Genomic DNA, 71887 nt, shown 5'->3' with positions numbered 1-71887 from the left:
TTCAAATAACAAAAAGGAAAAATAAAAAGAAAGAAATTAATTTGCAACAGATGGGAACTGTATCTCTTGGCCTTTCGGTCTGCTCTCGATCAGTATTTGATGACAATCAAAGTGAAGTAAACAGAAGTTTGGAAAGTATAACATCATTTGTATTAGCAAACCTTTATTTGTCAATTTGTTGTTTTCGATTCTTGTTTCAAAATAACTTTTCCGAGTTTAGTGGCTTATAGCCACTTTTAGTTATTCATGCTTCAGGTATATAAAAGGGTAGGGATTTCACGAGTTTAAGTATATGAAAGGGTATGTAAATCTGTCATTTGGCTATTAAAAGGGCCTTTAATTAAAATATTTCGAACAGAGGCAATTTATGGCTGTATTAATTAAATTTATTAAGCGCTACATAAAAATGACAAGAAAACGTCCTATTTTAAGTCCACGCCATGTCTTTTAGGTATATGAAAGGGGCACCTTTTTCAGTTAAAGGTATACGAAAGGGGTACAATTTCTGTCAAAAATGGTAGATAAAAGGGTTTACAAGGGGTTAGAACTTGGGGCGGAGCCTCCCCGTATAAAACTTTTTTGAGTACCCCCCCCCCCCCCGGGTCCTCTAGTGTATTAGTTGCTATTGTTTTGGGGCATTGTTCTTGTTGTTTGTTCTACTGTTCCTTCAAAGGACAGTGAGCCATTCATGTAAGGCCTTGTGGGAGCTGCTACCTGACCCCATAGTTAAGTGCCATCTTGGTAAGGCACCTAGCTGTGGTGAACACAGCTGTCCAAACTTCTCCAATTTAGCCCCAGGTCAACACTTGAGAACATAAATAATATGCTACTACAAGAGTGGTAGCATATTAGAAGGAAAGACTTAAAGGAGCTATGTCACAGATTGTGTATCGCGAAAACTTTAGCCTAAAATAATTTATTCAACTAAGTTGTCTGCATTCCATCTCAAGCTTGATCTTTGATGTATTGTGACACAGCTGCTTAATATGAGCTAACATTTGTTAGTCCATATGGGAATAACCAAGGACATGTGACCAAAACTTACCTTTCTCTTAAGTCAAGTTGAAATGCAACACCACCCTAGAAAATAACAAAAGAGCAGTTTGATATCAGCACTTATATTTCCCAAGTTTTCCAAGTCGACCACATTGCTTGATGAAGACAGTGAACAGCCAAATTGTTGTGATTCACATCACAAGTGACTACATCATCAAATAAATGATAATAATAATATAGAGGATAATAATTAGGGTTGCGCGGAGATATGAAATTTATCTTCAAGTGTTCAAATCGATAGCTCACGAGTGAGTGCAGCGAACGAGTGACATATCGGATTTGAATATGAGAAGATAAATTTCATATCTCCAAGCAACCACATATTATTCTGTTCATTATATAAACCTACTAATTACGATGTTTTTGACGATTTTCCGAAGATTTCCGACCATTTTCCGAAAATTTTCAAAATGTTGTCCAAAGGTTGTACGAATGATTCCGAACATTTTCCGAAAATTTCCGAAGATTGCAGAGGAAGATCCGAAGATGTTTCGACTAAATATCGATTCACTGAGCATTGAAACATGGCAAACTCTGCGAGCTGATTGGTCAAAAATGATATCACACATGTGTGGATACCATTTTTATCCACACGTGTGATACCATTTTTCTCGATTTGCTACCACTTGCTAAACCACTGCAGTTTATATAATAATATTAAATTTATTTAAAAGCTAACCATGATGAACATTTCTATTCAGAACCCACATTCAGGGATGAAAAAATCATTTCTCAAAATGATTTTGGATGTGATAAATACAAAGATGGTAGCTCAGTAGTTTGAGCATGCAATGGGAGTACCAAAGGTCATGGGTTTGGCTATTGTTGGGGTCTTTGTTGTGACAAACTGAATACAGTTACAATAATTAGTGCTAGTTTTGGATGTCAAACCTCCATCCAGTACAATTCCATCTTACCTTTCCCAATAAATAGATACCCCCTCCAATGACAATTGCTGATACAGCTGTTCCAAAGATGGCAAAAACTATAATTGAGCCTATGTTGGCAAAGAAATTACCCTAAAGAAACAGAATGACATAGGTGAGAATACACCAAAAAGAGATTCCAAATGAGATGAACTTTTTGGTTAAATTATTTATAAGTTATTTAAGTTAAGTTTTTTTTTTAATCAAGATATCTTTGTCTAACATGCATTATCACAATTCTAAAACAAACTTAATAAGTGAATGTAAAACAAACACAAATCTAAAACTATGCATAGATCTTGTGATTTTCAATATTTTTATTTTTAGTTTATTTACAGTAAATAAACCAGTACTGGTACCTAATATTCAATACTGCTTTACCAGGAAATCATCGGGAAACAGCAAGGCTTGCCAAAAATATTGCTGCTTTCGATACGCTTTCAACACTGCATGTGACTTGAGCCTGCACTCTTTTGATAAGCACTGGATTATAAATTAATTGAGATTGAGCAAGGCCTGAGTAACAACTAACGGTGTTCTTGTCAATAAATTGACTTGTAGTCTTGCCAATCTTTAACTTGTCTGAACTAAACAATGATCACATACATTCACTGTCCCTTATTTGGTCAAACAAATCATGTGATGTACCAGTCAATGACATCATAGTATCGAAAGTGAATAAAAAGCCCAGTATCATATTGGTATTGTATTGATGTGAGAAACCATATTGCCCCATCCTTCAGTACATAAAGGCGACTCTTCTCTGGCTTCAATTTACAGTTTGCCTCATTTGCCTAGGAAAGGCAACGTGGTGCAAACAAATCTACTCCAAGAGTTTAAAGAGCTTGTGAATGTTAGCCTGCGCCGCAGACGAACAAAACCCCGGTATAGTGCGTCTGCACGAACAAAACCCCGGTATAGTGCGTCTGCGAATTAACGCACAAAAGCTTGTTCCGGCCCCCCGCGTGTTACCAGGGATTTCTATAATAACCTCTGATTGGCTTTTGAATAGGGCCGTTCTTTCGTGCGCCGTAATTGGTCGAGTGGATCTTGTGAAACCATAGTTACGCGTTCGATGAATACCAGATACCAGTCATATGATTTGTACATTTGCCGTTCTGTGGAATTGGTCATCCAATTTATTTCGCTTTTCACTTGTTTAGAAAGGGCACTATATGCTGTCAGCTGTATTATTTGGAGGCGTTTTAAGTTGAGTAGAGCCATAAGACTGTCGCTTTAATAGCAAATGTGTAGAGGTCATAGTCTGCACGGCTTTCCGTTTGTATATTTTGACACCTCTCTTTTAAATTTGTCATATGTAATTACTATTGCGGTTAGTCTTGAAACATTCATATTTGCAAGATATCTTTTGAGCTCTCGAAATATTCGCTCTGGTCCTAAATTTTCCGTGAAGATGTCGACTACTTGCATTCTGCATTTGTAATGCCGGGTTCGGCTGTTTATTGTGTTGCAAGGTGTGTTGCTTCTCATCACGGAGGACGGATGTTCGTTGTGTGACATTCTTTCACCACAAGACAAATGTAGATTATTTAACATTTCTACCATGACCTTTTTGCTTGTCAGTTGTGTTTGCTTCTTGTCGTTATTGTTGATTTCTTTTTATCAGATAATTCGAACTGGCTGCTTTTTTACTGCTTCAAAAGCTAATTCTCGCCGATCTGCCGTGATCGCCATCAAGTTTATTTTGTATCTGTTATCCATCAAAAGCGTAACTATGGTGTTATGAGATCCATTCGACCAATCACAGCGCACGAAAGAACAGCCCTATTCAAGAGCCAATCAGAGGTTATTATAGAAATCCCTGGTAACACGCGGGGGGCCGGAACAAGCTTTTGTGCGTTAATTCGCAGACGCACTATACCAGGGTTTTGTTCGTCTGCAACGCAGGCTAGTGAATGTGAGCTTAGCTCTTTGTGTGTAGTATTTGCATTCAAAAACTACAAAATTTCTGGGTGGAAAACGTGCTAATGAGTCCAAACATTCTTTGTTGTTGAGTTGATACTTTGAAGCTCAATTAAAAACTGAAGTGCTCAGCTAATTAGACAAATATTTGAAACAGTTTTGCCTAATTAGTGTCTTATAATATCTATTAATTTTGAGTAAAAAAAATAATAATAAATTACTTTTTTTAGAGATGGTAATGTTAAAAGCTAGAACTAAGAAGCTTGTGGAATGGTATATTCTCGATTTGATTGAAATTTGGAAGTGTTGGTTTTTGTGGAGGTAGAAAATCCAGAGAACCCCCCAAAAAAATATGGGAGCATGGAGGATAACATGGCCAACATATGACGCCAGGTCTGGGAATTGAACCTGGGCCATATTGGTGAGAGGCGAGCGCTTTCACCACTATCAATTTTCAAGGTTGAAGTAAAATCTCTCTAACTACTGTTTTCAAAAAAAGGTTAAAAAATTTGCCATCTCACCTTATGGAGTGAATAACCTGATTCAAAAATTATTGGTGGCAGCAAAATAAGAAAAAATGCAGTAGGATTGAAGTGCTCCTCTTTCTGTCACAAAGGAAACAAAAAAAAGTATATTGAGAAAATAAATTGACAACTGCAAACACAACAGCTGTACACCTACTTATTAATGAAAGGTGTTGATGTGTTTTATACAACACATCGACAAACTTGTAAGGGAGGAAAGTAAACTAAGATGATTATTATGAACATTTATAGGTCCTTAGTTTTACCATTTTTTATCACTCATTGTTATACTAAAGAGCTTCTTGAAGAAACTCCTTATAATAACCCTAAGATTTTTTTTAGTTTTTAAGTAATTAGGTAATAACAACTGTCAACACAATGCAAGAACTGATACAAACCCGCCAGTCTCCAAGAGCAAAGTGGCTCAAAGCTTTTATGACCAAACCAACTAATGCACCTAAAATGAAACAAATACTTGTTGAGGCCTATTTACCTAATTAGCAACAATAGTTTCATTAAATAATTCTACCCGTTTTTAAGCCTTACAGCCCAATTTGCCTGGCCAGACATGGTTACTGTATGGTGTTACACCAAGCTAATGTTTCAAACATCACGTCCTGCAACTGCTGTAGGCAACACACTGCAGTGAAACACACCACAAACCTCCTCAAATGTTACCGTAATTCTGTCAGCAACTCCTTGCAGATCAAAACAAAGTTTTAAGACAAATTGTGTAAAAAAATTGAGTTGACCTCAGTGCAATAAGCCCTATAGTCATCAAGTTCTTTACTTTGTTTTGGTTGAGTGTTTTTTAATGAGCCTCAGGCTCAGGAGATTGGGCAACCACTTCCCAAAGTATTGTATTGCATTCTAAAGTAAAACCAGAACACCAGCATAGCCTGAACTTCAGCCACTGTGAGAGATGTCTGACTGAAATGGCCACTAAATACAGATGTCTTGCTACCCTAAAACTGGGTAGTGATTTTGGTTGGTTGATTTTTAAAACATTTGGCTGATACTGAGACTAACACCAACACAGTGTATGGGAATAAACTGAGCAGTTAATTAATTAATTATTTGACAAATTAATTTAAGGAACAGTCAAAGTCATGTTTCAATCATATTTGTTAAAAAAGGTACAGTTGAACCTCCTATAAACAGAAATCTTGAGCCCAGACAAAATGTCCACCAAGGAGGGGTGTCTGCCTACGGGAGGCTAAAAAGTATGTGGCTGGGAGCATGACCAAATGTCTCTTTGGGGAAGTCAGAAATGCTTAAAAGTGCCTGCCTACAGATGTCTATTATTAGAGGTTTGACTGTACTTTAATATCATAAGTTAATTGCCACTGATGATGTTGAAAATTAAATTTAAATGCAGTTCTTCTAACTGTAGCTAAAAAAAACTTACCCAAAAATACAACTGCTACACTTTCAGGAAGGTAGTGAAATTTAGTCTTCAGCAAAAAGTGGATCAATAAAATGCAAAGGGCTATAATCAAAACAAAAGGATAGTCAATAATGGAACAGGAAAAGATTTACCAGACTATGAAAGGTCATGCTGTTTGATCTTGTGACCTATCAGCTAAGAACCAATAAGCTAGGAAGGTACTGGTAAGTCCGAAATTTAACAAACCAGGGGTTTACAACAACTATTAAATGTAGCTGTTTGTAACAGCTATTCAAGAATAGGGATTGTATATTTCATGAATTTGAGTTTCAAGTTTAAGTGTTGAGTTTCTACTTTTATCCTGAACAGCATTCTGGTTAGAGGGTCGTACAGGGAAGGGTTGGGAGGGGGGGGGGGGGGGTTCTGGCATGGTTCACGGGAAGAAAAAATAATGGATCAAAGGGTGCGTTTCTTTGGGAAAAATCCAAATCCGGATTCTTGATCCAAAAACGGATTTTGCGTTTCTTTACCTATATCCGAAAATAGATTAATCTTGGATCAATGATCTGAAGAATCCACACTTCGAGTGGATACATCAGATCATATCTGAATCCGGATTTTTAGGATTCATGATCCGTGCTTTCTTTGGGAAAGGATTCGAAAAAAGTACCTTGGCCCAGCGGTCTTTGCTGTGAAAATACAGGTTCGCTCTTTAAAAACACTGTCATATGGAACGTTTTAGGCGGTTATTTCGATCAAAATACAAAAATATTTCACGATAAAAGGAAACGGTAGCTTCAGATAGGTATGTAGTATCATTTTAAACGGGATACAGGTTTTCTAGAACAGCCACTGTGTGCCTACGGAAGTTGTATCCTTTTGAAATTGTCACGAGTGAAATTTGCACTGATCATTTCGCAATCATTCTTCGCTCTCAGATGCTTTCTCGCCACATTGTGCTTAACGCTAAAGAAGATCTACTTCGATGTGTGGTTTTTGTAAAAGATTTTGTATGCTTAAATTATTTTAGCTAGGATACATTCGACGAAAAATAAATTTGTGCTGATATTTTATGTTCTGTGCGAAATGTGTTTACGGGGTTGTCATGGCAAAAAATCCGTTTTCGGATTCTTCGTTTCTTTGGGAGCAAAGTATCCGTGTGATCTGAGATCAATGATCCAATTTTGGATTTTCCCAAAGAAACGCACCCAAAGATCACGGAGATCGAAATTTCATTTTCTCCGATAACGAAAATAAGCAAGTAACATTCTCTTTTATCCTGCTATTATACAAACAAAAGGGGCAAAGGAGGAGTGTTTGAAGAGAGCAAAATGGATTGAGAAAGGCTGCATATTACATCCGTTTATCATAGATTTGTGCAAGTTGCTGCTGCCTTACAAGACTTTGTGATAATGATTATTGTATGGAGGTCACGTTTGAGGTCTCGCAACTCAAAATCATGTGAAATAAAGTGGTTAAATCAGGAATAGTGGTTATTAATTCAAGTTCTTCAGGGATCACGAAAAACTTTTGGATCACAGATCACGAAGAACAATTTATACAATTTTTGTTTCACGGTAAATTAAATAAGCCAATCATGTATCACGAGAATACCCCTGTACGACCCTCTGGTTAGCCTAATTAGCAACGTCCTTAACATTACTTTGCAGAACTAGGGAAGCATTACACAATGATGAGTACTTTAAGGTTTGGTTTTCTTATGTTTTTTAGTAACTTGATCCCTAAAAACAAAGCCAATTTTTTTTTGTAATAATTATTAATGACAGCCTCAAATGTCAATACAAGATTAGCTGCATACTTGGGGTAATTAATCACAACAACCGGAAGATATCAATTGAAAATCTTATGGTGAAAGACCTAATAGCCAGTTTTCAGCCTGAATCTTACAAGAGGTAAAAAAGGTGTTTTATTTGAAAACAGTAGTATATTAGCCATCTATTATTTCCTTTAAAATAATGTTTAATCAAAAAATATGTTTGGTGACACTTCCTGACAAACTTCTTTTTAAATTGTTAAGAAAAAGATCGCCCTTGATTATTCTTAGAATTTTATTTCATTTTACAATTCTTGGCTAACAAACAGAAACATTATTCAAACCAAAATATTGCAAGCAGAGAAGCAGCCAATGGTCTGAATTATTTGCTACCGAAACATCGATCTACAAGCTTACATCAATGAAACAGCTGGGAATATTTGTTTCCTGTTATTTTACGTTACAAATTTAATAGTCACAAACTAACCAACATTTTCGTAAAAACATTTAATATCATACCTACGACCAGAAGAATAAAAAATATCGTCATGGAACTGTGTTGTTCTACTTCGGGTGGTTCGGGGATTTCTTCTGTCGGTGCAAGCGTTGTTGTCGGAGGTTGTGTTGTTGTAGTTGGAGCACTTGTTGTACCGTTTATCTTTCCTGGATCTGTTATGTTTTTCGTGCTAAAAAGCGATATAAACATTCAAGTGTTAATAAATGCTACAACAGTCAAAATACTTGAAAAGAATAAATGACCCGTGTAAACACAATTCAATAGCTGGTAATTTTCTGAGGTTATCTTTATCATTTAGTGGCTCACCCTGTGGAACTGTTTGTGGCTGGATTCTCTGTAGGTTTGTCGGTCTGACACAATGAACCGTTTGCATTGACAACAAGGAGAAAGACTAGAGTTCTCCATGTCGGAATCTTCATCGTAAAAAGAAAGAAGTCGCCGATTCTCAACGAGATTTTTCATGGATCGAAGAGAACGTCACTGCTGCAAAACACAAAATTTGTTGTTGCGCGCGCATACTTTTATGAATACGTGCCAACAGGCTCAAATGATGGATTCGGTCGAGGATTTAGCCTGCAGAACACAGGCGGTTTATTTTGCGGGTCAAAGCGCGAAGTGCGAGTTTTTAAAACCGCCTGATACTTGAGACCTGTTTTCGCGCTAATAAATTTAAGCGTTCAGTGATTGGTCCTTTCTCAGTCTTTCATGTCAATCAGAAAAGTGGGCGGTAGAGCATGAACAATGGTCTGGCTACAGGCGGTTTATTTTTCCCTCGCGCTCCGCGCGACCTCGCAATAACCCCGAAAAAATAAACCGCCTGTTCTGCGGGCTATCGAGGATTGGGCGAAAAGAAAGCGGGAAGAGAAATGCCAAAGGAGGGGGAGGGAGGGGGGAGAAACAAGGAGTGAAAAAGGGGAGAGAGAAGGGGAGTTGCGCGACAGGCGAGGAGAGAGTGCGAGGCGCGATGGGGAGACCCCTCCCCCACCCGCCCATCGCTTTTCGCGCTTGACCTCCCCTTCTCCTTCCCCTTCCCGACTACACAGGCTATGGTACCTAGCACTACACTCTTTATCGATTCAAGACTTCCATTTCTTTCCAGTATTACGTGATTCGTGTCTATTTTTTGTGCTCTGCAATCTTCTTTTTGCAAATCTGTTTTTTTACCCACAAGGCCTTGCGTAACTGGGGACGAGGTTTTCAAGCAAGGCTTCCATTTCTTTCCGGTATCCGGTGTCCCTTTTTGTGTTCTTCACTTCTTTCACTCCTTATACATAAGTTAATCTGTTTTTGATTTGTTTTATTTTGTTTTCTTTTTTCACCCACAAGGCCTAGGCCTTGTGTAATTACGCTGTACCGATGCCCCACCGAAAACAACTACATGTAGTGACATAGACTCACATAACTTTTTTATACGCTTGTCTCCTGGGCTCGTTTGGGTTTTTATTAGTACTTTCATGGCCTTGGTAATACGGTATACAGGACTGAGCCAGAACAAGAAGAAACATAATTAGAGTAATTAGCGATAATTATCCCTGGTGTAAAGTTATTAGCCTTCACGGCACGGGACTGACACGGAGCGTCGAACAAAGAAAAAGTCACTGAATAAATAATGTTCTGCCGAATGAGTGCCATGAATGGCATCCACTTGTGATCCGACTGATCGTAATTTACTTGAGCAAGAAATCGAAAATATTAAGACGCACGCACCCACCCTTCAGCAAGCCGGGTGGATCAGCTTATTTTAGTCTCTGACACTTTGGTCAAATTCTCCTTCACGTCGTTCCCAGGGTCTCTCTCTCTGGATTCTCCTTCCATATTGCATTTTGGGTGAGACAACGAGGAGTTGATTGCGAAACACTTTATAATAATAATAATAATAATAATAATAATAATAATAATAATAATAATAATAACAATCTTTTATTAGGAAGCTCCATCACTAAAAGTGGTTTACATAGAGGTCCTAACATTAGTTGATTATCGACGCAACTGAAAGTTGACTGCTTCTTCCCAAGTCGTCTCTTATGAGGAATTTTCCCATCATTACCCGTGAGAGACATTTCCATCACTGCCTCATAAGAGACACCTGTAAAAAAAGTAAAATAAATGTTGTTTATAGTGGTCATGCACTTAGCTTCATATCTCTACGAGATAGCTAGTTTACAGGCATGCCACTGAAACAGAGGAAACAAATATTTTAAATGAACATAACAAGGTTAAAAATCCCAACTGGCAGACCAGTTGGCTATGACGACCGAGAAACAAATCCGGCTAGGGGCAAGGACAGGTCTTGAATCGGGGACCTCCGGATTACAACAACAGCGCCCTTAACCACTCGGCCACGCTTGCCTCGTGGACGAGTGAGGGGAGTTATGAGGTAACCGTAGCGAATTTTGAAAACATGACTGACCTTTCTAGCGGTAGCCCTTCGTCGGAGCAAACCCTGATCGCTACCCGGGTCGCTAAGATGGTTTATTTACTTTTATCAACTTCCAGTTGATAATCAGCTAAATAAAATTTTACACCTGTCCTCTGACGCAGTACAACAAACGGTTTCTTGACAAACTGGTAACTTTTATCATCTTTGATTACGAGGTGTTGCTGAGATTTAATTAGTCAAGTTCAAGTTCACAGTTTTCATACGGTAGAAAGGTACTTAAGGACAGACCAGTAGCTGATTAGAAATAACCGGAGGGGGTAAAATTTTCGGTGCAGGAATTTTTTTAAGGCCTACTTGCAGGCAGGATTTTTTACTTCTATTGCAGGTTTCTCTTGCAGGAATTTTTTTGGGACAAAGGTCTAGCCATACGATTGAAAATTTTCATCCAACTTCATACTGTAACAGCTATATGTCAAACATTGTTTTGCGGGAAAATTTTAACGGGATTTGTTTTAGCGGATCGTAAAAAATCCGACAACAACAAAAACTGAAAAAAATCGCAAAAATTAGAAACTGCGAAAAAATTGTGCCACATGTAACCTTCCAGGTATCTTATTAGGTGCTTTCTCACCTAACGTTCCCACTCCGAAAAAAAATAGTTAATGAGTTTGAGCACCTTCTTCTTTATGCGTCATCCGTGCTTCATGTCGCTAGGTGATGGTAAATAAACAGACCTTTATCAACCAATAGATAGGACCAAATTACAAAGCCCGTTTTCTCAGGTCAAGACTGAAAAACAACAAAAAAACACCACCAACAACAAAAGATTTATTTTAAAAACAGTTTAAGATGAGCCTTTGTCGACAGTGACATTTGTAAGCACCGCTTCAGCCTGAATTTCGCTAGCGAAGCAAACACAAGAGCAACCATATCAGCTCTTATTTCACCGTGAAAACGGCTTCGACGCAAGCTTTAAGAGGCCGTCTTCCTGAAAAACACCCACTCAAATTCGCGTCAAAAAACGGAAAGACGTTACCGAGGCTAAAACTAAAGCAGATTTGGTTTGATTCAAAATGATTTTCTAGCTGCGTTAGGGGCCATCAAATATTTTGCCCCTTCGGGCCCGCCACAACGTCTGAAAATTACAAAAATAGGCATTTTTTGAGCCGCTGTCAAATATTTTATTCGCATCAGACACCAACAATTTTTATATCAATTTGTTCATAAACATTTTTAGTTTTCTAAGAAAGTAGCAACTTTTCCCTCGATTCACCTGGAAATGCGAAATTAAGGATATAAAGACCACTACTGATCGGCATCGAACGAAGGTTGAAAAATGACCTTGATTTAGAAGCAAATATTTCAATTTTGGGACCTACAGCTGATAATTCTACTCTACACAGCCGAAAAGTGTAGTCCTTTATCTGCTAAAATATGCAAAATCACATGTACGTTTTCAGTATTTTAAAAGTTATGACCGTATGTATCAGCACATGTGCGGGTAATAACGACGATATAAACGAAAGTGTTATTATTTTTCGCACATGTGCTGATACCAGGCTGATACAAATGGTCATAACTTTTTCGGAAAAGTGTAGGGAATTTAAAGACAAAAACGAAAAGGCACAAGCGTGGGCTCGAGTAGCTTAAGAAATGGAAATGACTTCTTTCTTCTTTAAAAGTAACTTTAACCCCAAATGTTTCGTTCTCCTCCTTTTTTTAGTCACTTTCGCTTTCTTCGTCACAAGAGTAGAAGAGACAACAATACTCGATGCCTGAGAGTTTCTGCCGCCAATTATTTGTCAAGAGAACAGAGTCGAGAACGGACCCTGCTTACTAGTAAACATCGTGTCGTTATACTTGTGCTTATGTCGACATGATTCGTTTTCACTTGGCACAAACTTCTCATGCTTGCGCGTGTGCTTGCGTCGCTTATCCGGGCCAACCGAGTGGCGGTCCTTTCCATTTTGCATTCCTTTCCCCAGTTCCCCGCATTTGTGAGAAGCTACGGTACGAAATAAGACAACTGATCAGTTTGTCAAAATGGAACGGTAAATTTCGGTCCGACCGTCCGACCGGTCGCAGTGGACCACCTCCAGAGGTGGTCCCGAATATTCCGTACGTGTTATTCTGTGAAGACACTCACACGGACCTCTTTAAAGAATCTGATTTATTCCAAAGGAAAAGCAAAGGCGAGCATGACAGAGACTAGCCTAGGAGCTCAACTAGTGGAATGGTGTTAAACCGATTAAATACACAAAATATGGTCATGCAGATAAAGAAGCTAATGCCCGCAGACATATAAAAAATAAACATACAGGATTGAGCTTTTTTCGAATGGACTTTTCATGGGAGGCATTTGCAACCACGGCGAGACCGTCTTTAAGCCTGGTTTTCACTAGCGACGCAAGCACAAGCGCAAGGATAACAGCTCTTATTTCTCTGTAAAAAAGGCTTCGACTCAAGCAAAAGCAAAAGCGCATTACATTTTGATGCTTGTGCGCTTGTGCTTGTGCTTGCGGCAAGCACAAGCACAAGGGTCAAAATCTGTCCTTTTTGCGTGATCGCGCTTGTGCTTGCGTCGCTAGTGAAAACCAGGCTTTTGCTTCGTTTGTTTGTTGTCCCATTTCAGACCACGCAATGTTACCCTAGAGAATTATTTCTTTCAACTTTAAACAAATACACGTGGAAATGAATGAATAATTTACAGATAGAGAAAGGAACAACTCTCTAGAGAGTATAACGTGATCTGAAATGGGCAATTTATACACGTGGATAAAGAGTTGGCGTGCACCGGAACTCGGTCAACGTTATCAAACGTAATTTATCGCAATCGCAACCGTTATTTCACTGTACCTGATACTTTGAGCTTAAAGGTACAATCACACTTGTATGCCACACACACAATAGCCTTTCAGCTCACTCGCTTTATCTGAGTAGCCGCCCACAACCTCCCGCAAGCAATATTGGTTTTGGCTGCAATCACGTGTAAAATCACCCAGCTCAAAAAAATGAAAAACAACTCTTGTTCCGCCTCCGATCCACCTTAATTACCTCTGATCTTGGGTTAGGGACGAGTTTTGCTTCAGCCGTACCTCCTAGTTTGCCTGCGATGACAAACGGATTTTCGACTTTTGTTTCGCGCCGCCGAAAAACACCAAACACGCTGGTTTTCATGTTGTGCATGTTGTCAAACATTGAAAACATTAGTAACTATTCAATTTGTGTTTGTACGGGATTATCGTTAAGTGTTTGTCCGGTCCAGTTTGTTCGAGCATGAAGTGTAACTGTAACTAACAAAAACAATAATCCGCCAGGCGTTTATTTATCGCGCAACTGCCAAACACACCAGTATATTGGGGTCTTCTTGGCTACGTTTTATTTGGACACAATCAACACCTAAAAAGAAATTTCAAACAATAAATACTTGGAATACATGGGACCGTGACATTTGCTTAACAACCAAGTTTGTTTTTCCCCTGAGAACTGTGTTTATGGTAACTGCAAAGCAATCAGTTCTGAGGTGTTTTTCCGACCAAGAACAGAGGCCATCGATTGGTGGCCAAAACAGAAGAGTAGCGCAGCTTTTGTTTTATCTGCTCACTTCATTTACACATGAAAGCCTTGATCGTTAGCGCGGAATTTTGCTTTTTATTAATAAAGGCTACACTTCTTGTCAATAAGAAGTGCAATGTAAAGTGCGTTTGAAATCGCACGAAAAATATACGAAATAGAAAACCTACACAACATGGGGAGATTTTTTAAAGGAATAGGTTAGTACAACCTTGTGTCTGTCTGTTCCCTCATTACATGTTTTGGTTTCTTTAGATTTTCCAGTAACATCGTCTTCATTTTTACTCTAGTACTGGTGATGGTAGCAAGCTTGGTGGCATGTGTCAGCACCATGCAGATCGATCAATGTTCCGGAGCAAACGAGGCAAGTTTTATGACATTAACAAAATATTTACCAATATTCATTGTTTTATTACTGTAATGCAAGCAAAAGTGCAACTAAGATCCGATTTTGAAATCCGCCTAAGACTACGCTGAGGTGAAGCACTTGCCAGGTGGTGCGTCATACTAAATTGTTATGAAGCACTGAATTTGTCCGACTTCTTCAATCCCAACCGTACATTGACCTTCAGTAATTTATTTGGGTCTTCTTCTTCGTAAACCAACAAACAAACAACAAATATTCTCGAACACAAAAATAAATAGTCCATATTGGTTTTAAGTGATTAAGCTTGCACTACATTCGGCAGACATGCTGCCGAACTTCAAGACTTAAGGAGAGTCTCGCGGTTTTAGAACTGGTTTTCGATATTTTGTTCGTTTGAAAAACAAGGTTACTAATAGCAGTAGTTACAGTCAGATAGGTAACTGTATTTCGAGTTCTTGTCCAATAAAGTGGCAGTTAAATTATACTCTAGATTCGGTGTTGCGTACCTTCGACAGATCTGACACTCATTCAAAACAGTTCGCCTTATCAAGAAGTAGGTTTTTTGTATGAAACCGTATTTTAGGTACTGAATATTCTCTGGATAAACTTCCCGTTACGTAAGCTTTATTTTTATAAATAAATAGTAACTCTTGTTTATGGCAAATTGAGTTTACCTAATCTAATTTCTTCCGACCCGGTTTGTTTGTTCGTTGACACATTTAACTGTTGTAGGTTTGCTGTATCGTGTAATTTTAGTTCTTCCTGGTAAGTTTTACTTTACGCCCAGCAAATAGTCTTTTTGTCTTTTTACCTTGAAAGTTTTGTGCTTGCATGGAACACCCTTGCGCCTTCTAACATGCAAATCAACATGAATTGAAGGGAAACAACTGAACATTACGAGCAAACACGATTTGCAGTCTGAATTAGAAATGAAATTTAGCGTAATCAATCAATCTTACTAAGGATAAAGTTTTCACTTTAAAATTTAATTGACTTGTCTACGTTTCATGTTGCTCGGCGGAAACTGGTCTTCCTTTAATGACAGGATTTCTCGTACAGTTAGAAATTAAGTCGTTCGGAAAGCAATGTTCATGGACACCTTAGTCTAAATACTGACATAAGTTATTTGAACGTCATCCCGAGAAGGCAGACGGGCTTCGCCGGTGGCAAGTACTAAAACCCGAAACAACGAAACGAAACCACCGAAACTGCCTAACGATCGAAACGAAACCGCCGAAACAACCGAAACGAGCGAAACGAAATCACCGAAACAAGCAAAACTACAAGATGGCCGCCACTTACCGTTCTATACACCCGGTTTTGACTGCAAAGCAGTCGTTTGTTCGTTTCGTTTCGGTGGTTTCGCTTCGCTGTTTCGTTTCGGTGGTTTCGCTTCGCTGTTTCGGGATTTAGTAAATGCCTTCGCCAGTGCGTTCATGCATGAAAACTTGACCATTAACTGGAACTTATCTCTGCCAAGATGTAACGGCTTAAATCTTATAACAAAAATTGCATTAGTTTTGAGTAGCGAGTGCTAATCGAGCTCTGTAAATTTTCCTTACTCAAAGCAAGATTTTGGATCTCTTTTAAACGGGACTTTAAACTCACTGCCCAAACAATCAGTTCAATACAGTATTACTTAAATTTAATGTTCTCAGTAAGTGACTGTGATGAATCGAGAGTTTTTTCCTTTTATGCGAGTGAGTCAAAATAGTGAAGGAGTAAGCGAGTAAAGTAAGCGAGGGCAAGATTTCCGCACAGCCCCATACATTAATTATGCATGCAATTTTGTGACTGATTCGTTCTTTTCATGATTGCTGTTTGTGTATAGCAACTATGTGTATAGTGATAGTATGAAATACATAATTAATGTATGGGGCTGTGCGGAAATCTTTTCGCTGATGAGCCAATCAGAGCGTAGTTAAGTGTTAAGGGACGTGACGCTTGAGTGAATAAAGGATAAAGGTAACAATACAATGTGACGTCATTCGTCGTCCGGTTCCCTTGTGTTTTGGCCAAAGAGGCCGGCTCTGCTCAAACAGCCTCCAAAGGCCAGCTGGCATGTGAATTTTCAGATTATATTATTTTTACGCTTGTGACCATATTCAGATGTACAGTTCTCAGAGAACAAGATTTGGGGATTTATAACTGTTTTATACAAAGAAAGACATTTAAATTAGAGGAAAATAATTTGTCTTGCACGGGTTTGTCGGGCAAGAAATAGGCAACTGAATGAAATAAAAACTTTTTAGTTTCTGATCCCTTATCTGAAAAAACCCCGTCAGAATCCAAAAGAGTTGATAATACAGTACTAAAAATAATGATTCGTGTAAGAGGAAGCCGGTTCCTGTACTTTGTGTTCTCTTTCAGGAAAGTCCTCAGTTTTCGTTTGCTGTATAGAACTTGGCGGGTTTTGTTAAAATAACCATAACGCCTACCTTTTTCCTAATTATTGCTCTTTTTATACCTCATTTGTAAGTCCTTTACTGGTTTGCTAAAGTGATTGGTACTTTTTGGGGTTTTGATTACTGATTTCGCCCAGTTTAACTCCGTTTCAGTTAAGCTCCCCGAGTCTCAGAGGATGATTAAACATTGCACCCCTGACTTCGCCAATATGGTTACATGTACATGACTTGCCTCGCAAAGTAATCTTGTGACGCTAGCCCGACAATTTAACGAGTTGCAGGAGCCCATTAACCGGAGCGTGCAACTTCCATACTAAGTCTGTGAAATGGCGTTTTCACAAGTAAAGTTATTTATTTATTTAATAGACTGTTGATACGTAACTACAGTACCTCGTCCACCTGGGATGTTAACATAGCGGATACATGCGAGGAATCTTTTCTGGAGTGTTTTGACAGCATTTCAAGCGATAATTTCAGTATTTCCTTGCAAAGTAGAGGCTGACTTCATTAGAGGCAGTACTTTTCGCTGGAAAGGCTTGGCTAAAAATAACTTTACTTGTGAAAACGCCGTTGCACAAATATACGGAAGTTGCACGCTCCGGCGAGTTGATAAAACCAACAGTTCCCTAACGAGTCTGACACCACGGAATGTTCCCGAGGCTGACTTATTTCAATTTTTTGTTTTGATTCGGAAACAGGTTTCCTTTGATAAGCCATGCTGTTGAGTGATTTAATTTTGAAAACATTCAGCATGTTTTTGGTGCTTTTATTTTTCGCACCATTGCAAATACTATTTTAGAGCTTTTGCGTATTAAAATAACGTCCCTTCTTTTCGCGCGAGAGTTGGTTGGCGTGTGGAATGGGGCGAATCACCCAGCTCAGTCGCTCCAGTCCCCAGGCCCCTCGGTGCTTATATTCCAAGATGGCGGACCGACATGCATTTACAGAGGAAAACTATGGTCCAAACTATGTATAATTTTTACCAGCACTCCTCAAAATGTGGCGTAATTTAGGCGCAATTTCGCAAAATTGCGTTAAGATGATAAAGTGACAGTAAAAATCACGATTTATTTTTGCTGAAATGGGAGGAGAAGCGGGAAGATATAAGCTTAAGCTTACAGCAGTTGTTTTCACTCATCGCTCAACTTTGTTCTGCAGTTTATGTTCGCTGACTCTAATCTGTTTTACTTGCAGACCTACTGTGATGAGTTCTGTGAAAGTATGGACATGTTTGGAAAGATTTGCAGTGGCCTGTCTCATGTCTGTTCTGTTTTGGGACATGAACATCACATGAGCAGTGCAATACCAAGTGCCAGCAACATCATGACGGCGCCACTCACCCACACAATCGCCATCAGTTTAACACACAGTGGTGTTTTAATCTCAGCTTCTGCTGGTTCCATGGGCTCTGTGTCTGGTTCTTTTGGCCCAGCTTCTGCTGGTTCCGTGGGCGCTGTGTCTGGTTCTTTTGGCCCTCCTTCTGCTGGTACCATAGGCTCTGTGTCTGGTTCTTTGGGCCCTGCTTCTGCAGGTTCCATAGGCTCTATGTCTGGTTCTTTTGGCCCTGCTTCTGCTGGTTCCATAGGCTCTGTGTCTGGTTCTTTTGGCCCTGCTTCTGCTGGTTCCATAGGCTCTGTGTCTGGTTCTTTTGGCCCTGCTTCAGCTGGTTCCATGGGCTCTGTGTCTGGTTCTTTTGGCCCATTTTCTGCAAGTTTCATGGGCTCTGTTTCTGGCTCTATTGGCCCAGCATCTCCTGGTGTCATGTCTATGACATGGCCTTCTATAGTAACTTCAGCATTTGGCAGTATGATTGCCACTATCAGTCCCAGTGCCCACAGCCATGTTCCCATGAGTAGTCCACCTGGTAGAGGCAGCCCTTGGTGGTCGTCTTACAACATCAGTCAAACCATGGAACGGTGGTTGAATCATATAAGGAACAACAGTCATTGCCGTCCTGGTGAAAAGTATTGTGGCTTAAATCTTCAATGTATTCCAGAAGACCAGCCGTGTACTATACACCTTTCAAATGACATGATGCATAACTTGAGTAATACTGCCTGGTGTGTCAATTGTTCTTCCGACCAATACTTCTGCCCATTGTTCATGCAGTGCATTCACGTCAATGAAAGTTGCTCCTACCAGAAGGTTCACCATTGGCTTAACTCTGTCAATGCTAGTGATAAGCTTTTGGATTTGTCCTGTGGCATAAATGAGACTTTCTGTTTTACGTCTATGACATGCAAATCAAAAGGACCTTTGCAGGATAGTGGAAAAAATGACAGTAAACATGAATGTCGACATAATGAAGTATTTTGCCCATACAGTGCGTCGTGTAGAAATAAGACAGACTGTGCTCCATTTCCAGCATTGGACTACAGTAAGGCACTGGAGAATGATACCTTTGGTAAGAATACCAGTAACACAATGCATATACTGTGTTTTAATTTTATCCTTGGTACAATTGGTTTTATATTTATCATATATTGCCACACACTAGAACAAAAGAAAATACCAATTTGTACCAAGGATAAAATTGAACCACTAGACATGTATTGCCTGATTTTATTTGTTCATATTAGAAGCCCTTTTATTTAAAGGAGAATTTATAAAGCAATTGGATTTCCAGTTTAAAAACGCAAATAGGCCAAGTTTGCTTAGTGCTATAAACTCATCTTGCACTCAAAAACCAAAGTTCACAGAGAAGTTTGAAGAGTCTTTACAAGCAGAAAACTCCTGCATTTCATTTGCAAGAAGATTAATTGTTGGAGGGATGATTAAGTTGGAAATTACAATTAAGAGTAGGGTGATTGCATAATATAAACTGTTTTAAGTACTAAGGACTGGTGTGATGCAGTGGCCTAACGGTTAGCATGCTGGACTCTGAGCAGTCTAGGTTCAAGTTAATTCAATGCTGGGGGTAAACTTGTGATGGACTAGCAGCCCATAGGGGCAAGGGAGGGGGCATAGAAATACTACTTGTCACTTATTGCTATAGAAACTGGAGAAACTGGGATAAGCCTTGGCACCTTTGAAACATTTGGCCTGATGCAGAAGTTGAGAACTCTGTTAAGAGATGACAAGGGACATTGTGTTGCCATCAGTGATTCAAGACCTGTAATTTCTTTTCTCTTTAGGTTGGGCACATATGTGCCAGATAAAAAATCTAGTTTGTCCAAAGGTTGCTCGTGCCATGATGAAATGTGAACGTGACAAGCACAGTTGTAACTCGTAAGTAATAAAAGTTATTAAATAGTAGTATGAATTGTCAACATTTTGCATCAACTGGTGGTGTGACCATCTTATTTACATCAATAATAATAGTAATAATAATAATAATAATGATAATGATAATGATAATGATAATGATAATAATAATAATAATAATAATAATAATAATAATAATAATAATATTTAAAAAGAAAAACAACGCAGAATTTGTAAGTGTTATGGCAGCTTGTAGTGAAGATCAGCAAAATATCAGCAAAAAGGGTGTAGCCCTGAGTCAACTAAAGAGTTGATAGAAGCAAGCTTGGGCAAATAAGAATATCGGGAGAAAAACCTATAGAAGTAAAAAGATTTGAGTTGTTCTCAAATTTATAAAATTAAGTACTTTTTGCATGTATCAGTCTGTGATGACCTTTTAATATTACCTTACAATAACTGAGTCTCATGTTCTTTCAGGAGCTGTCCTAAAGGAGAGAAACTCTGCAATGATCACCATTGTATTCCTGTAAATGAAACATGCTGCCCAGTAGGACAATACTTTTGTAATAACTCTGGACAGTGCTCACCAAATGGAACAGTGTGTTGCCCTGAAGGAGAGAAACTCTGCAATGGTCACCATTGTATCCCTGTTAATGAGACATGCTGCCCAGTAGGACAATACTTTTGTAATAACTCTGGACAGTGCTCACCAAATGGAACAGTGTGTTGCCCTGAAGGAGAGAAACTCTGCAATGGTCACCATTGTATCCCTGTTAATGAGACATGCTGCCCAGTAGGACAATACTTTTGTAATAACTCTGGACAGTGCTCACCAAATGGAACAGTGTGTTGTCCTGAAGGAGAGAAACTCTGCAATGGTCACCATTGTATCCCTGTTAATGAGACATGCTGCCCAGTAGGACAATACTTTTGTAATAACTCTGGACAGTGCTCACCAAATGGAACAGTGTGTTGTCCTGAAGGAGAGAAACTCTGCAATGGTCACCATTGTATTCCTGTAAATGAAACATGCTGCCCAGTAGGACAATACTTTTGTAATAACTCTGGACAGTGCTCACCAAATGGAACAGTGTGTTGCCCTAAAGGAGAGAGACCCTGCAATGGTCACCAATGTATTCCTGTAAATGAGACATGCTGCCCAGTGGGACAATACTTTTGTAATAAATCTGAAGAGTGCTCACCAAATGGAACAGTGTGTTGCCCTAAAGGAGAGAGACCCTGCAATGGTCACCAATGTATTCCTGTAAATGAGACATGCTGCCCAGTGGGACAATACTTTTGTAATAAATCTGGAGAGTGCTCCCCAAATGGAACAGTGTGTTGCCCTAAAGGAGAGAGACCCTGCAATGGTCACCAATGTATTCCTGTAAATGAGACATGCTGCCCAGTGGGACAATACTTTTGTAATAAATCTGAGAGTGCTCCCCAGAACAGTGTGTTGCCCTGGAGAGAGCCCTGCAATGTCACCAATGTATTCCTGTAAATGAGACATGCTGCCCAGTGGGACAATACTTTTGTAATAAATCTGGAGAGTGCTCACCAAATGGAACAGTGTGTTGTCATGAAGGAGAGAAACCCTGCAATGGTCACCATTGTATTTCTGTAAATGAGACATGCTGCCCAGTAGGACAATACTTTTGTAATAACTCTGGACAGTGCTCACCAAATGGAACAGTGTGTTGCCCTAAAGGTATGTCTTACTTATAATTAATGCTTGGAGTTTTCCAAAAGCTTTGTGTAAGAAACTTCAAATACATTGTTAACATTTTTAACCCATTGGCACCCGTGCTGGCCAAAATCCACCATGACGAACGTTGCCCTTTGTTCCACTTCTGACGCCATCATCTTTGACCAAAAAAGGTGTCACTTATACTTAATCTCTGCAGGAGAAAAGGTCTTTCCAATGATACCCAGGCTCAGGTTAGAGAGATTGGGTCAATTGAGCTTGAGATACCCACAAAAAATGCTTAGAAATTTGCGTGAAAAACTTGTAGGAAAATTGGCCTCAACCACCCTTGGCTACTCGATGGCAAGAATTTCCTGTTTGGATGATGCTTTCTCAGAAATGGTTGAACTGCAAGCAAGCTCAGTGGAAGCTAGGCCAACAAATGCAGCAAAAAGATAAGAAAAGAAGAAAAAGGAAAAGTGGGAAAAATTCGAAAAACAAAAAATTTAAAGTGGTAGGGCACTTTCCTGTTTCAAAATTTTGATTTGTGCATATGCCTGAACAAAAAAGCCGTAAGATACATTGCTAGTGGAAAGAAAGGCATCCTTTCCTGTTGCAAATGCTGTTTTGAGTAGCTTATATCTGACCAGAAAATGTCAATGTCCAAAAAATATGCTTTTCTTCAAAAATCTCCCGGAGTCAATAAGTAACAATCACTAACTTGAACAGGCTTTTTTTCAATTTCTTTTATCTGAAACATGATCCATACCTGCTAGGAATCCTTTCCTCTAATTATACGTGATGACTTATTAAAACAATGTATTTTCCAATTTATTACAGGAGAGGAACACTGCAATTACACTGATGCTTGTAGTGCACGTGAAGAATGTTTTCCTCCTGTTGTTAATGCGACATTTCCCACTGTTTGGAAGTTCCTTCCTCTTGGTTCTAACTTGAGCAAGGGAATTTTTGAGGATGGTGATGTTGCTGTAGCACTGAGGAGTGTCGAGATGCATGGCGTAGATGGTTCATTAGAGATTTATAAAAATTCAGCATGGACAACTGTTCAAAGCCTCTCAGCATCTAATGCACTGGTGTTGGGTCCATCAGACTATCTCAGGTACAAATTACATAACAGTTCTTATCCTTGCAGTATGCAGGACGCATGTCACATATCAGCCTAGTAAATGGTCCAGTTTACCAGTCTGGTTAGAGCTCCAAACGTTATCTGGGAGGCCATGGGTTTGATTCTTGTCGGGACTCAGAATTTTTCTTTGTCCCATGCTTGTGTCATTGGTGAAAAATTCATCTTTATTAGTTCTAATCAAGTCGGTTAATTTACCTGGTACTACAGGTGTAAGATTGGGTTAAGGCTTCTGGCTCGGAGGAGCAAACACAATATTTGTATTATTTAGTGGGATGAAGCTGCTAATATTCATTTAAAAATCCTTTTTATATCAATACAAAAACCATGAACCTACAGTATGACCTCTCTAACCAACCAATCAATCCCAAACAAGAGAAATCCAGAACAAAGGTAAATCTAAAAAAAATGCTGGAACTCAGAGGCCATTGATTCAGGGTAATTAAGGTACATATATTCATGTTTAAAATGATTTTTATTTCTTTACCAGATTTGTATCTTCCAAGAGGGGATCACATGGGATTGTGCTGGTCAATTTCACTTCCTACAGTGGCGCAGCCAAAATCGGTCAATATGTAGATGCATCTTCTCTTGCTTGGAAATATGGCCAAACTATTGCTATTTTTGAACTGCCATTACTTACAACACCCAAGGTTGTGTACAATGGCTCTATTTATACAGTGGCTGAGGACAGTACGGGTGATGTATATTTTGATGTAAGTACAACTGCCTGAATTCATCTCAACCCACAAGAGTATCAAAAATAAAATGCTGTCAGTAATAACATGAACATATTTTTAAAATTTCTGTTTGAAGTAAGCTGAAAGAAAAACCAGCACTGGTGTTTTTCTCATCAATAGCTGTTAATATTTGAAAATACACATTCATCTGTCGGGTGTTTTTAACATATCCTAGAGAAAAAGAACATTACATGACCTACAACCTTTCTACTGTCAAAATTAAGTCAATCATACATTGGTTAGTAATATAACTGATGACTAAATGGATAAATGTAGCTTGCCAAAGTCTTTCAAAGTGCTTCATAACCACAGTTTTTCTTTCTGAAAATGTGTTTTGTTGAAAATTTGTTGAATAATAAAGCACAACTCCTGCTCAGTCTTGCAAAATGTTGTCTGCATTGTTCGGGAATGTGTTTAAGGACCTCAACCAAAATCCTGCCAGAATGTAAATCCTTTTTCTTTTCTTATCTATAGTTATGGGATCAGTTTTATGACTCTTCTCCGGATGTTGATTCAGGATCGCACATTCCTGAGTCTGTGCTGGGTGATGTAAATCCGAAAATGGTCGAGCTTTATAATGATTTACTGGAGAATGTAGACACAAGGAAATTTGGAATTCAAATAAAGGACACATCTGGTGAGATTATGCTGGCAATGAATCACTTGTTTTAGCCAGGATCTTTTGTTACTTTGGCAATATTCTTAGAACTTTTTATGACTAATTTATTAGCATAAATTACTAATTTATTTGTATAATTTATTAGCATAAATTTATCAATGATTGACTATTTTAAAGAGGCAGCGTGGCCTAGTGGTTAGCACCCTGGACTAGTGTTTTTGGAGGCCCTGGGTTCAAATCCTCCTCCCTGCCAGCAAATGAATGTAACTCCTTCATGTCTTGTAAATAGCCAGCCTCCTGCCAGTTGGGATTTTTAACAAGTTTCGTTCAACTTATAATATAAATTTGTTTATCTATTTACAATGTCCTCAATTAGCACAGCAGTGCTAAATACATTGACACTTCAATAAAGTGATTCATTTTATTTAGTTTTTTTTTTATTTCCCTCTTTATAGCTGAGGGTGTGGGAGGCGCGGTGGCCTTATGGTTAGTGCGCCTGACTCCGGATCGAGCGGTCCGGGTTCGAGACCTGGCCGGGGTCATTGTGTTGGGTTCTTAGGCAAAACACTTCCCTCTCATAGTGCCTCTCTCCACCCAGGTGTATAAATGGGTTCTGGTGAATTTACTGCTGGGGGGTAACCCTGCGATGGACTAGCATCCCATCCAGGGGGGAGTAGCAATACTCCTAGCCGCTTAATGCTACAGAAACTGGGATAAGCTCCGGCCTGATGAGCCACTTGGCTCGACAGCAGGCTTAACCTTTACCTTTTACCTTAGCTGAGGGTGAAATGCATTCTTCACTACTAGTGTAATAACTAGCAATATTATGCTCGTCAAGTAAGACAAGTATTTAAAAATTTCTAAAATGCTGTTTTTGATTGCATTTATTTTGTAGAGAAAATAAAATTCAGAGGAGGATCTAAAGAAAATTATTTTGACAACCAGACACAGCTACAATTCATTCCTAGAAAAAACTTCCACGGCAATGTGAGCTACTCCCTGGAGGGCTTTGTGGCTACCAAAAACAAGTCTTACATGGCTATTGCTTTCTTCTACTCCCCTGAAGTGGTCCAAGTCCTCAAAACAGTCCTGAAGGTGATTAAACATTAAAAAACTACATCACAATACTGTAAGAACTCTCTAATTACAACTGTTTTTGAGCTGCCATGAAAGGCCAACTTTTTTTCATGTTTTTTTTTTTCATGCTTAAGACATTCACGTTTGTCTAGACAAACCTTGTGTTTTTAACTGACACAGCAGCTCTATACATGAACCACTAGTCAAAAGTTTAAAAACAAAATAATGCAAACAGATAATAATGCGGTTTATTTTATGGTTTTAGCAATTGCAAAAAATATAAGCCAGTAATATTGTAAATATTATGTTACATGAGTTACTTACAAAACTGAGAGAAATGGAGTCACATGGTCTTCAACCCTCTCCCTCAAGAGAGAAATAAACAAAGTCCAGCTAGTGGAAAATATTTAACCTCATGCCTCTCTACATAGACAACTATCTGTAAATAATGTTTATGAAATTTGTCACAAATTTTTATGTTTTTTTTGTCTTGTTTTTTCAAATCAATTGTATTGTTTATTTTTACTTTTTTACTGTGTCACCAGTTAGTGTGTATTAGGCTAAAAAAACTAAGCAAATTAAGTTCCCCCTCTCTCCCCTATTTACACTTGATTTTCTGCTATATTTCAAAGGGAGATGAATTAAAACTGGTTAAGAAAGTACTTTTCCAGAACATAAAAGGCAACTTGAAGCCAACTGAGGAGAACTTGTTTGCAGCTGCTCAGAAATTAGATCCCCCGCTATCAAGGAATGATGCCCAAACAGTCGTCAATGATGCTAAAAAGATCTTGGAGATGAGTAAGTTGATGCAGATTAATATGAACCTGATCTAATCATGACATGTGACAATGCAGTAATAACTACCTTAAAAATATTTTTAAAAGAGATAGAATCATTTAATATAAGGCTAGCTTGGATCTATGTTAATACATGATCAAAATATACTTCAAAGTTCTACTGATCAGAAATACTCTGTTGATAGATCTCTGAGTCATTTTATTGACCTCAAACAAGATTTTTTTCAGGGATTTTCAGTAGAACTGTCAGTTATGGTGGATTTCCACTGTCGCGTAATTTTTTACATGCATGAAAAAATTTTGAGACAATGTATGAACGACTTCGTAAACATGTCGACCGATCTCTATTTTTTATCCAAAATCGCTATGAAATCCACCTTGGAGTAATAAATTTGAAAGTCTTGGTTTTGCGTATTCAATAATGCAGTAATTCAGTTCTGTACTGGTCAACATCTTAAAATGAACATTGACAACCTTGAAAAGGTCCAGAAGGGAGTCTGGACATGAGAAAGGTCAATTAAACTACAGATGCATATTTTTCAGTTACGTACTTTGAAGTTATTATTTTGACCATCATTGCTGAAGAGATTTCCTTCTAGGCGGAGGGCCGAGAGAGAGTCACGTTGTGTTTTGAAATTCCAGTTAATGACGTTGTTTCGACACTTTGTTGTTATTTGCCTGTAGTTTTAACAAAAGTTCTGCCCTTTTTTTTTATGACATTTAGGTTTCTTACTTAACGTTATTTCATTTCCTCAGTTAAAGCACCCGATTGGAACATTGATCCTTTTGCACACGTAAGTATATGCATGTAATATATTTACAGTCGAAATACTCAGCGCGTGCCGCCCAATATTCCGGAATAGTTTTGATTAACGGCAAATGGATGGCATTATTCGTTTCAAACATTCAAATTCAATTTGAATCTTGTAAATAATCCAACCGTAAACACGTGAATTCCTGAACCTGTCAAAAATTAACCAATCAAATTGGTTTATTTTTGCCAGGTTCACGTGTTCATGTGTTTACGGTTGGATGATTTACAATATTCAAATTGAATTTGAATGTTTGAAACGAATAATGCATCCGTTGGTTAATCATTGAAGCTATTCCGGAATATTAGGGGGCACCCGAGTATTTTGACTGTAAATGCTACATTGTTGGTCAAAGTGACTTTGAATTCTTGCTTTTTGTGTTTTGCAAGTACAACTATGACTTAGATTATCGAAACTATTTACCTGATTGTAGTAACTTAGAAATCAAATATAATTAATGAAGGACAAATTACCGGTATATTTTTTGATTGATTGATTAGAATGTGAAAAGGATCCTAGTGAATTGTTGGTCAACATTCAATTGTGATTGTTTTCTCCCAATTGCTTCTTATACCACAGATTGATCCAAAACGAAAGCGTGTTGATATGAGAGGGGGAGAAGTTAAGTTCATTGGAGATGTTACCAAGATACGCATATTGGTCACACCAGTGAATGACAAACCAGTCGTTAAGAGAGTCAGAGCAGATTTAGAACCAGTTCCATATGACCTCAATGTGTCATCATACAGTGGTACCCTGGTTAAGGATGTCTTTGATCAGTCTAAAGCTAATGCACTAGTGGAAGATATTGATGACAGGAATATGTATCTCGGAGTTGCTGTTCTTGCTGCAGAGAATGGCACCCTTGGACAGTGGCAGTACCAGATGAATGACTCCATGGCATTTACAGACTTCAGTTTTACCAAGGATGCTCAAATCATGCTTCTCCCTCCTGAAGCAACGTATGTCAGAAGTTCAGATTATAAACTGCAACACGTCTTGTTTTACAAAACATTGATTTTAAATATCATTTTTATTTGTTTTGCCTTTGGAGAATACTCAACTGAATTCTGAACTGCTGGCACACTGAATGGACAGATTACACATGCGTGGGGCTTGGTGGCTTTTTGGTAATTGTGGCGCTCCCCGTCCGCTGTCGGTCGCTGTTGGTTGTTTGTCGGTTGTCTGTTGGCCGTGTTGGCTTTTCGTCTGTCTGTCGCGGCTCGTCTGTCGCCCTGCCCCGGTTTTGGCTATAACCAGCTCATGTCAAAGATTGTATCTTGCATGTCAGTTGTTCTGCTCAGCTGTATAGTGGTATGATCAGATGACATTGTTTATACTAGTGTGGCACATGTTGATAATTTTTTTATTTTTCATGATATTGTAGGATTAAGTTAAATCTTCATAACCAAGACACCATTTGGGGCAGCTCAGATGCTTTCAAGAAGGGAGCGTTTGTTAAAGTCAAGGCGTGGGATATGTCAGACAACAGACAGCCAGGAGTGTATGATACTAGCATTCAAGAAAGTAGCACATCAATTAGTGTGAAATTTGCAAATCTGCTGCTTCTGCGCATGGGTTGTGACAACAAAACTAATTTCCCTGCAAGAAATGACCGATGTGGTGTATGCAGAGGAAAGAACAAATGTGTCAAATGTGATGACCAACCAAACTCCGGTGCTACAATAAGTAAGTTATTCTATTTGTCACAACTGTTGTTATACATTGTATTTATAATACACTTTCTGGGAGATTGTTATTGATATAAAGTAAACATGTATGTATATAAAACATATCTAACTGTAGTCTTTGTTTAAAAAAAAGTGTGCCCTAGATTTGTGGTCTGATTTTACATCCTAGGATACTGTTTTGCTGAAAGTGAATTTTGGGTTATTTCAGTATTCAGATTCACATTGTACTTTTTCTATTTACATATATTACAGTAATATAATCCTGTAAAATGTGCAAGTCTAGCATCATCATCATAATTATTATTTTTTTGAAAAAAAAAATCTGTTACTTTTTGTCTTCAAAAACTCATTAATAATCCATAAAGAAAATACAAAAGAATTAATGTTTAATGAGTGTCTTTATATCTGATAAAGACATGGCTAAACTTTACGTCCAATTTTCTAGGCCAAAATAACCCCAAATCTAAATATTAGTGCAAGAATGTGTTGATCTACATCAGAAGTTTTTGAAGACATTCAATAAATTCGCAGTTCGTGTTTTATCAAGTCTAAAACACTTGGCTGCACCTCGTGTTTTAAACTTGATAAAACACTGCTGCTCATCTATTAAACATTACATAAGAGTTGAATTTTAGAAACATGGTGGATTCAAGGCGTACTGTGACGCAATCGAAAAGAAAGTGGGAACTCTGTTCTGATATTGTTTTTTGCTTTGTTTGTAGATAAATGTGGTGTTTGTGTCGGTGGCACTACTGGTTTAAACGAAGACATTCAAGATTGACTGTGGTGGAAACTGTGGCCAAAACATCATTGACGCTAACTTAACCTGTGGAAAGTGCCAGAATAAGAACAACATTAGGGATTTCAAGGATTGCACTGGGACATGTTTTGGAAAAGCTAGAACACAACACGTAAGTATCAATAAAGTGACTATTTATGAAGAATATTTCATTTTGTCTGCGGTTCTTGCTGGGTCTCCCCTGCGGGCGCCGCGCTGGGCGTCGCCTTGCCCTCCTCTGTGTCTGTTCCTCTCTGTGTCAATGTCTTTTGTTACAGTAATGCTCACTGAACACAAGCATTGCAGTGGTACACCTACCAACGGCTAACAAGACACAAAAAGATTTTATATGCATAAGAAAGTTTGAAAAAAAATTTAGGATTTTCTCCAACAACTTTGGTCGTCTTCTTGTCTGCTTTTGACTTTTTGTTCCTAGGGGGGGGGGGGGGGGGGAAAAAAGGGGGCCCCCCCCCCAACAGAATGGAACCCTCGATTTAACGAAAAGGCCTCTTTCAGATAACGAAGACCTCGAACTTATAACGAACGATTCTTTCATTTTTCTGTGGCCCAGTAATAGCAAATTATATGAAAAATTGAACCCTTCGACATATTATGAAAGGCCCTTCGATATAGCGAACACATTTTGCCAGTCCCTTGGCCCCCTTCGTTATATCCTGAGGTTCCACTGTATAAAAAAGTAGTTACGGGGCCCCCCCCCCAGGCCCCCCCCCCCCCCCGGAGGCTGCTTGAGACTGATCCATGATTAAAATCTACTTAACGTTTTTTATGGTAAATGTCTGGAATATAATTATAAATTTGTTTAACTAGGTATATCTATTTAGGGTAGTTACCAGTAGCTAGAAACATGACCCCTTGAGCACGCCTGTTGCTTTGACATATATCATGTTAAAATATTAAGGATGTTGTTGATGATTAAAAACACTGTTAAAACTAGCAGACATTTAGGCCATGAGAATAAATGAAAAAATAGTCAACTGTCTTGATGTACTACCAAATTCTCTAACTTCACATAACAAGGAAATGTATGATATTGAGTTAGGAGAATTAACATGTGAATCATTGTGATATGATGCAGATGTGGCTACTGTGTTGGTGGTACCACAGGGCTACCAAAGGACCATGGAAAAGACGCCTGTGGTGTGTGCGGGGGAGACAACAGCTCTTGTGCAGACTGTGCCGGTGTACCTAATGGTAACTCAGATAAAGACTTCTGTGGTAACTGCAAAGAAAAAACTGATGCAACCTTCGACACTGGGTGTACTTCATTTGGAGAATTGAAGCCTGTTAGCGGAGAACATGGTTCTGCGACTGTGGTGACACTGCGAGGTGCTGGCTACAAATCATTGACTTTGACAAGCTGTCAGTTTAACAATACAGCCACAAGTCAAAAGTAAGAACATATCGTCAACAGTTTTTATGGGTGTCTGATATCTTATTATTGAATGCATGTGACATGTTACTGTAGATCGATCCATAGGGTACGTTTACAGGTTGCCTTGATGACAGTGTTATGATAAAGCACATCCAATCTTAATTTGTAAACCAACCCCCAAAAAGTCAGTTTTCTAAGTTATACTGAAAGGCAAACTGGATTGATAATAAACCTTCAGCATTTAATTGTCACACACGTTAAACCTGGGCATGCACTGTGTCAGAGTTTAAAGAACGAATCATTCAACCATTCAACCACCTCTATAGTTAAGTTATATTTCAATATGCCTTGCACTTGAGTTCTTTATGATAGAATGATGAGCACAGATTTGCTTATGACCTTGATTTTGTTTGTGGAAGCCACAGCCTTGTTAGCGAAAAATAGTTTCTTCTTTGTTCTCGTAAAACGAAAGTAATATCACTGGAAAAGAAGAGAAACACTCTCGAATGGCGACCTGAAACTTTCCTTACAAGAAAGTACTTTTTATATGCTAATTAAAATAGGAACTTTTTCACGTTATTGTTTTTGGTTTTCCAGGCTCAGTTCCACGTCCAACAGTCAAACTGGAAATACCATCAAAGTGACTGCACCAACAAACCTGCCTGTAGGAACTTACAGCATCTTGTGCACGTTCAGTAACTCGCTGAACATCGAGACTGAGGACATTGTATTTACAGTTTACAACAGATCAAGCATTTCGCTGTCGAGCATTTCACCAAGTGAGGCTGAGAAAGGGAGCCCGGCTTTCAATGTTACCATTACTGGTACTGGGTTTGTTGACACTGGCTATCTGGCATGTGTGAGGGCTGGAACTTCCAGAAAAGTCGGGCCAGGTTCTTTTGTCAGTTCCACTGAAGCCGCCTGCACATTTAGCACCACTTCCAAGTCTGATCTTTTCAATGTCTCGCTGGCGTTTGGAAGGAATGATCCCCCTGTTGATTCCGGAGTGGAGTTTTCATTTTATGCTGAACAGCCAGAGCCGGTGTCAATACGATTTGAAAACAACCCAAGCAAAATGTTGCTGACATTGGACAGGCAAGCAAAGCTTAAATCATCCAACCCTGATTTCAGTTGTTCTGACTTCTTTGAACCAGCAACACTGGCAAAGTTTACATCTGACACCAAGTGTGCGCTGGTCACTGGTAAACAAATGGTTATTAAGTTGATTGGCTCTGGTGCAACCATTGCGCCAGGCGACACAGTGTTATTCAAAAATGGCAGTTTGGCTACTAGGGGAGAGAAAAACACCAAGTTTGTACCTGGCAACACTTCACTTACAGTGGGATCACCGCCAAACCCTCCAGTGCCCAAAGTTAAAATTCTTGGACCAACTATAATTGGTGAGTAACACATTTCGATATGTAAAGATGACATTTCTCATGATACTGTAGTATGATTAGACCTTAGAGCAGTTTTCTGTTGAGTTTCGTAAAACCAAAACCAAAGTTATCACTCTGACCAATCACAAAGGACGAGACAAACCAGTGAACCAATCAAAAATCAAAGCAAATACATGTAGCAGACACGAAGCGCGGGAAATCGTGCACGATGGAGACACGATTGGTTTTGGTTTTAGTTCTGATTGGCTGAGAAAATGGCTCGAGATTTTCAAACCAATCACTAAGCGTAGAAATGCAAAACCAAAGCAAACGCGAATTATTTTTGACACAATCGAAAACCGCTTTATCCCTTACATAAGGAAAGTTTGTGAGTGAACACAGGCGATATGTGTAAGGGATTAACTGATGTAAACTTCAAAGAAAGTTACTCCAACATTTGCGTTTTTATCCAGGACCTTGTGCGACTTTGGAAATCGACACACTCACGAGAAATGATGGAGGTCGTCAAATGGCCTTTGAGTGGTATGTTAAAGAGAAAGCTGGTGTAGATGCCAACACCACATCTGATATGGAAGCCCTCAACGCAACTCTCAACGCAACTCAATCACCCTTTATAACTATTGGAAGTGAATACATAGTCAGGAATGTGGAGTATGAAATTGTGGTTAGAGCTAGTAACTTCCTTGGAGAGAGCACAGAAGCGACCTTAGCTGTAACACGAATGGCAGATGCAGTCCCAAAAGTCGAGTTGAGTTCAACTGGTGAGAGTATCCTGCGATCCCAGAAAGTCATGATACGTGGTAAGTTAATTTCCAGATATATTTGGTTTGGTTCGTTGCTTGGGTAGCCTGTGGACAGAGACTCTTTTCTCCTCACTCAGAGCTCCACTTAGACTTAAACAGCAGGCGTTTCTTACGGATAGAGGCTTAATTTGTATCCAGCATTGGTAAACTAGATGTAATATAACGAACCTTCATAATAATAGCTTTCTAACGTTAAAAAAAAAACACGGATCGGTGATACTGAGCCAGAAGCGAACATGAATGGTAAGATTGAGCAAGATTAAGAAGGTTAACGAACGACAATCTTAAACATAAGGTGGGCGATAAAACATTGATCATTGCATTTTGTTTCTTTCTAGCCTCAGTTACCTTGCCTGGGTGTAATGGATCAGATGCCAGCAGCTTCTCTTATGTGTGGGAATTAAAGGACTCGAATGATGACGCAGCAGACCTTGGTTCTAACACTGATTTGACCAAACCCTATCTTAAGTTAGACGGAAGCAATCTGAAGGGCGGCGAGGTTGGCAAATCTTTGAATTTTAAAATAACAAATATCTAGCTATACTGCTCTCACTGTAGCCTTCGCATATTCTCTAGGTTGGTCACACAATCTACTGTTGAAAAGAAAGATTGCGTGACAAGCCAGAAGAGGGCAGCACATAGGAAGCAACCTTTTATCCTCTGGAATCCTTCAGTATTTTATCAATTTGAATTCATAAGCAATAACGAGATGTGACAAGTACCTATAATACTGATGATTTATAGAGTCTTTCACATGGACCGAAATAAAGTTTCCTTCAACGACCATGACAAAGCTAATCAATAGAACGGCTCCTTCATGGCTGGTGTAAAATACAACCAAAGTCGTCACAATCACGTGCATAATCTGTCAATCACAACGAACCAATCAGAAATCAAAGCGAAAAACATGCGCCCGATGTCAAGCTTAGGAAAGCGGGCGGAAGCTAAGTCATAAAAAACGTGTTCGATGTGAATGTTGCACAACGTTTTGGTCAAAGAATGTTGCGCAACTTTTTAACTGATAACAGAACTCAGTTAACTAACCAAAACAGAATTACTTTATACAGTCCATAAATGAGAATAAGGCAATCACAATTAAACAATAAGAGGGATAAATCAATCACAGTTGAGCTTCTAGTTTAATTGGCTTGGTGTTATTTGTAGAAATTAATTTGTGGTCTTAATTGCTTTTTGTTTTAGAATTACACCCTCACTGTAGATGTGTTTGATGCTGCGGATCCTAGCATTACAGCTGCTGAGAGCATTACCATTGAAGTGAAGTCAAGTGATTTGATTGCACGAATTGAAGGTATGAAAAAAATCTTAGAGAATTTTATTGGCATTTATATATCTTGTCATGTGGAGGAAGGGGGGGGGGGGGGAGGGGTTAGTGCGTTGGTCTTTGGCTCGAGCAGGCCGGGTTTGATCCCTTTATGTTATGGAAACCAGAGAAAGCGCTGGCCTTTACTTCTCCTTCTCCTATCCTCTCACTAGGCTACAAAGTTACTTTATTTTTTCATGCACCAAGTACTGTACTTGACTGCCATGTTTGGCTGAGGGAGATATATTCACAGATCCTGATGAACCATGTGGCTTTTTTTACTAGGTGGTGTGTCGTTTGATGTTGGTTATGCGGATTACTTAGTACTGGATGGCAGCGGCTCACAGGATCCAGATGAAACCAGTGAACCCACCGTGTACTCATGGGCCTGTTATGACAGTAGTGGATATGATTGCTTCTTCAACAATGACCGTGTCGAATTCAACGATGCTGCAATTGTCAACAAAAGTGTTGCAACGTTTTTGGAAACAAGTAAAACGTAAGTGTTGGTTTGTAGTTGCGATGTGGTGTAAGCATGTGTTACTGTAAGTTGAAAAAAATCAACTTTATTTAAAGAGGGTAAACACATGACAGTAAAACACTGAAAAACCAGTGGCCCTGTAATATAAAATACAATTAAGAACTAAAAATAATGGTAAAAATCCAAGAATCTAAAATTACAAAATTTAGTTACAAATACGCTATAATATAAAAAAACAAGGTAAAAATTTCTCTAAAAAGACGAAATTGATATAAAAAGAATTCAGCTAAAAGGTAAAATGCTCTAAATGTTTGTATTTGTCCTTAAAATGATCCAACATGACCTTCTCTAAACTTTATAAACTTGGCTTGTTTAGTGATTTAGATGGAAGCTTTATCCACTCAACAGTGCGAAGTCATGCTTTCTTGATTGTCGTATCTTGCATTTTGGTTCTAGTTTGATTGGCTTGGTTTTATCCTTGATGCAGAGGATCCTAGTATTCAAGCTAATAGTCATTTTTGTGGTGTTCAAAGTTGTCTGAAAATCAAATCGAAGGAAACTTTCAAATAATAGTATAATTAGGTAAAAAAATAAACAACAAAGAGATAGTATAAACAAGAAAGACAAAAAGAATGTTTAAGATAGGAGAAAATTGACCCAGATCCCAAATAGTCCTCTCGTTGTAAGTAGCACAATGCTAGCTGCTACAGAGATTCATGTTTGTATTTTTGACAATTTTACAGATATGAATTTGTGTTGACGTACCGGAAAGGTTTCCGATCGTCCGAGGCGAGGGTCACAGTACGGGTGCAGGCGTGTTCTCCTCCAAAGGTAACCATCGCTCCTCAGAAGCGGGCAAAATCGAACACTGAAGACGAAATATTGATCAAGGGTCAAGTTCACGCTGTGGCACTCAAAGTTAATCTGGAATATTCCTTTGTGTCAGAGGATGGTATGTAGCGGACATTTTGTTTTGTTTTGATGCTTTCGGTTTCTGTTTACAAGATTCTGTTACAAACCCGAACCGTGACACTGCCATGCAGACCTCGCTGTGTTGTCACAGTCTTTTCTCTTCAAGGATTGCTTGACAAGCCAATGTTGCTGGATACGAAACTGTGATAGAATCAAGTGTCCCGACCTCAGTTTGTAAAGTGGATAGCTCATTCCTTCGAAGCGAGTTACCTTTGTCAGGGTTCAAGTTTATTTTTGTCGGGTTGATGGAAATTGAGTAGTACAATTTGTAGAAAGAGACATCCATAATCCTTTCAAATCATGTTTGCAATGTGGCTATGAATGAGTATATTCCTTCTTTGTTTTCAAGACAACAGACCATCGAATTCTTTTCATTAGTTGCGTAAACACTGGCCTACGGTTCCTGAATTAATTTTCTCTGTTTTCATCTGCAGAATTAAGCTATGGTTTTCAACCCGCAAACTGGCCTTAAGTACCCTGCCACCACAATTTGAATGACTTAGCATTGAAACTAGCTGATGTACGTAGTTAGGTTTCAGCACAAAGTTAAGTCTCGGTATTTCTTTTTCATTTCAGGTTATGCATTCGTGAGCGATCTTTCAACAGTCGCTGCAGGCAACAAGCCATCCAAAGAGACTTTAAAAAGTAACAGAGTCCCATTGGTGAAAAGTTTTGGATTTCCTTTTAAGGCAGGTTCACTACAGCCGGGGACGTACAAGTTCAAAGTTGCAGCTAATACAACGGCTTGCAGTTCATATTCCGAGACGACATTCGTTATCAATGCACCGCCATTTGCAGGTAATGTAGCTGGTCTTCTCCGTCTCTACGTTTTTCCTAGCCTACGATCAGGCCTTCAAAAAAAAAAAGAACGCCTGATCGGGCAGGTAACTATTTTCCCTTCCTGATATCTACTCGTAGAAATTTCAGCAAACAATTGCCATGACAACAACAAAAAGGATTCAGTGCAGGAGATGAAACATACCTTCGAATTGAATGATTGAAATTAGAATAGCATAGGAAATAATTATAAACCAAAATGAAACAAGGATGGCTAAGAGATTGAGGAAGATTTAAACGGATCACAAACGACCAATTTGACAAATTTCGACTCAATTTTTTTAAAACCAAAATGAAACAAGGATGACTAAGAGGTTGAGGAAGATTTAAACGGATCACAAACGACCAATTTGACAAATTTCGGCTCAATGTTTTTTAAACCAAAATGAAACAAGGATGGCTAAGAGATTGAGGAAGATTTAAACGGATCACAAACGACCAATTTGACAAATTTCGGCTCAATTTTTTTTAAAGGCGTACGTGTCCTGTAGAGTTCCCGATTGCAAGACTCTGATATTCAGGAAGAATTAAGAGGTTGACATTTTTTGTTGTCAGGTACTTTCACGGTGGAACCTGACAATGGTACTGCTGTGGACACAGAGTTTACATTCAGAGCAGATCTGTTCACTGATGATAGCGATGATATGCCTCTTAAGTACAAGTTTGGTTATTTTGAGATGAAGGATGGTGTCGAGGTCGAATCCTACCTGGGCTTTCAGAATCCCCAGAAAAAGAAACGCGCAACATTAGCTCAAGGTTTGTTTAATAGTCAAGCATTCTAACCTTTCTATGACATGTGTTTTATTCTGTATTTTATGTGTCTTCCATTCATGTACTTTTTTCCCCTTCGCAGCCGTTACATTATTTGGTCACGCAATCCTCTTCTGGAGGATAAGGCGTTGCGTGACGATCATGATAACGGTTGTGAAGGAGATTTATTGTTTGGTGTACCATAAGCAAACAAACAAACAAACAAACAAAGCACATTGATGGATGAATCAGTAACTGAATAATTGATAACGTATAAGCTATAATAAAAACTCAGATAATTTCTTGGAAGTCTAACATTGTATTTTTATGTGTTTCGGTCGGCAGGCGACAGCGCAAAGAACAATACTGTTCGCGTTTTCGTCAAAGTTTACGACAGGCTCGGTGCTTCCGTGATGGTGGACAAGACTATTACTGTTAACCCCAAGGTATTCAGCCTGGCTGAACTGCAAAACTTACAAACTTCCGGAGATTCATTGGAAGAAAGCGGGGACTTGGAGAATCAGTTAGGTGAGATATTTGGCTTTTCTGTGATATTATTTCAGTCTAATATGTTTGGCAGCATTCTTTGTTGAAACACTCGATCAATCAAAACTGTGCGGCGAGTACTGTCGAGCACTACCGGCCAGCTTGGCGCAATGAGGACATCACGTCGGGTTTGTTAGCAAACGTTAGTGTCAAAAACTGTGAGCTAAGTCCATTCTCGGAGATGAAGGTTGCCCTCAACTGCTACTTGTTCCGTCCCGCGATAGCAATGCAATCCTTTGGCAGCATGCTAATACGTGTTGAAAGCTCACAGCTTGCGAGGCCTTAAGAATAAAACATTACAATGAACACAACGTTGGTTAAAATTGCATTTGGCAGTTGTCGCGGAATTACACTCGGGACTGCTGAGAAAAAATAGCTAGTGGCTGGGTGGAGGACTTGCCAGAAACAAGACCAACGCTCTGAAAATGTATCACTTGCAAATCAGGGAATTTGCAAAATTAAAATGATAGAAAAAATACTGAACACAGGTATTTGACTGTTTTGTATTGCAGGTACAATGAATACTATAATGTCCGCTGTTGGCGAATCCGGCGGTAGCGCCGAAATGCAAGCCGCCGTGAATCAACTTAAAGAGTCATATACAAACATGGTAAGAATTCATGTAGAATGCGGCCATCAATGTGTTTTGTTGTCTTTAATAAGTGTTCATGCCAGTATCTTCCTAATGACTGAAAATGTTTCTTGCTCAAACTTCTGTGGTCTTTTCAAATTTGAACTAAAGCGAAAAGTAAGTTTAAAAAAAGAGAATGACTAAAGAAGGATACTTGTGCAAACCAATCAGCGTGAGGATGTTGTAATTTCAGCCAATCAGGCTACAAGGATTTGTCTCAGTTTCCTGCGCTTGACACCTGTTACTCGTTTTTGCTTTGACACCATATTGAGCTCTTAGAGGTTTTTTTATCCAATAGCGAAAACAGCCAATTGCCTTATCTTTTTTAGCGATAGGTTACGTGTTTAAGGGTCTCAAGTGCCTAAAGACATATGGAAACTACGAATAGTGGTCCAATTTTTAAAAATCACCATGCAAGTGTGCTGAGGTCAGGAACTTATGATCTCAACTTGAAAAAGTCAGGCCGGTTTTTTTTTCAAGTTTTGTCCTTGTAGACTGAAAAAACACCAAAATTATTATGGCTCCCTTCTTCCTTCAACAGAAAAATACTTTATATCTTCATCTTCATGTACTAGGTGCATTTCGTGTACGAGAAGACCTATTCGCCAATTTTAGTATTTTTTACCGAAAAACATTAAAATCCTCGTGACAGTGTCCTTTAAAGCCTTTGCTCTTTCTTATTGTGCTTTTATTGAAGCAATGAATTCTAAACGGTAAATCTTATCTTGCAGGCCGTTGGTGTACTAGAAGCAGTAGAAGGTGATAAGGATGCTGAGAGGAATGCGTTAGGTACCGCGTCTAAAACTACAGATGGCGGCGCCGATGCGTTCGGTGATTCAACTAAAGACAAATTTTTCGCTACTTTCAAAAAGCTTCAAAAGATTTTTGACTCGCAATCCCGCAGGCGGCGAAGATCTGTGGAACCTGAGATTCTGGATGTTGACCCATTAACCGCTGCTGATGTAAGTGCTCTATTTGATTATTTCATTGTTGTTCAAATTTTTGTTCCTGAGAAACGAAATTGAATACTGATTGGACGATTACCCGTCAGTCACGAATTCATCTTTCTTTTTCCTTTTCTCTGCACCCGCGCTTCTCGCGGCTCGCGGCTTTCCGCTCGATCGCATTCGTGTCTTCCCATCGCACGCTAGAAAAAGAAAGAGACTGCTCGGCTGTGCTTTTAGGGTAGAAGACCTTGCATAACTCTTACTCCTTACAAAGTACTTTAGAGAATGTTATTCCCTCTCGCTCGCAGACAATCTCTTCTCACCGTCCTTTTTTCCTTTCAGGCCGAAAGTACTCTGACACCTCTATCAAATCTGATCGCCCCAGCCGTGTACACGGAGGCGGAATCAACCCGGAAGAACGAATTCGTAGAGCTTGTCGACACGGTTGGACTGAAAGTGTGCGCTGGCCGAGGGATCGGCGCACCTGCTGTATTCGCTAAGACATCGCTGGTGGCAATGCGCAGCGAAACAAGGAACTTTGATGGCATAGGCAGCACTACATTTGACGTGGCATGTTCTGATTGCACCTCAGTAGTAAAACACACTGCAAAGATGACGCCAGGAAACGCGCTGGAGCAGAAATACAGCGAGTGGAGCTGTGCGACAGGGGAGACATGTAGTGGAGCCTGTCTTCTCTCAACTCAGGTGAATCATTAGTTAATGTTACACCTGGGCTCCTGGTTATTGAAAGAAATGAGCTGCTTTCGCTACAGTCGTTGACAAATATCGTTGAATAGCATTTTGCCTTTATTTTCGCACGGGTACGATGATTAACCAAGTCGTTGATGAAAGTTATACCCAACCTCGTTCCCAGGATCTCCCTCTCCTCGCCCCCCTCCCTCTCTTCTCTCGCTCTGGGCGGCGGGGAGAGAGAGACCCTGGGAACGAGGTTGAGTTATACTCGCCCAATAATTATCCTAAAAGTGGGTTTGGTGTCCTCATGCATCATGTCTCATTCCTTTAAGGCAGGCAAACTGACCGAAATATCGTGCGACAAGCCTTTCTCGAACTCTAGAGTTTCAGTGAAAAGTGAACCTTTTCCAATACATTTTTTTTCCCTCAGTATCCTAATGATCTGTTGCTGAATGAGTCTGACTCGAGTCGTATGACAGACATTGTGGACGTCAAGCTGTATAACCCAGTAACCAAGCGACTGATGAACGTGGGAGGCCTGGACACTCCTGCCACTTTCTTGATACCACTTAAGACAGGAGTGACCTTTCCTAATGAGAGTTACGTTGAGGTGAGTTTAGAAGTGTCATAGCTCTGACCTGTTGCAATTGGAAAAAAGTGTGTCCCAGACGAATTCAGGGACAAAAAAAAAACACGTAGAGAGCTCGACAGAAGTGGTAGGCTGCATTTGTGTTGATATGCTGTTAAAATCAAGTTCTTTGATCAAGTTTTTTGAAGAGCCAACCACTTAGGCAAATCCAGACAAATGCATAGCTCTTTTGACAGTTAATTAACTGGTAAATTGCTTAAAGTTTATTTATGTATTTTGTTGTGGTTCTTTCCAGTGTAAACTGTGGAGTTCAGGCGAAGCCAACTGGACCACAAGTGGATGTATATCAGCTCAGAGCGCGGTGGTATCCAACAATGTCAGCTATGTACAGTGCAATTGTACACAACTGGGATATCTCAGCGTATTTATGGGTCCTGCTACCACTGAAGCTCCCTCTACCACAGCGCCCACCGAGGCTACTACTGCCGGCTGCTCCCTCCAGCCCAAAAGCCAAGGTGTTAATGTTACGTTCACGTTTAATGTGAGCTACAGCAGCGTGATTTCAAACGCCAGTCAGAAGGCCACCTTCCAAGACAGTGTCCTGCTGGCGATAACAAGAGCGCTTGGCATGGATGACTGCACTGTCCAGGATTTGAGCTTGACAGAAGGCAGCATCGTGGTCACATTTGTTGTGGTGCCCAAAACTGGTCAAACCAATGCAAACTTAGAAGCTGCAGTCTCCCAACTCGAGACCAAAATCAAGTCTGGTGACTTTAATCTGACCCTACCTGGGGGCACGGTTTTGTCTGCGGACCCGTCATCATTTGTGTCCAAACCGATGACGCCTGTTACTACGACTGTTGTTGTTACTACGGCTGCCCCGACTATATCTGCTACCCCGACGGACTCTGGCGGGTTAAGTGAGACCACTATCATCATCATTGCCTGCGTGTGTGGCGGAGTGGCATTAATCGTGATCATCGGTGTCACAGTGTACTGCTGTAAGAAGAACAGAGGCACGGGCAAGATCTCACCGTCAACGTCACCAGAACCACACGGCCAGGAGGACCTGGAAATGAATGAACGTGGACGATTTGTTCAACGCAACAAAGATCACCCTGGTGAGTTACTATGGCAACCTCAACACACGAATCTTGCAAATCATCGTAGCCCTTTTACTTTAAAGTAATCCTACAACATTTATAATCAAGTAAATACATTCTTTGCATTCAACTCGTTTTGTTGTTAATTGACGCTCATAAGCGTAACAGCGGCAAATGTTTACTGCATTTTTTTATATTAACTGATTAGTTACCCTTCGGTTCGTGAAATAAAGCATATAGTACTTAGGTTCTTCATAAAATGGCTCATTTTAAGAGTGATTTTCCACAAGTGCAATTTTCCAGCACAACCTATAACAGCAACATTAGTTCCACAGAAAGCAAGTTTGCGTGATATGCTAAAAATAACGTCTGTTTTATAGGCTAGTACGTGTTCGCCGTTTGTGCGTTGTAGTTTGTACTAAAATCAGAAGAATATTAACCGTGTTTGTTTTGTGACAGGTGCCAATAACAACAGGGGCATGAGTCCAGAGGCATAGATGCTTACAGAGCAACAATCAAACAATCAGAATCAAACAAGTGACCATCTCGTTGCATGAAAACAGTCTCTTGAATGTTATTTTCTATCAAGAATACAAAGATCGCTGTTGTTTTAATTAAATGCTGGACCGATAAGAGGCACAAGATCCAGTATGATTATCCCTTTCAATCCTTAAAGTGAAGGAGTTCAAGTTTTGAAAAAAAAAGATTTTTTCGTCACATTACTAAAAATAAACATGAAAATGTTTTGGAACTGATCAAGTCAATTTGAAGAAAGTTCCAAAAATTCTCAATTCTAGAAAACCTCTTGGTTCTCCAGAATTCCAAGATTCGTAGAAAAAAGATACCAGGATGCCAACTTCGCATCATCTGTGTTCTGTAGGCAAATGGTTAGCACCCCAAGATATTTTCCTTGGCCAGATAAATGATATTATTTGTGAATATTTAAAACACAATGTTCGAATTCCGTAGACTGGTCTAAACACTAAGTAGTATGCATGTAGCATGAGAGTTCGTTCTAAAATCACAGACCGTTGTAAACTCCCTGTTTGAAGATGATGATCAGACACAGATGAATTAACAAATCATTACATACAATAATCACCATATACTAGAATGTTTGAGCGGCGAACGATTTGCAGGACACAAAGCAATTATCGATATGTACGAAAGAGAAATTGTAGTCACACAACTTTTGCAAAGAAGGACAATGTAGTGTTAAACATGTAATATTTGTTTGGGTTCAAAGTGTTCGGGAGACTGAGTTTCAATTTTTATTTTTTCTTATTTGACTCGTGTGAGTGATTCACAGTTTTGTGTAATAAGTGTGAAATAAATTAAAGAACTCGCGTCACATGGTATGCTGTTCATTCAGTTCTTAATAAGCTTGACCAGCGGTTGTTACAAAGGCTTGGTATGACGAGTGGGGAATGGGGTGAATGAATCTGTTTGGTGTCTGGTCGCGCCAAATCAAAGCAAGCGTAACAGCAAAACCAAATAATTCAGAAAGGAGCAAAGTGATTAGTTTCTAAAGCATAAAGAAACTTGGGCTGGGGTGCTGCCTCGGCGGGCAAAACCCTTTTGTCTGTGTCGGCAGAGAGGGACTTGTACATTGCCCCATTTTAGTTTAACGACCACAAAATCACTTACCCCATAGATAATAACAATCCGATGAAACAAGACTGCGTTTTCCATACATAAGGGACAATCGAGCGTGAAAAAAGAGTGGGGGGGGGGGGGGGGATGGTACATGAAAAAAATCACAGACCTCCGCGAAAAAAAATCCGCGATTTTTTGAGCGAAGTGGGACTGCTGTACACAGGCACGCAGGTAGACGCAAGCTTTTAACTTGCGTCCACTTGCGTTTCCGTTTGGCCAGGACTTGCGTTGACTTGTGTTGAGATCAAATTTGCACGCATGTCAACGCAAGTTTTTCACCGTTTGACCACCCAACGCAAGATACCGCACGTCTTGCTGTTTACTCCAAGTACTGAATTGTAGCGCGCACAGTAGCATTAAAATGGCTTTTTTGACAACTTGTGTGCACTTGCGAGCAAACTGGCGAGTCCGTTTGGCCAGCTAACACAAATCTGTTCACAAGTTCAACTTGCGACCACTTGTGTTACCGTTTGACCAGGGCTTATTATAGTTCTTGTTCGTGATTTCTGGAATTTTACTTCCGCGCGCTTCCAAGATGGTCTATCGAAAATAAGACCGCGCTTGCGTGGCCAATCAAATTGCGAGTTTGCCTTATTGTCGGTCACTGGGTTATGCTAGAAATAAGGATTAGCACTCTGATTGGTGCACAAGTAACGTCTATCGATCGATAGCTAGAAAGTTCTCGAAGTACGCGCTGGTTTATACATCAAAGCCAAAGACAGAACTAAAAAAAATCTTTATTTCAACTTGGATTTGGCGAGACCGGTTAGGCAAGTAGCAACATATAATCAAATACAAATGAACGAATGAAAACGAAATGTTGATAGAGTTAACCTATATACAATGAATTGTTAGTTATTGTTCGGTTAAAGCAGTAAACCAAGCAAACTCGCATTATCGTCGTATACAAAAGCCACAAGATTGAAAGTCACGTCTTCTTCAAGTTACCTTACGGCCACAGACCCAAAGAAAGCTACAATTACTGAGTTTCCATTTTATGGTGGAACTCACATATCAACCCAGCCGGAACTTGGGTCGCCGATCAAGCAACGCTTTTCTCTCGCCCAATTTACGTATGCGATGTAGATTGCAATATAAACAATTACATGTACGATGAGAGGCCAAGTTTTGTGTGTGTACTGCTGCCATACACAACGCCCACGACACGAACTTCGGGGGGAGAAGGGGGGAGGGAAGGGGAGTGGGATTTTGTTGCTAATTCAATTGCTGCCTAAATTATTTTTGCGCGAAGTTTACTCCTTGTTGCCTTGAAGCAAATTATCAGCTTCTCTTGTTTCCAACCCTGGGAGGCCTTGAAAGATAGTCGTTTCCAAGTGGCGTATGTTTGATTGAAAAGAACAATATTCGTGTCGTCCGAATGTCGCATACGAAAATTGTAAGCAAAAATCCAACATTGTTAAATCACCCAGCGAAACATAAATACTCGTGACGCCCGTTCAGTTCTTGACACTGAGCTATCAAAGCATTCTATACCTCGGATACCATAGACAGCCTTGGAGTCCAACCCATCTCTCGTCTTTTTCCGGAGTGTGTCCGCAATTTAACTTCTTGAGGTTCAACAGTGCTTTCCTCTCGAGGTCGGTGAGAATCGGCGTCTTCATAAGAACCACTGACTCTTGGTCGGCAGTCGGGTGCTAAATCAGATGGGAACCCACACGCCCCGCCAGGGTACTGCAAGGATGGAAGAGATGCTGGTCTGCCGGGTAAACGGTGTAGCTCAGGGACAAGGTGACTGTCAGGGTGACCAGCGGGTGCGGTGTTGCCGCGATTACGCGGCAGGGTCTTGATTGTTCGGTCATATAATTCATCACTGGAATATCGTCGAGTTGGGTAGTTTCTGGGAACAGTTCCATTAGGGATTTTGTCACGCATTTCATGGCGATCAGATCTTGTCTTGAGTAATGCTTTGCGTGCTCCATCATCAGCAGGTCTTCTCCCGTCGCATTTGTCACGAGCTCGTCTACTCCGGTTGCGTGACGAAACAGCTTCAACCTTTGCAACCTCTTTTATGGCATTACAACTTTCATCCTCGCTCCCTTGAAATGTGGTGAAGCTTGGTCTTCTAGAAAGACTTTCTCGGGAAGCCAAAGACGCTCCATCAACAGAGGATTTTCGCTTCTGAGTGCGAGTTAAGTTACGCGTTCTTTTATTATCCTCGTCCGTATCGTGACCGCTGTCTTCGCTTATCGAGTAATTTCCCGTATACATAGTTGTCACGACAGGCTGCAGACACGCTGCGCGTGACATGTCATTTTGGTTACCTAGACTACGTATGCTTGATGCTCTACTGGGAGTTCTTCTCACTGAACCGTTCAAACTCCTGTTATGACTAAAGGAGTCAGTTCGATTGCAACCAGCGCCACTTACGCGTCTCAGCACTTGCTGCCTTTGAATTGCAAGCTTCTGTAAATGTCTGTTTTTTATACGGTTGATGAACACGAAGTAAAACACGAAGCTCGCGACGATGGAGAACAAGATGGGCCCTACGAAGACGGCTGCGTAAAACCAGGTGCGTGGCTCACAACGCCATTTGGAAATAAGCTGATTACTGAAATAAGAAGGTTCATCCGTAACCTCGATCACACCAACTTCAGACGAGCCAAACAATAAACGTGCCGAACACGTTTCCTTGGCTGCCGCGCTACAACTAAACACTGAAGACTCCAGATCGTACACCTTACGGTTAACAATCAAATCAAGTTTCATTCTTGAGAAGTCTTTCTTTCCTCTCGTGTATTTAAAAAGAATGAAGTAGTTACCCGTTTCGTGAACGGAAAGAGTGTAAGATATTATTGAAGGCTGCGAGGAAAAGTCTTGATCCCCACTAATGCCGCCTCTTTCACTGGAATCGCCGTTGTTATCTATCCATTCGTCCAAACGTTTTCTGTCCTTGAATATAAAGAGCTTTAACGGGCTATTGGAATTGGCATTTATAATAACTGAGGATCCCTCCAGCAAATAAAAACCCTTGTACCAATATTTCAATTTTGATACAAGCACTTCGGTCGACATATTTGTTCGTCGCAGTTGGGGACTAAGACGCAAAGACGACAGAATCCAGAGCTTTCGTTTTGAAGAGTCTTTACCAAGAGATATTTCTTCACAGAAAGCTGTCGATACAGTTATCAGTCTCATATCGCCTTCAGCAAGCTCATAGGTCTGCGAGAGAAACGTTGAAAAGTTCAAAATCAGAATAATAAGAGCCAATGCTGTTGCCAAAACAATCAACATGGCTATGCCAGAACAGATCCAAATTCGAAGGCGCCATCGTTGGTTTTGTAAGTAACTTTTTCCATCGATGTTATCCGGCACATAGACTGCCTCTACTGTTGTACTTGCCATAGAAGTAGTAGTTTCAAATCTCACTTATAAACGTCCAAATTAATAAAAGAGCACATGAGATCAACTCTTTGCCCTGTGAGACGACCCGTGAACATGATCTGAAAAGTGATACCACTCTTTGAGGATATTAGGAGTTGAAAGAATGTATATTAACATGGCTGTCAGGGGTTTGTCAACAAGAATACCGACAGCAGATCGTGTTGCTTTTAATATCCACCACTTCAATCATACATGCTTATTTCGCGTGCAGCATTGCACAAATCCAGGAGGAAAACGACAATTCTTTTTTACACATCTTCCGTTGGCAAACTAATCCTACATGTGAGACATGTATAACTGCCAAACTGGCAACTGTTCTTTTTAGTTTGCTATCGGTGTGTCCAGAAACCGGATGTTGATACTGTACAGGAAACTGCACCCGACCACGCCCAGCCTTTAAAAACAAATACGATTTCAAACTGCCGTCCCACTGAACTATTCTTTTTAGAGATTTACAATTGGGTTTATGCCTCTTGTACGCCTTGAGTACAAGTTGTCCCTCTTTTCCCTAAGTTCGTCTAGCGAAAAGCGCAAAAAGAAGAGAAATACATTGCTCACAGAGGTTTTCATGTTAATTTAATTTGAGCCGTGAAGCGTCGACAGCAAAATTGGACAAAAATGTTTTTTTTCTCTCTGACTTCGACTCCCGGCTTTGACTCGCCGTTGCGGCTTTTTGCTTTACTAAAAGATTTTGAATAAAAGCTCTGAGTACAGCAGAGTGGGTAATGAGTAAAACTGATTTTTCTTTTCTCAGTTCACACGAGGCGCTATTTATTTATTTTTTTGCGTGAAATGGGGAATCGATTTGAGGACTCTTTGAGGGGAGATGGTGCCCTGGATGGTGGGGTCAGTATTTCTGTAACCTGCGATCAGGCGTTTTTTCCCTTGCAAAGTATTTCTGCTGATCACCGAGCCTGCGCCTGGCTCTCGAGGCTCTCGGTCAGTAAGACGTCGTTCTTACGGGCGATCGATCCCCACTATCGATTCCCACTCCTCCCCACGTGAGGAGAAGTGAAACACGATCGCCCCTAAGAACGACTGTGGGAGGCAAGTGGGACGCGAGCTGGAGAGAAAGCGGGAAAGCAAATGAAAACAGGGAGGGGGGGGGGGGTGCTGCTACTGATTACCTTCCTGGCACAGGAGGTCATTCAAGTTTGTCCGCACTTCAAAAGTGGTAGAAAAAAAAAGAGGTAGTCCGTCTACAATTTTTGTTTTATGATTTTTTAGTTTCGAGCATTCCGCTGTAGTGTGGATGCTTTTTCGTTGTTCTGTAAAAGTGTAACAGCTAGCCTGCAGAACAGGCGGTTTATTTTGCGGGTCGAAGCGCGAAGTGCGAGTTTTTATTTTGCGGGTCGCGTGGTGTCGCGCCCGGGGGGGGTACTCCCTATAATGGCCTATACGGGGAGGCTCCGCCCGAAAGGGGTACCTTTTTCAGGCTCCAGGTATATAAAAGGGTAGGGATTTCACAAATTTAGGTATATGAAAGGGTAGGGAAATCTGCCATAATGATATTTTTAAAGGCCTTTACATTAAATATTTCGAGCAGACGCAACTTTTGGCTGCATCGTCTTAATTTATTAAGCGCTACATAAAAGTCTGCATAAAATGTCGTGTAGGTATATGAAAGGGGTGCCTTTTTGCAATAAAAGGTATACAAAAGGGGTACCTTTTCTATCAAAATGGTATATAAAAGGGTAAGGGGTTGGATCTCCGGGCGGAGCCTCCCCGTACAAAACTTTTTCGAGTACCCCCCCCCGGGGTGTCGCGCTTCGCACTACCTCGCAATAACCCCGCAAAAAATAAACCGCCTGTTCTGCAGGCTATGTAACAGCAAACAAAAGACCCGGTTTTATTTACAGCGTAGATATTATGATTTTTGTCGATTTTTGTTTTCCATTTGCTTCTTTTCAAACTAGTTTTAATTTGGGGATTTAGAGGCGAGCAAGAGAACACCTCTGGCGAGCGATCCCATTTTTATTACAAAGCAAACCTACACTGCCGGGCTACAATGAAAGGTCAAAATTTTAGAACATCCTAAGAACGTACCCAAGCCTAAAATTTGTGTAAAAACGAACAAATTTCCGTTGGCTCTTTGAGCTGGCGTCATTTAGATTTGCTACACCGCGCTGATGAGTCTCTAAAAGGACGAAACAGCTGTCCGCACAGTCCGCAGTTGCAATCCTGATGTATCGGTTCTAGTCGTGTTTGTGTCTCGCAGGGTCAGTCTACTTTTCACGTAGTATATATGATCAGCCTTGAAGTCTTGTTTGTTATTATTTTTCCTATTTGTTGTGAATGACAAATGTGTACCAAATGTTCAACCTTTATTCAAATCCACCCTAGAACCAACATGGTCATAACCTGTCACTGACGTGAACCGATGTACATATCGGTTCGGAGAGAATTTACTACAGCCACATTTTACCCAGAACGTGACATTGGGATTATTTTTTGACTTGATTGGTTTTTTCCTTTTTGAATTATTGTTTATTTTAATAATTTTTTTGTTCTCTTATTTTCTTAGTTTGACTGATTTTGCAATATTGTAAGAATTTATAGTCGTTGTCCTGTCCAAAAGCTGATGAAAATATCGTGGTCCAATTGCAGGCCCTTGTTGGTTGGTTGCCCTCTTTCTCGGTCGCTTGTAAGTTGGATTTGCCTTCCACATGGATGGGTTGAAAGGAAAGGAGGGAATCAGATCTTCAAAAACGAATAAGGTCAGGAGCCCATTATATGGGATCCTTGTAAGGTTTTGCTGCTCCTTGATCATCGGATAATTCAATGCTCATGATCAGCCAGAATTTTGTCACCCTCCACACGGAAATGATTATTCGACTTGGAAACAACAGCGCAGTAGGCCGAGAAAAACCGAAGACCTCCCTTGACAACATCCGGTGCTATTTTGTTGGTTTTACTATAAGCCGTTTGTTTCCGGACTTCCCTCAGCCTATTACCTGTCTCGTCATTCAGTCACAGCACGATTTACATAGATTTCATTTTTGGCTTCATTCAAACTTGGCATTTCACTGAATGTACTTAACCGCAATAGGCAACACGACTTGTTGCATCCTGACTAAGATAGCTCAACTCTAGCAGGCTTTATACCGCAGGCTCGATTCAGTTCCATAGCATGGCAGGTGATCGCGCCCCCAGGATCGCGCTATATTAATTATGCTATAATAATAAAATAAAATAAAATAAAATAAAATAAAATAAAATAAAATAAAAATCTTTTTCTCTTGTAAATAGTATCTTTTTATTACAGCGTTTGGAAGCGCCGCGCACGGGTACTGGCGTCTAGTTTGCCCTCTCCCCTTTGGGAAATATTTTCATCTTAAAATAATTTTGCCGTTTTATTATTATTTTTTTAATGTTGTATGCCTCTTTTGTTATTGTCCCAATTATGTAATCTTTTTTTAAAAAAATCTTCACCGACTTAATTTTTACAAGTGTTATATTATATGCACTCGTTCCATTCGTGCTATGTGGTATCTTTCATTAAATGAAGAGCCCATGAAAAATGCTTCTTAGGGTAATTTTCTAACCACTCGGCCACTCTGCCTCGGAATAACGTTTACGTATAATTGCTTCAGTTTGTAATTTCCTTTTAACATGTAAATTCTTGACTTTTGAAGCATCTTTACTTTCGGGGTTTGCTACAGACGGTGAATTTTCTTCTTTCGGAGGGTAGTTACTTTCGGAACTTTACGATAAAGAAACACAAATAATCGAATCCCGTTCTGACTTAGCTGGTGTTGTTCTCGATAGTCCCGAGTTCAACTTCTTGGTTACGCTTGTAAATAGCCAGCTGCTCTGCCTTCTGCTAGTTGGTACGATCCTTCAAAAGGAGGGCCGATAGCTAGGGCCTATAGGAACTCTTCGTAGTGTCAGTCTAGAAACACTAGTGAAAGTTTTTGGGAATTTTTTTTGTATTTTATTTAGTTTATGGGAAGTTAAACTAACAGTTGTGATAAGTACACTGGAAAGTACACAAGTACACTGAGAGTACACTGGAGGCAAGCATGGCCGAGTGGTTTATTGGGCGCTTGTGTTGTAATCCGGAGGTCCCAGGTTCAAGACCTGCCCTTGCCACTAGCTGGATTTGTTTCTCGGTTGTCCCGAGTTCAAATCCTCGACCACGCTTTGTATATAGCCAACTGGTCTGCCTCCTGCTAGTTGGTATTTTTAACCTTGTTATGTTCATTTAATATATTTGTTTCCTCTGTTTCAGTGGCATGTCTGTAAACTAGCTATCTCGTAGAGATATGCAGCTAAGTGCATGACCACTATAAACACATTTATTATTTTTTTTTATTCACCTACGTCTCGTACTTTTCTTACAACAGGCTTTGCAAAAAAAAAACAGTTCCTGTTTCTTGAAAAGACACTGGAGTTTCTCGAGGAAAACTAATTACTTGTGAATTCTTGCAGACATTTTATTTCAAAACGGAGGATTTTCTTGGGAAAGCTTCCTCTTCCTATACTCTGTAATGTTATGTTAAGTCAGGAGTTCAGCTGGTTAAGTAGATGACAATAACAGATTTTGGAAAAACGAAACAGACGAAATATACGAGAACGGAAAAAAGGCAAGAGAGGTCTAAAGCGAGCAAAGGGTCGTTCAACTCTCCCCTCCCCTGAGAGGCTGGAAAAGGAAAAACTGACAATATATTAATTCTGTAGTTAAAAATACAATTTTGTGTGTTCTACGTGACTGAGCAGATATTGGCCTGACCTTGGCTCGAAAAACGCTATTTCTATATTAGTTGAATTGTGTTATAAACCGCTATATACAGCGTGTGGAGTTTATTTTTTAGACAAACCGTCACTGAAACTATTACCAAGGCGAAATAACAAGACCCTGTTTGGTTAACGTAGATTAAAATTGCTTGAACTATTGTAATTATTTTATCCAGCCTCTGTTTATTTTTAATTTTATTTGATGTTGCCGGCGTCACCAATATACTCCGCACCCCTGCATGGCATTTATTCATTTTCATCCAGGTTCGGCTGCATTTCAAGGCTCGATAAAATTCCTGTTTCAATATACAACACAACTCAACTGCCATAAAAGTCGGTGCCAAGCAAAATTTTCTTTTGGTATTTGTAGGCTTGATGCATCGAGAAATGTTGGCTTCCTTTTTCTTTTTTTCTAACTGCCGGAACTCCAGTTCTAATAGCATCAGCAATAAAATTCTCTGTATCCACCGATACAATTTACTACGAATACAGTTTTCTTGCGAATAATTTTCTATCACCCACAGGAAGCCAAGTTTCCGGCGGGGGGTGTGGGCCGAGGACCGGCCCCGAATAATTATAATAATGAAGGCGACTCAACGTTGTTCCGTGTTTCTTTTATTGCTTCAGCCAAGGATTACATTAAAATACAGGAGTAAATATTTTTTATCCTAAATTGTTTTGTATTTCTGGGAACAAAAAACTGTTATATTATGCCAATTTATACCGGACGGCGCGTGAGACTAGACTTGGGGTGTCAGTGACCTGCCAAATGTTGCTTGAAAAAAGGCGCTAAGCTTAGCTTTGGTGCAGCGAGTCAACCTTTGATGAAGAACATTGTGAAACGGTAGTGTACTGATCAGGTACGCTTGTACCCAGTTAAATACATGTACCCGCCTTCAGCGGTTATTTTTACATGGGGAATAAGGCGATGGTTGTATTGGGGGTGAAGTGGGTTTATAATTGTCGAGTATATTTCTGTTTTAATCTCTTCTCCTTGCCGTTTACAGGATCAGTCTGGTCTTTTTACCATTTCAAGGTTTTTTACTGATCTACAAAAGATCCGGCACTCCCCGTTGGATTGCCCCTGTGCCTTTATTATGGTATTTATTATTGTCAGCTGACGATTACAATAAGACCATACATTTGTTTACTTTGGCCGTCCATCAGTTTCCTTCTTAAAATGTAAATAAGCTCTCCACTGAAGCCTGTGAACGTTCTGCTATAGTTTTCCTCATAACATGATATAAACCATTCAGTAGTTTCTTACTGTATTCTGGTATTCAGTGGGATATACAGGAGTAAAAGAGACACTCTGTTTGACACACAAAAGTACACTTTTGTTCATTAGCATTTTGCTGTGATTGCGTGTCGAGCGTTGAAGTAAAGTTTTTTCCTATTGAGAGAAGGAATCTAGGGAAACAATCTAATCTCATTAAATTCTTTTAGCTTAAGTGCATTTACGGATAGATCAGCAACTATGAATCGTGTAAGCGTCACTGAAGAGTTTAGAAGACGCACGAAACTACTCCGAAGTTCATTTCCAACGTTTTTTTCTCATCATTGACAGAGTTCTTTCTAACAAACGCGAAAAGGTGTTTTTATTTATCGCTGTTTCCGAAAAATGCAGTTTCAACCATGCTTTCAAATCCGAATTATTATTTACTTGTGCACGCAATCGAACGCAAACTGCAAGACTCGTGCTGCGACTTCCGTGAAATTTGTCCAAAATAACAGCTTGTACTTGATATATTGAGCAATCGGCCGGCTCATGCATCCGGAGATTTTTCACTGATCAGTTCAGTGGATTGATCACAAAAGAATAGTTCTAAAATATCAACCGGAAAGGACAAGTTTAACCTATGAATAATTACTCCAAACTACATCTTGTGTTGTAAATCTTGCCAAAATCCCGCGCAAGTAACGTTAAAAAGAGAACTTGTATTTTCCCGATATAATCGATCATATATGCAGACATTTTTAAGTTCTTTAGCAATATATTTCAATTAGTTACTAAGGGAAGTAAACTTGAGTGGCCGGGCGGAACAGCCGTATATTAATGATGAAAAAAATTTATTAGTCTTGGAAATCGGAAAATCCTTATCTTCTTACGAATATATAATGGGCAGTGACTGCGCGCAATCAGGCGCGCTGATCAGAGCAAATTAAAATCAGTGAGTAATTCAGAATTCTTTTTAGTTTGGGCTTTTTTGTTTGATTGTCCGTGGTAAGCTATTAAAGCCATTTTGATGTATTGGTAAAAGTAGGTGGTCTAGAAATATTCAATTTACCAACCTTTAAAAATTCAGGCCGAGGACATGACAACTATCGAATATCCCTCACTATCTCACTAGGTTACTAATGTAGGCAGAAAATTACGACTTTTGGTAAACAATTACATTGGTGTTTTTATGTGCTTGTTTTTGCTGCATTGTAAATTACTGACTAGCTTGTTCCGTATCGGGATCACTTAAACAAGGAGTAACCAATAGCATTGCAGAACGAAACCAATTTAGCAGCGACCAATCACAGAGCGCCTGCTGTAATGTATTGCGGAGGAGTTGATTGACAGTGTTTTAGACACGATCATCTATACTCAGCACATTAAAACTAACAATATCAAGTTTGAGCTAGAAACAAACTTTATTAAGATTGGTATAAGATAGCCTGAGCTTAGAAAAGCTGTCCACGGAAGCGATGTAAATAAACCACTGTAGATTGAACTCAGGGGAGGAGAACACAGAGACAAAAAGCAAAGAATTTAACTGACATTGTAATTTCTATCAATTATACAAAGGCAGCACTTTTTGTTTTATGTTGGAGCATCATTTCAACTCTGCAGAGTATAGCCCCCGAGGAGGGGAGGGGGCAGTATAGCCCAATTAAAACGCGATATCTGACATATTCCAGTGAAGCCTTGTTTACTTTTTAAAAATGCCTTCATAAATCCAGTGATCAGTTCTTTTCCTTGGAGATCTTAAAGCGCTTTATCATTGTCAATTTTACGAATTAACCTGTGTCCCTGGGGTCAGATATCTGACTTGTTTGTTAACTGCAAAACGTACCTGTTACTCTGCTCGGCGGCAACTTCCTTGTTCAGCTGTATTCAAGTAAACATGTCATTTCAGCTTGACAGCCATGTTGGTTACAGGTGTCAAGTGCTCGAGAACTTTCGCTAAGCTTCCTTTAAATCGTGGTTAAAGCCTTGACGCTCGTGTAAGACGCTTGGCGACGCAGAATTTTCTTTTTTTTATAATGGTAGCAATTTTGTTTTACGAGGTTTCCTCACAGAACTTTGATCTACTTACATGGTTTTTCGAAATTCCCTCTTTATCTCGGTTGCGAAAGTTAAAAATTTGATTCAGCTATAAGCTGCCCACTCACAACCTACGCTAACTTGAAACTTGTTAATAGTTCGCAAAACAATAAAGCACGCTTTTTGGAAGCACGAACAGTACCGCGATCGGAATGTCATTTCTCCCTAATACATTGTCACGCTATCTGATTACCAAGGCTAAACTGAACGATATACATTGAGATTCTCTTTTTATTATTGGCACAAGAAATATGTGGAGATTAGTTAGAAGAATTTTAATTTAGACGCTTTACTATTGTATCGTGACACACAGATTCTGACAGTGACTATTCATCTTACTGCATTTGAGTAGCGCCTGAAGCGAAATATAACTAGCGATTGTTAACTGTATGTGCATATTTAACAGTATTGGATAAGCCGGTGAATAGCTGGGTGTTGGAAACCCTTCCTTCCTGCTCTGAAAGTCGGATTACTTTGGTCTGCGACCGCAAAGTCACTGTGATAGCCCCTTGAAAACCATTAGGGACATTCTGTTTTCATTACAAAATGGGAAATAAAACTATAGTCGCCCTACTGCTGTCAAAGAACGACCTGACATTTTTACATTTCCTTTGAGCAGTTCAGTCACGAACGTTCAGTAAAGACCCTTTCCTTTTTTGTAGCCATGATTATTGAAACTAAAAGAGAATAACTGTTTTTTTTTTAATTTTTTCTGCATGGACACCGTGTTGTTGGAAGCGCTGAAGACTTTATAGTGGCAAAGTAGATATACACTTAATTTTGCTGACTGGAACTGAACCCATTATGAGGCAATAATATATATTTTTAATTTTAGAGCGCAATTATATAATTGTTATTTCTGCCGAGAGTTCACAGAAACCATGGTTGGTCATAACTTTGCGTTCTCTTGCTAGGCGTTACGTCACAAATGATACCCTGTAATAGACTCTTGTCGCGGTTTTTCATTTTCCTGAATTTCAACCGTATCTCATTTTGTGTAAGATTGTCTGAACGATCTACTCGCATCGGTATTAATTATTCTATTATTTTATTGTATTATTTCAACATAAGTCGTGTCGTAATGGTTTTCTCTTTCGTGCAGCAGCAGCTATATATTGTTCCGATTTTCTATAGCGATAATTTTAAGCGGTGTCTGAATGGTCTATTCAAGAGGTCATTCACTGGTTCATGGCTGTCTGTGTAAGCCTCAGTTTTTCTTTTCAAATACCACGAGCTTTGTGCTTAACGAGATTCTAACTTGATAGCTTTGGGATCGTTAAAATGGATCGCTCACCGATAACCCGGACGATTTGCGCGAGGGATAATTTCCCTCCCAAAGCGATCAAATTCTGTGCAAACCATAAGCACCCTTCTTCGGCTTGAAAAACATCACATTATTCTCTCGTTCGAGGTCGTGTAGATTTATTTAACAAAGACATTTATCAAGTACAGCTAGTCAGTTGTTCAAATCACATTTTGCGCCATCGCCTTCCCTAGTAACGGCTTTCGTGTGAGTGAAAGGCGATTCTAGCACTGTTTTACATATAGTTTTTAATCGCTGTCTTTGCATTAAAGTCAAAAAAAGGAAAAAAATACAATTGACAGCTCAAGCTCGGACAAATCATTTCCATCAGTGGAAGTAAAATGATCCACATTGCGTGCAGCAAGAACTCCTCTCGTCTATGAATTATTCACAGCTGCCCTAAGCCACAACCATTAAGAGAAAAAAAGTTAACAATGGATCGTCATTATTTACTCTGCTTGCTTCAGGTTTTTATTTCAACTTTTTTCGCACTTTATAAGCAAATATTTTGACAAATCCACTTCATTTTCAAAGCACTTCATTTCCACAGACTCGCTTGTCTTCAGTTCTGTTGTTCAAAGTCACGCATTGAACAGATTGTATCAGAACTAAAAAAAGTAGTATTTTACGGAGCGTTCGTGAGAAAACTGATAGCGAGACACGAAATGCACCTCACTTAATGGGCTTTCTCCGGCCAAACCGACATTTAGTAGTATTGAGATTTCGATGATGTATTCAGAATTGACAACATGGCGCTAAAAGCTGTGCAGTAAGCACGGAATAAAAATTGAGATTAAAGACATAAAAAATCACCAAATGGAACAGTCCAACGATGTATTAAAACTTAAATAAAAAGTCTTTGGTGTCTATTTCTGTGTTTCGATTATTGTTGGGGCATATTTTCGTTTCGTGACTTCCTCCTTTATTTATCCGGCAAGACATCATGTAAATTTTCGTCTGCGACTGACTGGGTACGAGCACGTGTACTATTACGTCATCAGAGTGTCGCCGGTCACACAACAGTTGCCTTTTATTGCCCAATATGGCGGACACGCGGCTCTATGAAATTCTCGGTGTTTCGCCGAGTTCGAACGATGTAGAGATAAAAAAGGTAAATCAAATAGCTTTTTAAAGTGTAAAATAATCTTTTGAGGTTTCTGTGTCGGCCAATGTGATTTTAACTGCTTGAAAATTGCCAAATATCGTTAGGCTTACAGGAAGCTCGCGAAAGAGTATCATCCCGACAAAAACCCGGACGCTGGCGACAGAGTGAGTTACTTGCTTTGCAGTCATTCATTTTAAGAACCAGTTGTTAAGTCATCTTGTGTTCTTAAATTGTTCCTTTTACTTTCAGTTTAAGGAAATAAGCTTTGCTTATGAGGTGCTTTCGAACCCCGAAAAACGAGAACTTTATGACAAATATGGAGAGAAAGGACTCCGTGAAGGAGCTGGTATGGGTAAGTCATTTTGATACCGTCTAAATCCTTCTTTTAACTTCATTTGGACCGACATTTTTATGCTTAGACATTACAAATTGTCCATAATTTGCTTTCCGCTTTAAATATGACGTGTTGTCTTCCATATTTGACTGAAAGGAACCATACGTTGAGTAGATTTTCAGTTTCGTTTGTTTCATCTTGTTACCGTTCTCTTAATATTTTTACCCTTTTCTCTTATCTTTTTCTCCTCAGCTGGAGGAATGGACGATCTTTTGTCGCATATTTTCGGTGGTTTTGGCGGTGGAATGTTCGGTAAGTCGATATTTTGATCGTGTTGGCGCCTGAACATTTACTGTTCTAAGCATGTTTAGAATGGAGGAAAATGCCAAAAAACGAATCTTAACCGGAAGTGGATTAAGCTAAGAAGCAAAGAAACTGACAAATCATTTAGTCTTTTCATGACTCTGGTAAGTCGCAAATATCAAATTGGCAACAATTTGGTAACATTCTTAAGTGAGGAACGTATTTATTGGGTTGTAATGTGGCCATGCCTTGCCAAAGCCCATGAAAGAGGCAGTAAGTCGTCTTTTGTGGAGATATTGGTGTCGAGACTTTGATATCAGCCCAGCTTCTGAAAATCGGTGATGTATTAAGAACATTCCATCCACATTTGCGGCTCCTTTAGGTCAATACGTCATAAAATAATCCTTTTATCTTGTTTAGCTTGGGGAATTTCTGTAATGCCCAGTTATTGGGAAATTTCGACCCCTTTCGTGAGGTAGAAATCCCTGGCAATAGATGTAAATTCTACTTGTACATTTACAAACTAGATTCAAATGTTTGCATGCGATGATTTCGTTGTGCAACTACTAGTTTCCTTTATTTTTCCTCTTCATGCTAAGTTGTGTGGTATCGTGATATAGTTGTACAAGTCATTATTGGTAATGAAATGTAGACTTTTATTATGTTGTCTAGCTGTAGAAAATTGATGACCTTCTGTGTAATTTTTCGCTGAAAATAGAACTCTTTACATAGCGTTACAAATATCTTGTCACCAAGGAAACTAATGTCAAACTTTACATGACTTATGCTTGAACAGCAAGGGAATATTCAAATTATGTGAAATGTTATATTTAGTTCTTTCTTATAGTAATTTAGCATGCTATAATTACATATATGTTGTGGATTAAAAAAAAATTGTTTATACCTTGTAATTTATTGTTTTGTCTTTAACATATATTTAAAGCAGGTTTGTTCATCTGTGAATGCTCACCATCTTTTCACAAAACATGTTAAAAAATTCCCTAACTTTTTAGCGACAAAGTATTTTGTTTAAACCAACTGCTGTATTAATTTTCCCTTTCATGTGTAATTGTGCATTATGTAAAATGTTTTATTGTTAAAATAATCAAAGCTTTCTAGTAATATTTCCTTCATTCAAACTAAGCATGTGAATTTTGTTAAGTTGAGGTCAAATTTTTTTATCATGAATAAAGAGTTGATCAATAAATAAAAAACACAAGTTCTAAAAAATACAAAGCCTTAGTTTTACACAAGTTTAAAACATGTTTAACTTAAACCTTTTTAGCATCTTTTCATATAATTACAAGGTGTAGTTTGCTTAGAATGCTGGTTTCACGTGTTTGTTTTACATTCATGTTATCAAGATACCAAAGTCCTTAGCAACTTTGCCAAGGCTAAAGTACAGAAAGTAAGAAAGTAGAATCTAATTATATGTCATGCCCTTACCGCGTCCCAGAGCTATTCCAAATAGTAGTTGTACATGTATTCATTTCATGTTTTGTTTTTCTCAATAAATTTTATATGTTCCTCACTTGTTTTAAGTTGCATTGAGGCCATTCATTTGTGGTGGTGGCTCCAACTGTGTGGAGCTTACTACCAAGCAAACTGAAAACGTGGCTTTTTAAACAAGCATTTTCAAGTTGATATTCATTTTATTGTGTTTCCTTTTACATTTCATCTATTTTAGATTTTTGTATTATAATAGTTGGTTAGTTGTTTTTATTTGGTAGTGTTTCTTTAATCGCTCTCCACATCCTGGAACTGTCACCTCTAGCGTCCTCTATAAGACGGCAGTAATAGTGCAATTTAAGCCTTTTCTCTTCTCGGTTAGTAAAATTCCTCAACTTTCGGTACAATTGCCAGTGGTACTTGGAGTTGGAAAATCATGCCTTTCTTCTATGTTAATCGCGATCACGCCGTAGTTCTAAAAGCTTGTTCGTTTGCCAAGGTGACTGTTTACCTTTTACTCGTTTTGTTTTCATCGAGGCATGATTGTCGGCAACGCCACTTAAAAGACTCTCCCAAAAGAAAAGTGCATCATCAACGTCATTTGTGCTTTCAATTGCAGACAATGGTACGTTATTTAGGTCTTTCAAAAATGCTCCTTTGTCATAGTTTTTAAAACAACGATACTCAAACACCTTTGGTGGAAGTTTTTTGACACCCCCTTTGATGGTACAGAAAACAACGTTGTGATCACTGATGCTTGAATCCAGGACACCTGACTGCACGATCCTATGTGAGTTGTTGATGAAAATCAAGTCTATCGTGGTGCTAGAATTCTCGGTAGCACGTGTAGGTTTATCAATGATCTGTGAATGGCCTTGAATAGATGCAAATTCTTCTAGCTTATGGCGTAAATGATGTTTCTTAGCAGAATAATCAACATTTAAGTCGCCCGCTAAAAGAAAGTCAGAGTGATCCGTATCTATTTTGTTGAGAGCATCGTCCAGATGTGAAATAAAATCATCAACATGTTGGTCGCCAGGTCTGTAGCTGCAGCATAATGTCAGACTTCTACATTTCCACCCACAAGCATTCAAAATTGTCCTTTGTGAGATCGGACTTGACTACAAAGGGTATACCTTCTCGAATGAAAATCATGATTCCTCCACCACAACTTACAGCAAGGCGCCCAAAAGTGTGACCACTTTTAATTTATTCACATTCTTTCGGGCAGATTTAATCCAATCAAAAGCCGTGGATAGCTTGCAGTTGACTTCTGATTGGATTAAATCTGCACGAAAGAATGTGAATAAATTAAAAGTGGTCACACTTTTGGGCGCCTTGCTGTAACTTTTAAAAGACATTAGAAGTATTTGATGAATTTTTTAATTTCTTATATTCATTTTTTAAAATTTAACTTTTTACATCTTCTATTTTTAACTTTCACTTTTTAACCATTTTTATCATATTTGTTATTTATTTTATGCAGGGCCCCACTGAAAACCACCTTTTTGTGACGTGGGCTCCCTGCTAAAATATCTTTATTATTATTATAATTATTATTTGGTTTTCAATTTTATATAGTAGGCATTTGTTTTAAAAATCCATTTTCTGTACGATGTCATTGAACCAATGGGTAATGGGACATACAAATTTAATTATTAGATTATTATTATTACTAGGAGTTGCTGATAGCAAGTTAAGTGCTGCGAAGTAAGTTATAAGAATAATAATAATAGTAGGAACGAACGGAAGGTCATAGGAATGTTTCGGGTGTTCACATTTTCAGATGTGAAAGATATGATTTTTCTCAGTGAGTTCAATGCTGGTAATTCGATTGCAAAGCCATCAGAAACACCAATTTATGACGTCAAAAAGCTCAAAGCTTGTTCCATTCCAGCGCGCGGTCATTATGGAAACGTTTTCATGGAGCCTTCGCAAATAATCTTTGTAGTGGTTTTGCTATACATATTTCTCGCTAAAGGCTCAGAAAGTAAAACTTTTCCTTAAATTAACTTATTAATGAATAATTATGAAAGCGAATTATAAGAAGGCCTCGTAAATTCATTATTCATCAGAGCTGGCGCAAAAGGGATTGAAAGACCGTTTCTTGCTCCAGCACTTTACTTGACCATCTTGCTCAAGGGAGGTTTCTTGGGAAGCATTTACAGCATGAACAGAAGCGCAAGCGGCAACGTTTTAAAATTTAACTTCTTGCTCTTTGGCGAAAAGAACGTCGCAAACAACAAATGCAGCTTCCACATTTTACATGCTGCTGATCATTCGTACTACATGTACTCAAAATCATCGCCAGTGAAAAAGTTGAAAATCGAGGGTGTCGCATATATAAAGCGCCCAGGCTCCACGCGGATAGTCACAAATAGTGTGCTGCTACGCTAAGGCTTCGCAGCAATTATTATTACTATTATTATTATTATTATTATTATTATTATTATTATTTATAACTGCCATAACGCGTATCTTTTGCAACCAGACAAATCAATGAAATTAAAAGTCACAAAATTTTCCGCCATCGATTGGTCATTGATTTCCAATATCAATCGATTAATTGGCATCGATTATTATTGATTGGTATCGATTATCATCGATTATCGGTTTCATGGATTGGTTGGGCCGGGTCCTAAGGGACCAAATAAGGCACATAAGAAGTAAGATCCAACATACCGGTAATTATTATTTAATTATAAGACATTAGTACAGTTCTGATGCCAAAAAAATGAATAGTTCTAGCTTACAACACATGCCCTGAAAACTTGTGTAAAAAATAGGGCCCCAATGGGTCCATGTGTTTTGCTGCTAGAGCAAAGTCTTAGGGAACATGTTGATGAAAGACAAGTGAGTCGAGATTGAAATCCAACGTCTTTTATTGTCTGTCACTTGTGTGCAGGTTAATAATTGCACTATATTGTAGTCACTTTGTGTTAATTCAATCCTGATAATTTTACTGATCAATGTTATGTTGAAATCAAAGACAGCAAACATAATTTAATTACTAGTAAGTTAACGTAATGTCTGACATGATTGTCTCTTTGATAAAAAACAGTAACTCTTAACATTATAAAAAAATCTCAATGAACTCAATGTGATTCTTTTAGTGGCGTTATCTCACTGGTTACCGTTAGTTGTATTTGGAATCATTGTCACAATGGTAGCGTTTTAACAACAACGAAAAAGACAGAATCTATTGACCTTATAAGAACTCAATGTGATATATTTATTAGTGACAAGACAGTGGTTCTTTAACCACTTTCACCCAAATTAAACACTGGAACAACTAACTCTTAACAAACTTGTTGTGTCACCCTGAGTTAAATATGCAAAATTCAGAAATTATAAATAATCGCACGCGCACCGGCGTACAACAACAGAAAGACGGCGTTGAACGTAACGCAAAGTTCATTTTGAAAGCGAAAGTTTACAAATAATTATTATCATTCGTCAGTCATCCCTTCACGCATGAACACTCGTCGAATTTCAGTGTCTTCACAACAAGATCGGAAGATCGATAAGGACCAATTTTTGATTCTGCGAAAGTTCGTTTTCTTAAAGTTTTAGAAATTTGTGAAGTTGGAGGATTCACTGAGGACTGCGTAGCCGAAGATGCAGTGGCTCGCTGGACATCAAATTCTATTTTTCACGGCGTTTAATTAATCTTCACAAAATAAACATGTGGCGCCAGCGCGTCTGGCAGTCAAAAATTCATTTTTCAAAAAACTTTCCCTTTCCAGCTATTTTAGCGGGGCTTATACTATAGTACCTACCTGTCAGTCGTAGAAAAGCTGAAATTTAAGGATGAACTGTTTATTAAACGAAGACCGTATTATTTTTTAATAACTAGTAAACAAACTGGTCGCCACGCATTTAAACACGAACTGACGAATGTTGCATCTGATGCAGTGAATCTGGTGAATGAGAACTTCCTTTAATATTTCTTTGTTTTCGACGGTGTGCACCACTGAATAAGTTTCTTTCCCATTGTGATGTTACTAGTATTAATTCGTTTCTAGCTGTCTTTTATATAGCTCGAATACAGCTACAATTAGCGGTGCAGCCTACCAGCATGGTATATTCCTTTCCAGCTGTCTTTGCGTGACAAGTTACACGTTCATACATTTTATTTTAAAATATGAAGTTCAGAGTTAATACAGTACTAGTATGCTGTAGACAGTGTAGACAAGGTGAGGGTAAGTTTATTTTCAAAGCAAAAGTTTACAAACTGTGCACTAACCGGTCCTTTGGAGAAAATATTTATGACCTTCGGCGAGGTTCCAAGTCTTCGCTCTTTTCGTAAATGATGAAAACTGCAGAATAATTTTCTCATAAAACTGGAGTGGTCGCGCCACAGTTTGTTTTCTTTCCCAATGCGATATACTTTTAAATCGGTTTTCTGTTTTCCAACGTGTCCAACGTGGTTTGCGTTCGAATACTTTGGCCCGTAACTTCGAATGCGATCAGCGCTACGGTTCATTGGTTTCGATTTTGTTTGTTCATGGATTTGATTGACATCGGTAGTTCAGATTTCTCCTCTGTTACGGCACTTACACCTTACGGCCCTTACGGCACAAACTTCAGCTCTCAATGTGTTTTGCTTGCAGCCATTGCGGCTGCAGCAAAACACAAAAACTACAATCAGTTAGTCAATTGATCCTTTGTTTTACGTGGTCATCATTTAGCAGTAACTACAATGAGAGATGTTGTTGTTCATCACAGTGTCTGAAATGATCTATTTTCAAGTTGGTTACACCATTTACAGGCTTTGGGGATTTACACAATAAAAATGATTGAAAAACATGAATTCCAAAAACTTAAATTCCAGCTCGCTCTTTGGTCAAGCAGCTGTCACATTTTGCTTGCCAGGGGCAGTTGCATACTGAATCAGTTTACTTTTGGTACAATTTGATAAGGAGTTGACTTACCTGAGCCCTTGCCCTTGCCTTGGCAGATACAAATGAAAATCTACTTGTCCTAGATGATGGGACAGTAGTTTTTTGGAGCCCTGATGAATGAACAAACTTTATCAACGTGTCTAAAAGTATTTAGCAGAGGGAAAACCCTTTGCCAATAGGGGACACCTAACAAAGAAACTAACAGTAAAAAAACTATGGTGCTCATGTGCATGGAAACTATAACAATATCGACACACGTATTTACAGGATCAGTAAAAATTTAAGAATTGCACGTCTATTTGCTTGATCATTTATGACGTAAAAAATCTGGAATTTTACAAAGGAATTTTAAAAAATTACAGGGAAATATGTGAAAACATAAAATAGTGAAAAATAAAAATTCCCTCTGTTAAATCTTTATAACTTCCAATGTTAAAATGTCACAATTTCTCCATGTCTGTTGTACAGAAACAACAAAAAAATTCATGAAGAATTCAATCTTTTTGGTTGATTTATAATTAGCTGTGTTGCCATGGTAATGCATCATGGTCTTAAGTGGCACGCAAAAATTATGAATGCAGTATCTTATCTTGTATTTAAACTTGCCAATTTTGAGCTCATCAGCTGCAACCGTTTGGTTGCTATTGGAGTAAATTAATTTGCAGGAATAATGAATGTTTATAAGAATGTAATTTTTCCCTGCAGTGACTAATCATAATTTTATTTCCCAGGTGGTGGAGGATTCAGACAAAGAAGGAGGCGAGGAGAAGATCTGTTTCACCCTTTAAAGTAATAGTCATTTCTATGTGATTGATGTCATTTTGCATGTGTGCTGTGTATCTGATTCAACCTTATTGTTACTAATTTTCACCGGACTTAATTTTCGCGATTTTCAAAAAATTGCGAAATTAAAGACCAGGGAAAAATTATTAATTTTAAAAGTCTTCTATTGTATTTTTATGTTAATTACGCATTTTGGCCAAATCGCAAAAATTAAGTCCCGCGAAATACCCAGGAGGGGGGGGGGGGGAGGGTGGGTACCCGGGATGTTAAGTGACGGTGATGATCAAATGGGGGCAAAAATCAAGACCCAAAAAAATCCTTAGGGCTTCCACCAAAACCCCCAAAAAAATCCTTTAACCAAAAAATAACCCCCAAGAAATTGACAGCAAAGCACGTTTGTTTGTACTTTTTTCTGTTTATTTGCAGAACTATACAGCCAAAGCACTACTGCAAATCTTAAGATCATTTTAAATACCCAAAAAAATCCCTACTTTAATTAAAAAAATACTTGCCAAATTTTCCTACCCCAAAAAATCCCGGAATCGAAAGTTTCAAACCCAAAAAAATCCTTCTATCATCCCCGTTCCTTTAAATCCGGAGTACCCCCTCCTGGGGCGAAATATGCCCGTTCCATTTTTGCGAAATTAAGTGATCATGTAAATAAGTAACAATAAGGTATTCAGCAGGCTCTTGGTTACATGTGTTTTGTACACTTGGCTACAATGTCCAGGCCAAAGGTTCTGTTTTGGCCATAACACAAACATCTTGATGACAGCAACTGAAGCTTTATTTAGTCAACAATCTGTTAAATGTTACATGTAGACTGGTAATGCTACTCCAGGAAATGACTTTTTGGACCTTATTTCAGTTTATTGGGCCTTGAATTTTCAAACTTGTACAGCATGTAGGTTTCTAAAAATGTATAATTCTTCCACTTCACAAACAATTGATGTCCTAGTGTCAGTTTTATTACCGGTAAGCAATATTTATTACAATTGTTATTAATTTTTTGCAGAGTAACATTAGAAGATCTTTACAATGGAAAATCAACCAAATTGCAACTCAGTAAGAATGTGATCTGTGCAGTATGTAAAGGGTAAGTAGAAATAACAGTTGATGTGAGTTAGTGTCAAGCAAACCTCGAAATAAATAAAGAAACAGGAGATTGTTAATGAGCCTTAATTTATTAAAGTGTGTGAAAGATTTCTGATGATCAGAAAAATAAACTACCTAAAAGGGTTAATATGCTAATTTTTAACCATTTTTTGAAAATATCCAATGATTTGACAAGTCTTTGTTTCATGGTTCTGTGTGAAATGGAAATAACAGTCATGCATTTTTTGCAGGGCCGGTGGTAAAGCTGGAGCTGTTCGTACATGTCAAGCGTGTAGGGGTCGTGGCATCAAGGTAACCATTCGTCCGATTGGTCCTGGAATGGTGCAACAAATGCAGTCTTCTTGCAATGAATGCAGTGGCGAAGGTAAGGAAATCTTGATGTAATTATTTTGCTGCTCGCTCAGTGCTCAAGGATATGTAGTGATAACGAACCATGGGTTGATAGAAGTAGTCAGACAAATGTAGAGATAGATAGATAAAACTTTATTTTAACATGATAATAATAAAAGCTAAAAGTTTGTGGGGTCGTGTATTTAAATTTAACTATGCTAAGATTAAAATTACAATTAAAATAACTAAAATTACAATTCTTATATTTACAGTAAAATTAATTATTTAATTAATTTCTAACTAGAACTGTTACTATACTAGATGATTACAATAAACTAACTAAAAACTAATTATATATAAAATCACTGTGTCTGTGGCGGGTTGTTGAAGCCGACAGGGCATTAAAATTAAAATCTTTAAAATATGCTCAATTTACAACATGCTTTCTTAGCTCTAAAAACTTGAAAAACTCTTCTGTTGATTGTGGTATTTAACAATGTTCCAAAGAACAGATCCCTTGTATCTGAGTGAAACGTGTTTGATAAAAACTTCATACTGCCTTCCTGCTGATTGTGTGGTTCCAGAAAATATCAATACCCCCACGATGGAGAAATTGGAAATTTCTAGAGGGGTGGATGGGGGTCAAAGGCCCAGAAAATTCCAGAGAGAAAGGGGGTTGTCAATGTTTCCAGATGGTAACCAGGTACGATGCAGTGCATCCTGGGAAAAGTCGCAGTTGTAAATACAGTTGAACGTCGCTAATTCGAACTCGGTTATTTCGAATTCCCCGTTAATTCGAACTAAAACCCGTTTCCCTTGGATTTGCCCTTCAGTCATTTACTATCGGTTATTCCGACTCCCGCTATTTCGAACTATTTTTTGTTTCCCCTGACGGTTCGAAATAACGGGGTTCAACTGTACCAATAATTAAGTACCATGGAATCCTGATTTCTTGAGTCCTTGATTTTTTAAACCTCCCAAAAACTCAAACAAAAAGTTGTTTCCCTTCCCCAGTTGACCACTGTAATTTTACCTCTTACCTCCAGTTTCTTAATCTACCTGATTTTTCTTACCAATTTTCATTTTTCTTGGAGGTTTGAAAAAATTATCTGGATTCCACTGTATTACTGTAACACATTTTAGTTTTCACAACATAAAAATTCTTTTGTTTGTGATTTTTCAGGTGAGGTACTCAATCCTAAAGACAGATGTAAAAAATGCCAGGGGAAAAAAGTTGTCAAAGAAAGCAAGATATTAGAGGTGAAGTGTAACAGACTGTACATGCATTGTAGAAAAAAATATTTCATGGCATAAAGGACTACATCAGATGAAAGTCTCAATCTTGTTAGCTAGAAAGGAGTTAAATGCTCCTCTGATTTCTAACATTGAAACAGGCAGCAACCAGCCGGGCATTTACAGCTTTGTTTAATATTACTTGTAATTTTTTCTCTGCAGGTTCATGTAGACAAGGGAATGAATGATGGTCAGAAGATAACTTTTAGAGGGGAGGGAGACCAGGAGGTAAGAGGAAGGACTCTTAAAAACTCAGAAAGTTGTTTAGAGTTGTTAAAAGGCTGTATTCTGAAAAAAGGGCAGTACACACTATACATGCAAGCTCTTCAATGAAATTCCAGCATGCAAGTCTGCAATCTGCAAACCTGAATGATAATAACAACTCCTGCATGATGCTGGTAATTATTAATAAAGTCCAACTTGTGTGTCTGATAAGATTCAAACCTTCTGTTGAGGTCTGGGTATTACTTGATCACTTCTGAAACTTCTGAAAGAGTAAATTAAGATAATTATTTGCTATTTGTTATTAGTGGTGTAAGACAACTCTACTTCCTAGGCATAGTGTTTGTGCACTTAAATGAGAGAAATTTCAGATCTGCACTCAATATATAGTAGCTCTGTTATATTATTTAAAACAGGAATACAAACTTGATTTTGACCGTAGTCACCTTAGTGGCAAGTGACTGCAAGAAATTCACCAAAAAAATAATGTACAATTTGTACAAGTTTGCATAAAAAGATCAATACTCACCTGGGTAATACTAATCCTGATTCCTGTGTTGCTTTCTTTCTTGAAGCCTGGTGTGGAACCCGGTGATGTTATCCTGGTCCTACAGCAGAAAGATCATGATTTGTTTACCCGTCAGGGTGATGATTTGTTCATGACGAAGAAAATTCATCTAGCAGAAGCACTATGTGGCTTCCATATGGTGATCAAACAACTTGATAAGAGAGATTTAATTGTAAAATATCCAGCTGGGCAGGTCATAGAACCAGGTGAGAGCTTTAAATCCCAACATGGTACAGAGAATCTGTAAATTTTGTACACTGTGTAATAGGATGGTGAAAGAAAGTAGTGTAAAGCGGCCTTCATACAACAAACTAACTCATTTCGGCAAACTCAAGTTGGTGTGTGTGAATGGCACAACAACAGTTGGCAAACAAGTTGTCAAACTGTTGGTAAGAATAGAGACAAATTATATTTTGTCGCCAACAGTTGGCTAACTTGTTTGCCGTTGTTGTGTCGTTCACACACACCAACTCGAGTTTGCCAACACGAGTTGGCCAATAGTTTGTCGTGTAAACGCCGCTTTAGAACCAAAAACATGAATGGTTTGTTATATTAAAAATGCAAGTCTTGGGATCAGGATTTATTGATGGACAAAGTGTTATTCTGTGTAAAACATGCAGACATTACAGTCACAGTGGTAATGAGTTTGACAAACTGCTTTGTGTGTTCTTGTTTCTAATACAAATCATTATTTATTTTTGACCAGGGTGTATAAGAGGAGTGGTTGGAGAAGGCATGCCAGGCTACAGAAGACCCTATGACAAGGGAAACCTCTATATCAAATTTGAAATTGAATTTCCACCCAATAATTTCATCCCCTGTGACAAAATATCGGTGAGTATTTTGGTCTACAGACAATTAAATGTAACAACTAACAGTTATTGGATAAGGTTGAGCAGGGTAACAAGTATTATTAAGGATGCTGCTGAACGCATCCTTATCTTGTTGTGGCCTGTGGTCCCGTGGTTGTCCTGTGAATGTGCAAGCAAAATCATTCTATGTGTCTGTGGCAATTAATTGCGTCACAGCAACTTAAACAATGACATTGAGCCGCAAAGACAGTGCATGCAAAAACGATTCAAATTAAGCCGATACCACTAAGCTGTCAACAATTTTATTGTGCGTAACAACATGTCAAAGGTAATTAGCACCAAAAGTATAAATAGAACAATGAACTATTCCATAGTCGAGAGTACCGGTAATCTTTGTAAGGTTTCAACAGCTTTAGCAATGTCGTTCAGTTTCTGTATGGTCTTTTGATTGTAGTTTGCACAATGCACTTCACAAACAGACCTCAAATATCAAGAGAATATTAAAACTAATATCGTACCTGCCACTCCTTGCACCTCATTACCTCCAGCTTTCACTTACAGTCCCCCTCCTCCATCACCCCTCCCTGCCGAACGCACTCCCCTAATTTCCAATTACTACTAGTTAAGGACAAGGTGTGTGTTGCGTACCAAAGTTAAACAAGCCAAAGATGGAGATGGATAACACAGACAAGCCAAAATGGCCCTTTTATTTTATTTATTTTATTTTACAAATTCACCCTACGGCAGGTGAGTTCACAAAAGAACACCAAGTCCCCTACAAGGTGGACCCACCACCAAACCATCCCCCTAAAAAATCTATATCCCATTCCCTAGCACCCCAATATAAATACCAAGAGACTTTTCCACAAATCCACCACAACAGTGCATAATATTTATGCTTGACCGATTTAACAGGACAAATCGTCTAACAACGGAATTCTGTTTTTTTAAATGTACCCGTCTGACTGGCCAGTTCTGACTAATGTAAAGCGCTTTACAAATCTTGTCTTTTAATGTTGCAGTTACTTGAGTCATTACTTCCAAGTCGGCCTAAGCAGCCTTCACCAGCTGACGATGCAGAGGAGGTGGACCTTATGGAACTTGACCCAAGATATCACCAAAAGAGAAGGGAAGCATACGAGGATGGCAGCGATGACGAGGCAGGACATGGACCTCGTGTTCAGTGTGCTCATCAGTGAACAAAAAACTCTTTTAGAAGCCATTTTGTTTTGTGGCATTCATTTTTAACTTGTTCCTCTGAGCTATTTGGGTGGGTTAGAGGCAAGTTATACAAGTGTTCTCAAGTCTTGTACAGGATAATTAATTTTTTCTGACTGATAAGAGAGACTTTTATGATGTTGTCCACACCATTTAACTGAACTCTGATAACAAATTTTCAGGTTTTTCAGTTTTACTTTGGTTAAAAGAGAATGTACAGAGTGTGCCCCATCAAATGGGTCAAGTGGCCATTGATAGGCACATACAGTATGATATGCTCAGTTGATACCATTGCTTCATGCTTATGTGTCAAGTAATGTTGGCTATAGATTTCTTGTTCATAGCCTGCATTACTTTCTTAACAAAATAATTATTTCTCCTACCTCTTGGAACATTTATTAAATTATGTAACATATCTATGCTTTTAAGCAGAGATGACTGAGAAGTGTTATTTCTGCTCTTTGTATTTCAGTGCTTTAAGTTGTTTCACACCATTCTTCCTTTTTGACAACAGTAAATGAACGCCGCAGTACATGCATGTACATACATAAAATGATTGCAGTATTTTTAATTACAATAATAGCATTTAGATTGTGCTAATTTTGAATCAGTTAACATAAAGATACGTATGTTACCCAGCATTTTTCATCAAATTAAGAAATGAGCTTTCAGTTAGCAATAACAAAACTTTTAAGTATGTATTGCTGATATACACAAACTGATTCAAAATTACCTCAAGTTATATGAATTGCTGTCAAGATGTACAATAACTAAAGGGAGAATGGTGCAATAAAAAGGCACCAAACAGTTTTCTTTTTGCTGTGGATTTTTTTAACCGTGTAAGAGAGTAGATATTAAATGAAAACGCTTTTAAGTTTATGTGTTGCCAGTAGCAGCAGCTACTAGCAAAGTGATTCTTGTGGATAATAAAGTTTCATGTTTAAACATTTTCTGTGGCATTTGAAATGGGAGGCCTTGCGTGACAGTCAGGCAAGGCCTAACTTGGTTTTAACGTCAAATTTTGTTTGCAAGTTTGTCAAGCTTTGCATGTATTGCAACTTCCAAATAGTTTTCCGTAATGGTTTATATATTCCCATCTTTGGCATTCTATTACAGCTACACTATAATGTTGAGGTTAAACTTTTAGTACAACTTTGTTCAGGTTTTTTAAGTCACCGTGACGTAACTAAAA

General features: G+C 38.9%; 4 protein-coding genes across 5 annotated transcripts in view; 2 read left to right on the top strand and 2 right to left on the bottom strand.

Moving 5' to 3' along the window:
* LOC144648990 (sodium/hydrogen exchanger 8-like) overlaps nucleotides 1–8609 on the bottom strand; it is an 18764-nt gene extending 10155 nt beyond the window's left edge. For both annotated transcript variants that reach the window (XM_078508443.1, XM_078508442.1), the window contains exons 1-7: nucleotides 8414–8609; nucleotides 8110–8276; nucleotides 5838–5918; nucleotides 4828–4886; nucleotides 4427–4510; nucleotides 1974–2075; nucleotides 1046–1080 (exon numbers count right to left, since the gene is read on the bottom strand). In XM_078508443.1, coding sequence (XP_078364569.1) covers nucleotides 1046–1080; nucleotides 1974–2075; nucleotides 4427–4510; nucleotides 4828–4886; nucleotides 5838–5918; nucleotides 8110–8276; nucleotides 8414–8526 — 641 coding nt within the window. In that variant the 5' untranslated portion in view covers nucleotides 8527–8609. The remainder of the gene's footprint in view (nucleotides 1–1045; nucleotides 1081–1973; nucleotides 2076–4426; nucleotides 4511–4827; nucleotides 4887–5837; nucleotides 5919–8109; nucleotides 8277–8413) is intronic.
* Nucleotides 8610–17755: 9146 nt separating this feature from the next.
* Nucleotides 17756–43194, top strand: LOC144648989 (uncharacterized). Its single transcript, XM_078508441.1, is given in 29 exon segments — nucleotides 17756–19236; nucleotides 19967–20060; nucleotides 20514–20668; nucleotides 22567–22843; nucleotides 23358–23583; nucleotides 24082–24244; nucleotides 25122–25321; nucleotides 25936–26101; nucleotides 26857–26894; nucleotides 27492–27874; nucleotides 28300–28601; nucleotides 29326–29363; nucleotides 29365–29513; nucleotides 30478–30792; nucleotides 31372–32174; nucleotides 32627–32974; nucleotides 33316–33476; nucleotides 34178–34286; nucleotides 34584–34797; nucleotides 35523–35731; nucleotides 36328–36549; nucleotides 37144–37344; nucleotides 37684–37866; nucleotides 38397–38494; nucleotides 39247–39477; nucleotides 39805–40167; nucleotides 40586–40765; nucleotides 41040–41865; nucleotides 42307–43194. Coding segments are annotated over 29 exon segments (7935 nt in total). The 5' UTR covers nucleotides 17756–17993; the 3' UTR covers nucleotides 42345–43194.
* A 1036-nt stretch (nucleotides 43195–44230) lies between these two features.
* On the bottom strand, nucleotides 44231–47094 carry LOC144648987 (uncharacterized). Its single transcript, XM_078508438.1, has one exon. The coding sequence runs from the start codon at nucleotides 46864–46866 to the stop codon at nucleotides 44992–44994; it is 1875 nt and encodes a 624-aa protein (XP_078364564.1). The 5' UTR covers nucleotides 46867–47094; the 3' UTR covers nucleotides 44231–44991.
* Nucleotides 47095–57268: 10174 nt separating this feature from the next.
* Nucleotides 57269–71643, top strand: LOC144648984 (dnaJ homolog subfamily A member 2-like). Its single transcript, XM_078508434.1, has 12 exons — nucleotides 57269–57369; nucleotides 57468–57527; nucleotides 57613–57715; nucleotides 57950–58009; nucleotides 65085–65142; nucleotides 66152–66232; nucleotides 66483–66616; nucleotides 67766–67842; nucleotides 68038–68103; nucleotides 68673–68871; nucleotides 69372–69499; nucleotides 70500–71643. Exons 1-12 carry the CDS (start codon nucleotides 57301–57303, stop codon nucleotides 70674–70676), a joined length of 1212 nt encoding a protein of 403 aa, XP_078364560.1. The 5' UTR covers nucleotides 57269–57300; the 3' UTR covers nucleotides 70677–71643.
* Nucleotides 71644–71887: the final 244 nt, after the last annotated feature.

Source organism: Oculina patagonica, chromosome 4, assembly GCF_052425735.1.
Source record: "Oculina patagonica isolate OP01 chromosome 4, crgOcupat, whole genome shotgun sequence".
NCBI classification, from domain to species: Eukaryota; Metazoa; Cnidaria; class Anthozoa; order Scleractinia; family Oculinidae; genus Oculina; species Oculina patagonica.
Note: the sequence above shows the minus strand (reverse complement) of the source record. Positions and strands in the feature narration are given on the sequence as shown.

Excerpts from the sequence above, each read along its gene's own strand:
- LOC144648987 (XM_078508438.1), bottom strand. The coding sequence starts at position 46,866 with ATGGCAAGTACAACAGTAGAGGCAGTCTATGTGCCGGATAACATCGAT.
- LOC144648984 (XM_078508434.1), top strand. The coding sequence starts at position 57,301 with ATGGCGGACACGCGGCTCTATGAAATTCTCGGTGTTTCGCCGAGTTCG. Across the intron at positions 67,843-68,037 it reads AAGAAAGCAAGATATTAGAG|GTTCATGTAGACAAGGGAAT; the intron begins GTGAAGTGTAAC and ends TTTTCTCTGCAG. Across the intron at positions 68,104-68,672 it reads GAGGGGAGGGAGACCAGGAG|CCTGGTGTGGAACCCGGTGA; the intron begins GTAAGAGGAAGG and ends TCTTTCTTGAAG.